The sequence below is a fragment of the Ambystoma mexicanum genome, chromosome 5p (genome assembly GCF_040938575.1).
Source record: "Ambystoma mexicanum isolate Mex_15411 chromosome 5p, UKY_AmexF1_1, whole genome shotgun sequence".
Taxonomy (NCBI): Eukaryota; Metazoa; Chordata; class Amphibia; order Caudata; family Ambystomatidae; genus Ambystoma; species Ambystoma mexicanum.
The window spans coordinates 564,960,361-565,032,449 of record NC_090930.1 but is presented as its reverse complement, the minus strand read 5'-3'; positions in this window follow the sequence as shown (position 1 = coordinate 565,032,449).

Genomic DNA, 72,089 nt, shown 5'->3' with positions numbered 1-72,089 from the left:
AGTTCAACTTGCATCACAATACCATGCAAGAGCATACTCATCTGTGTTGAGTCTGCTGGGTCTCTGATGAAAGTTATAACATCAACGTGGCAGGTCTCCCCACAAAATCTGGAAAGTCCTCAATTAGGCGAAAGGAGACGTTGCTGGCTAATCTGCTGTCTTCTGGTGACAGGGACATTTGTCTTGTCCTCCCTGTATTCCGGAAGCAAAAGGAACTGCTCAGTAATCACAGTGAGCAGCGTCCTTATTGTCTTTTCGTTTTCAGGATCTTGAAGAAATTCGGTGATGTTAGTGAGCCTTCTCGAAGTAGATCAAAACGTCTTTAGTGATGTCACTACTGTGCAACACCATAGGGGAGTCCAAATAAAGTCTCTGGGCCTCATTACACGGTAGCAGGTAACCATGGCGCAATTAGCTACCCCCTACCGCCTTCTGTGTCCGGGTAGGCGGTATGGGGATTTACTGGGTCATTCAGACCCTTGAGGACCCGGTAAATCCCCATGCCAATTGCCATTCCCCATTCCCATTCGAGCCCCCATAGGGCTCAATGGGAATGGGGAAAGAGCTAATAACGGTAGCGCTGTTAGCGGTGCCGTTATTTGCTCTGAAGTCCCTCAGCGGGTCCCTTCCTTAACGTGTGGTCTGACCACACGTTAAGGAAGGGACCCGCTGAGGGACCGTGTAGTAGGGCGGTAGGGGATTACCGGCACCGGTGCCCTTACCGGTGCCGGTAATCCCCTACCGCCTACCGTGTAATGAGGCCCTCTGTCTTGAAAGAGTCTGATACTGTATTTTCTTCCAATTTATGTGTCTTCGATCGGAATTTGGCATATCCTTTTCTTATCAAGGTTCCGTATGCCTCAGTCGAAAGTTCAAAGTTAACAGACTAGGTTGTGGATTATACAAGCAATTTTCTTCTTCACCCTGTGACTAGGATGCACACAGTGTCAGTGAATATGTCCTTATCCCCTTATTTTGCTCAGAGGAAATGTCCAAAATTAAGCCACAACTGAAGTGGGAGAATGGGACAAAAGACTCCCCCCAATCCCCTCACGCCCCTGGCCTAGAGGATCGCGACCCAGACACCCGCCACAAGATGAATTTGCCTATCTACCAGACGACCAACTACCCTAGTACAGGAACATGCCCACCGGCCTGCCCACCAGCCTGCCCTGCTCAAGCCGACACCTGCGGCATGGATAAACTCGACTGAACCATTCAACAGTAAATAAACACATCGCTAGAGATGCCATGACGACCTAGCCAACGGACAGAACACTCGTGCAACCATGCACACTGGACACCCCTACACCAATCCACACGAAGAACATATTCAGTGCTATGACGTAGGGGACGGACACACCCACTGACGCGCATCTTTATTATTTTTCACATAGGTTTTCCAAAATGCAGAAATGCAAGATGCACAAAGCACTCATCTAAAATGCTTGCTGACGCCTTTCCTAATCCATGCATTGTGATGAAAAATGCAACGAAGACATGATACTGGATATGAAGCAATATGATACCGTAACTTAAAGTGCCGCGCATTAAACATCCCCACCTATGCACCAGGCCCAAGTAGGCCGCAAGCAAGAGCCTCCACGAACATTGAACGAACAAAAGTACAATTGCTGACCCTGCAGAATGAGCCCAGCGAGAACTGACAGCCAAGGGAGCAATGTTGCAACTCGCATGCCACAAGCCGAAGCCAAGGTCACACCTGCAAACTAAGCCAGACACGCAGTGGAAAATACAACATTAAATGTGCAGAATTCTGCCTCAACCACGGCCCCTCCTCACATGACCAAGCCGAACCTGACAGGGCGCCAGACGCAGGAGGGAGAAGTCGCCTAGGTCCCACGTTTCAGACACAGGCTGCAACAATGAAATGACCCAATGGACACCTACAGCGGTGGGAATAGTCTGCTCTCAGGCTTATAAGCAAATCCATGCATTGTCTGCACAAACACATAGTTACATATTGTTGCAAATGACAGGTACACCCCGAGCTGGGAACAACGATGGTCCCAGGCTGGGGGGCTCGCGAGTGGACCAATCAGAACATGGGGCACTCATCACTGACGCCATTAACATTAGCCAATCATTAGGGGTCTTTGTGTAACAATTTTCATGTATCTAATAGAAGGGACAACCCAAGTATACCACCTGACTGACCCTTAACCACTAACAGCGTTCTCTATACGTATGCTATACTAATCCTAACACTCGAGGAACCAATCCAGAGTAGCGATAGGTTTTTTTGCTAACTTTCCCAGGTGACGCAAGTAGCGCGTCATACTGAGGCAAAAAGGGGCCTGCGAGCCCCACGAATTTCGAGAGTCAGGACGGACACGTACGATCCTAGACCCATCCCTGCCGTTGTTCAATAAACAGCAGAACCACCTTGCTTCTTGTGTGTGTCTCATACTCATTTTGGGATACGCGGGAGGAGTTGGGGCCTCCCTGCCCGGAGGTCCGCGGACGGCCCAGCCGACCCCGGGAGAATTCCCCCCGACACAACTTTGCACAAAAGTTTTTTGCCTTTGCTTTTCTGGTCATGTGTCCTTCTTCTGCATCATGGATCTCGACTGCACGTGCTGTGGTTTTTCCCTGTTGCCTGTAGTCTCTATGCATTGAGGTGAGGGTAGAGGGTCTTCTCCGATGTATGGCTTGATGTCACCCAAGAAAATCAGAGCTCACCTGCCCTGTAACTTGACTGCAGAGGGAGTAACGTCCTACACTCTGAAGGGACCATTGAACCTTGGCTCGTCCCACTTTTTTCTCATGTGGTTTCTCACCAGGACCGTGTCCCCAGGGAACAGTTGTGGTAGACGTAAACCTTGCATTTGGTCTGTTGTAGTATCTCCTTCTGTGTTCTGTGCTGCCCTGCACCCTTTTTGTCATCGCTGCAGCTGTCCTGAAATTACAGTAAGACAAGATGTCATGCAATTCAAGTAATTTTGCATTTCTGATCCTAACACTTCCCCTGTTGGCTGAGCATTACATCTAGCTCTATCATGGGGTGTTAGTGGTGTGTGCATCCTTCTGCCTGTTACGATTTCGTGTGGCATGAGATGGTTGTCAGAACCAGGCTGGTTTCTGAGCGCACACAGTGCCAGTGGAAGGCAGTGCGGGCATCCCTTCTTTAGAGTAAGCTTCAACTTGGTTATCCTTTCCTTTAACAAGCCATTGAGCTTCTCGCACATTCCATTTCATTGGGGATGATACACTGAAGAAAACTTGTGCTTTATACGAAGCAGTAAGCTAATCTGTTCAAATACTGCATTAACAAAGTGAGGACCATTTTCTGACCTCAAGACCTCACATACTCCCCATCTGGGAAATACCTCTCTCACTAGAAATGTGGCCGTGCAGGTATAGTCTAGTTGTCTACATGGACCTGCTTCTATCCAGCTAGAGAATGGACACACCACAACAATTAGGTACCTGTACCCGTTACATACTTGAATCATTTTGACATAATCGACATGCAAGTGCTGAAAAGGTCCATTGGGCCTTGGGATGACCCCTCTAATTACACGTAGTGTATGCTCAGCCGTGAACTGTTGGCAGATTATACAGTTCACCATAAGAAATGCAACGTGCTTAGCCAAGTTCGGTATAAACCAGTCTTCATAAATTGTTGCTGCTAGATTCTCTTTTGTCATGTGTGCTGGATAGTGTAACTGTTCCAGTGCTATTTTCAATAGGGCTATAGGCATCACCGGCTTACCAGTACTGTCTTGTTGGGACAAGCTCTTGGAGGATTCTCAAGAATACCCTTGCCGCTTCCAAATGGTTTTCTCCTCCTGTGGTGTCTCCTGTGTCTGCTGCTTGATTTCCTTGTGAGATAAAATCTGTCTCTTTCACGTGGGCGGCACATTTCAGGACTGCTATGCCCACTGGGATTTGTAGTGCCTTAATGTGTCTGTCCAATAAGGCTGTGTGCTGTGCTGGTGTGTCGTCCGCTCGGAGGTAGCCCCTCCTTTTCCAGCTCGCTAGGCCTGCGTGCACTGTTGATGTCAGGTAGGCAGAGTCACTGTACACCGTCAATTCCTGGTCTGCGTGATTCTCGAGTGCGAGTATCAACAACAATAATTCTGCAGCTTGTGCTGAATAATGAGATGGTAATCGTGCACTAATGAGTACTCCAAATTCTCCATTTGCTGTGTGCTTCATCACAGCTGTGCCTGTATATCTCTGCCCATCATTTTGATTGATTCTCAAAGAACCATCAACGAAGACAATTTCTGCTTCTGCCAATGCTTTGTCTTTCACTCTGGGAATCTCATCATAAAATTCTTCATAGTTTGCACAGTCATGGATTGGTTCTCCTTCAGTGACTGGCTCTTCTATAAACATAGCTGGGTTCACTATCTTACATCAAATGATCTTAATTGATGGATTTGATATGATCACTTCATAGGCAGAAGCTCTCTGAGATGTCAATGTGCCTTTTGGTTTCTCCAGAATGGCAGCATTACCACTGTTTGTTGCCTTTATTATTTATTTATTGTTATTTATCTGTTTCTCCTCTGCTTCGCACTTTCCACCTCTCCCCCCTTCCATGCACTTTTCCCCTCCCCCCTCTCCCATGCACTTGCACGTTCTCAATGTCACTGGGCCTAGTAAGATCGCTGTTTTGTTCTCCCCTGTTCCCCCTGCAGCCAACAATTTGCAAGTGCTAGGTTTAAGGCAGCAGACAGGGTAGGTCCAATAAGTGCAGGAAGAAAAAGGGGGGGCTGTATGGGTACAGATCAAGACCCCAGTGCAAGGGGTGGCCCGGAGGCAGTGCGGGAGGGTGACAGGATGAGCAGGTACGGGGGCCCAAAAGACAGAGGGTGGCCAGGTGCACGGTGCCAAGAGAGAACAGATCAGCAGGGAAGAGGGGGAGCGAAGGCAGAAGAAAAGAGGAAGGTCTTGAGGTGCTTCCGGAACCGGAGATGGTTCTCCTCAAGTTTTAGAGTGGCAGGGAGGCTGTTCCAGAGGGAGGCCCCAGCCGAAGACAGAGATATACCCCCAGTTTGTTTCTTAGAAAAACGACTGACCCCGAGTGAGTTGAAGCTAGAGGAGCAAAGAGCTTGAGAGGGGATGTATTTGCGGAGGGATAGCTGAAGGTATTTTGGACCCAGACCCCAGAAAGCCTTGTGGACAATGCAGAGGGTTTTGAATTTAATCCTTGCAGTGATGAGTGCTTCATGTCATACAGCATTTTATCTATGCAATCACACAATTTTCATGCTATTTTCCCCAAAAATGTTCTTACCTCATGACGTAAGAGAAAAAAAATACATAAGACAGACACCCCAGACTAGACAGACTCTAGCTGGTTACATAAATCTCATGCCCCATATTATTATTCTGACATGGAATTTAAGCCCATTTCTTTCCAAACATCTTTAATCATTTTGGTCTCCTATAGCCTCAATTTTTTCAGGACTTTAAATGCAGGCTTCTTCTAGTGCTATATTAAAACGTTTTTTATATATATATATATATATATATATATATATATATATATATATATATATATATATATATATATATATATATATATATATATATATATATTATACTCTTATTCTGTCGCTATTTTTGTCCCACCTCCCTCTGTTACCTTCCCTTACTTGTACCTTAGGCATGCAACTTTTTGCCACGGCATTTAGTCTTTTTCACTCACCGTTCACATTTTTTGCTCTCTGGATCACTGCCTTCGTTACCACCTCTCCTTGCTGTTCGTCCAATCAGCTGCTCGTAGAAGTGGGAAGGGGTTTGTGCGGGAAAGCACAAGTTCCTTCAAACCTCAACCTGCAGGGTTTTTAATTCAACTATCCACTACCCACGGTGAGCCTCTCGGTCTAATTAGCCGGATGGCAAAGGACTTGTGATATTGCCGTGGACCCAGAGTTACTTATGTCGACGCCTAATGGGTGTCTTATCTAATCGATTCTAAGTGAACCAAACTCTGCTACCAAGTGTGCAGCAGGGACCGCAGCCGGCCCATAGGACTGGGTGTTTCCCGAACAGCACTTTAAGATGAGTAGCAGCACCCTTGAGATGGATGGGGATGCAGATTAATACTCATCAAATCAATAATGACAACTCAATAGTTTGTCAAAGGGAGTCAGTTTAATGATAAGTACAAAAAACTGGGAGTTCATGAATATCAGCAATCGCTATATCTTCCTTGTCGCTTCACCTCCAATTAATTTCAGAAAAAACATACAGGCCGATTCATGGAATAATTAGCGCGGCGCAAGTGGCCAAAAATGTGCGATTCGCAGTGGAATAGCGAAAATCGCAGTGCAAGTGCGAAAATCGCACGAAAAGCAGCGCACATCGATTCATGGAAGGCCGTGCGCGAGAAAACCATCGATGTGCGCTAAAAAAGTGTGCGGCGCACGTTGCCGCACAGGCCATCTAACGGCGTGCGCCAGGTCACAGCGAAAATCGCACAGGCCACAGCGAAAATCGCACATAGCGCGGCGCACACAACAAAAGTAGGCGGAACACGGGGCGTAACACTCGGAATGGGGAACAACTTGCCAAAATGTGGGCGTCATGGGGGAAGTACAGGGTGCAAGTGCGCGGAACGCCCACACGCTCGCCTACAACACGTATTCATGGAATTGAATAGGGCAAAAAAGCGCACGGTCAAACCAGCGCACAGGCACAAACACGACCGCCACAAGAAAGCAGGCGGTAGCGTCTCAGCGCCTGTAATAAATGTGCGCCAAAAGGTGCGCCAACAAATAGCACCTATAAACAGCCATGATGAATGTCCTATACTGTGGCTCTCCAGGACAAATGACGTGCAAAGGGGTACCCACAAACACGGACACCCGCTGACTGAAAAATAACATGTGCGTGTATTCCAGGGTGCGCGGGAACTTTCACACGCAATTTGGCTGGGTACGTGGATCTCAGGGGTGCGCGGGAAGTCCCACACGTGATTTGGCTGGGTACGTGGATCTCAGGGGTGCGCGGGAAGTCCCACACGCGATTTGGCAGGGTACGTGGATTTCAGGGTTGCGTGGGAAGTTCCACACGCGATTTGGCCGGGTACGTGTGCGGGATCTCAGGGGTGCGCGGGAAGTCTCACACGCGATTTGGCAGGGTACGTGTATTTCAGGGGTGCGCAGGAAGTTCCACACGCGATTTGGCCGGGTACGTGCGTGTGAATTTACACACGCGATTTGGCTGGGTACGTGGATCTCAGGGGTGCGCGGGAAGTCTCACACGCGATTTGGCAGGGTACGTGGATTTCAGGGGTGCGCGGGAAGTTCCACACGCGATTTGGCCGGGTACGTGCACGGGAATTTACACACACGATTTGGCTGGGTACGTGGATCTCAGGGGTGCGCGGGAAGTCTCACACGCGATTTAGCAGGGTACGTGGAATTCAGGGGTGCGCGGGAAGTTCCACACGCGATTTGGCCGGGTACGTGCGTGGGAATTTACACACACGACTTGGCTGGGTACGTGGATCTCAGGGGTGCGCGGGAAGTCCCACACGCGATTTGGCAGGGTACATGGATTTCAGGGGTGCGCGGGAAGTTCCACACGCGATTTGGCCGGGTACGTGCGCGGGAATTTACACACGCGATTTGGCTGGGTACGTGTATTTCAGGGGTACGCGGGAGATTCTACACGCGATTTGGCTGTGTGCTCCCAGGTATTCCCTGTACACCCTCCACGGCCCCTGCAGGCAGCCGACACCACAGGGGAATACCCTGAACACCTGCTCATGTCACCCAGCACCCCCACCCCCCAGCATCCAGGGGCAGCCTCCACCAGGCCCCCACTCATGTCTCCCACCCACCCCCAGCCACCGTGGGCAGCCCCCACCAGGCCCCCACTCATGTCTCCCACCACCCCCACCCCCCAGCAGTGCAGGGGCAGCACCACCAGGCCCCCACTCATGTCCAACTCATGTCTCCCACCACCCCCACCCCCCCAGCAGTGTGGGGCACCCTCCACCAAGCCACCACCCATGTCTCTCACCACCCCCACCCCCCCAGCCACCATGGGCATCCCCCACCAGGCCCCCACTCATGTCTCCCACCACCCCCACCCCCCCAGCAGTGTGGGGCACCCTCCACCAGGCCACCACCCATGTCTCCCACCACCCCCACCCCCCAGCCACCATGGGCAGCCCCCACCAGGCCCCCACTCATGTCTCCCACCACCCCCACCCCCCAGCCACCATGGGCAGCCCCCACCAGGCCCCCACTCATGTCTCCCACCACCCCCACCCCCCAGCATCCAGGGGCACCCTCCACTAGGCCCCCACTCATGTCTCCCACCACCCCCACCCCCCAGCAGTGCAGGGGCAGCACCACCAGGCCCCCACTCATGTCCAACTCATGTCTCCCACCACCCCCACCCCCCAGCCACCATGGGCAGCCCCCACCAGGCCCCCACTCATGTCTCCCACCCACCCCCACCCCCCAGCCACCATGGGCAGCCCCCACCAGGCCCCCACTCATGTCTCCCACCAACCCCCACCCCCCAGCCACCATGGGCAGCCCCCACCAGGCCACCACCCATGTCTCCCACCACCCCCACCCCCCCAGCCACCATGGGCATCCCCCACCAGGCCCCCACTCATGTCTCCCACCACCCCCACCCCCCAGCAGTGCAGGGGCAGCACCATCAGGCCCCCACTCATGTCCAACTCATGTCTCCCACCACCCCCACCCCCCCAGCCACCATGGGCATCCCCCACCAGGCCCCCACTCATATCTCCCACCACCCCCACCCCCCAGCAGTGCAGGGGCAGCACCATCAGGCTCCCACTCATGCCCAACTCATGTCTCCCACCACCCCCACCCCCCCAGCCACCATGGGTATCCCCCACCAGGCCCCCACTCATGTCTCCCACCCACCCCCACCCCCCAGCCACCATGGGCAGCCCCCACCAGGCCCCCACTCATGTCTCCCACCACCCCCACCCCCCCAGCAGTGTGGGGCACCCGCCACCAGGCCACCACCCATGTCTCCCACCACCCCCACCCCCCCAGCCACCATGGGCAGCCCCCACCAGGCCCCCACTCATGTCTCCCACCACCCCCGGCCCCCAGCCACCATGGGCATCCCCCACCAGGCCCTCACTCATGTCTCCCACCACCCCCACCCCCCCAGCCACCATGGGCAGCCCCCACCAGGCCCCCACTCATGTCTCCCACCACCCCCACCCCCCAGCATCCAGGGGCACCCTCCACCAGGCCCCCACTCATGTCGCCCACCACCCCCACCGCCCAGCCACCATGGGCAGCCCCCACCAGGCCCCCACTCATGTCTCCCACCACCCCCACCTCCCCAGCAGCCATGGCCAGCCCCCACCAGGCCCCCACTCATGTCTCCCAGCACCCCCACCCCCAGCAGTGCAGGGGCAGCACCACCAGGCCCCCACTCATGTCCAACTCATGTCTCCCACCACCCCCACCCCCCCAGCCACCCAGGGCATCCCCCACCAGGCCCCCACTCATGTCTCCCACCCCCCAGCAGTGCAGGGGCAGCACCACCAGGCCCCCACTTATGGCCCCTATCACCCCCACCCCCCAGCCACCATGGGCATCCCCCACCAGGCCCCCACTCATGTCTCCCACCCACCCCCACCTCCCAGCCACCATGGGCAGCCCCCACCAGTCCCCCACTCATGTCTCCCACCACCCACACCCCCCAGCAGTGCAGGGGCAGCACCACCAGGCCCCCACTCGTGTCCAACTCATGTCTCCCACCACCCCCACCCCCCCCAGCCACCATGGGCATCCCCCACCAGGCCCCCACTCATGTCTCCCACCCACCAGCAGTGCAGGGGAAGCACCACCAGGCCCCCATTTATGGCCCCTATCACCCCCACCCCCCAGCCACCATGGGCATCCCCCACCAGGCCCCCACTCATGTCTCCCACCCACCCCCACCCCCCAGCCACCATGGGCAGCCCCCACCAGGCCCCCACTCATGTCTCCCACCACCCCCACCCCCCAGCAGTGCAGGGGCAGCACCACCAGGCCACCACTCATGTCCAACTCATGTCACCCACCACCCCCACCCCCCCAGCCACCATGGGCATCCCCCACCAGGCCCCCACTCATGTCTCCCACCCACCCCCACCCCCCAGCCACCATGGCAGCCCCCACCAGGCCCCCACTCATGTCTCCCACCACCCCCACCCCCCCAGCAGTGTGGGGCACCCTCCACCAGGCCATCACCCATGTCTCCCACCACCCCCACCCCCCCAGCCACCATGGGCAGCCCCCACCAGGCCCCCACTCATGTCTCCCACGGCCCCCACCCCCCAGCCACCATGGGCATCCCCCACCAGGCCCCCACTCATGTCTCCCACCACCCCCACCCCCCAGCCACCATGGGCAGCCCCCACCAGGCCCCCACTCATGTCTCCCACCCACCCCCACCCCCCAGCCACCATGGGCAGCCCCCACCAGGCCCCCACTCATGTCTCCCACCACCCCCACCCCCCCAGCATCCAGGGGCACCCTCCACCAGGCCCCCACTGATGTCTCCCACAACCCCCACCCCCCAGCAGTGCAGGGGCAGCACCATCAGGCCCCCACTCATGTCCAACTCATGTCTCCCACCACCCCCACCCCCCAGCCACCATGGGCATCCCCCACCAGGCCCCCACTCATGTCTCCCACCACCCCCACCCCCCAGCAGTGCAGGGGCAGCACCATCAGGCCCCCACTCATGTCCAACTCATGTCTCCCACCACCCCCAACCCCCCAGCCACCATGGGCATCCCACACCAGGCCCCCACTCATGTCTCCCACCACCCCACCCCCCCAGCAATGTGGGGCACCCTCCACCAGGCCACCACCCATGTCTCCCACCACCCCCACCCCCCAGCCACCATGGGCAGCCCCCACCAGGCCCCCACTCATGTCTCACACCACCCCCACCCCCCCAGCAGTGTGGGGCACCCTCCACCAGGCCACCACCCATGTCTCCCACCACCCCCACCCCCCAGCCACCATGGGCAGCCCCCACCAGGCCCCCTCTCATGTCTAACACCACCCCCACCCCCCAGCCACCATGGGCATCCCCCACCAGGCCCCCACTCATGTCTCCCACCACCCCCACCCCCCAGCCACCATGGGCAGCCCCAACCAGGCCCCCACTCATGTCTCCCACCCACCCCCACCCCCCAGCCACCATGGGCAGCCCCCACCAAGCCCCCACTCATGTCTCCCACCACCCCCACCCCCCCAGCATCCAGGGGCACCCTCCACCAGGCGCCCACTCATGTCTCCCACCACCCCCACCCCCCAGCAGTGCAGGGGCAGCACCATCAGGCCCCCACTCATGTCCAACTCATGTCTCCCACCACCCCCACCCCCCCAGCCACCATGGGCATCCCCCACCAGGCCCCCACTCATGTCTCCCACCACCCCCACCCCCCAGCAGTGCAGGGGCAGCACCATCAGGCCCCCACTCATGTCCAACTCATGTCTCCCACCACCCCCACCCCCCAGCCACCATGGGCATCCCCCACCAGGCCCCCACTCATGTCTCCCACCACCCCCACCCCCCCAGCAATGTGGGGCACCCTCCACCAGGCCACCACCCATGTCTCCCACCACCCCCACCCCCCAGCCACCATGGGCAGCCCCCACCAGGCCCCCACTCATGTCTCCCACCACCCCCACCCCCCAGCCACCATGGGCATCCCCCACCAGGCCCCCACTCATGTCTCCCACCACCCCCACCCCCCCAGCAGTGTGGGGCACCCTCCACCAGGCTACCACCCATGTCTCCCACCACCCCCACCCCCCCAGCCACCATGTGCATCCCCCACCAGGCCCCCACTCATGTCTCCCACCACCCCCACCCCCCAGCAATGTGGGGCACCCTCCACTAGGCCACCACCCATGTCTCCCACCACCCCCACCCCCCAGCATCCAGGGGCACCCTCCACCAGGCCCTCACTCATGTCTCCCACCACCCCCACCCCCCAGCAGTACAGGGGCAGCACCACCAGGCCCCCACTCATGTCCAACTCATGTCTCCCACCACCCCCACCCCCCCAGCCACCATGGGCAGCCTTCACCAGGCTCCCACCCATGTCTACCACCACCCCCACCCCCCAGCAGTGCAGGGGCAGCACCACCAGGCCCCCACCCATGTCTACCACCACCCCCACCCCCCAGCCACCATGGGCATCCCCCACCAGGCCACCACCCATGTCTCCCACCACCCCCACCCCCCAGCCACCATGGGCAGCCCCCACCAGGCCCCCACTCATGTCTCCCACCACCCCCACCCCCCAGCCACCATGGGCAGCCCCCACCAGGCCCCCACTCATGTCTCCCACCACCCCCACCCCCCCAGCAGTGTGGGGCACCCTCCACCAGGCCACCACCCATGTCTCCCATAGCCACCACCCCCCAGCCACCATGTGCATCCCCCACCAGGCCCCCACTCATGTCTCCCACCACCCCCACCCCCCAGCAATGTGGGGCACCCTCCACTAGGCCACCACCCATGTCTCCCAACACCCCCACCCCCCAGCCACCATGGGCAGCCCCCACCAGGCCCCCACTCATGTCTCCCACCACCCCCACCCCCCCCAGCCACCATGGGCAGCCCCCACCAGGCCCCCACTCATGTCTCCCACCACCCCCACCCCCCAGCATCCAGGGGCACCCTCCACCAGGCCCCCACTCATGTCTCCCACCACCCCCACCCCCCAGCAGTACAGGGGCAGCACCACCAGGCCCCCACTCATGTCCAACTCATGTCTCCCACCACCCCCACCCCCCCAGCCACCATGGGCAGCCTTCACCAGGCTCCCACCCATGTCTACCACCACCCCCACCCCCCAGCAGTGCAGGGGCAGCACCACCAGGCCCCCACCCATGTCTACCACCACCCCCACCCCCCAGCCACCATGGGCATCCCCCACCAGGCCCCCACTCATGTCTCCCACCCACCCCCACCCCCCAGCCACCATGGGCAGCCCCCACCAGGCCCCCACTCATGTCTCCCACCACCCCCACCCCCCAACATCCAGGGGCACCCTCCACCAGGCCCCCACTCATGTCCCCCTGCACCCAGGTCCTCACAATCCCCAATCTTGTGCGTTATGGTCAGCCTCCACAGCCAAAAGGCTCTACCAAGTAACCCATTCACCCACATGGAAATGGAAATTACATGTTACACCCCCAATGTTCATAAAGCAAATGAACCCATGTCCGTCACACACAATGGTTGCAAATGAATGGGAAAACACCCAACATGACATGCATGAAACCAATGAGATGATACCACACAGTGAAGTATGAAAACAAAATTGTATTAAAAAAAATTGAATGCAAATGAAATGAAACAAACTACAATGGCAATGAAAAAAAGATAAGCTGCATGTCCGTCCAAAAAAAACAAAACTACAAATCCAAAAAAATGTTGTTCAAAGTCACATTAAAAATAAAATCAATCAGAGAGAGAAAAATAAATGCAAAGACCATTTCTCCATGGAGAATAAATCAAAAATAAAAAAATAAAACAATCCAATGAAGAACTATGTACAAAACATCCAAGGGTCCATGAGCACAACTGAACAAAGGAAACCTACAAAAAACCCTAACTAAAATCCAACTATATACAAAAAGTGGAGCAGTCTCCGTCGACTCCAAATCATAAGAAGAAACAAAGGAAACCTAAAACTAAAGAACTCCATACAAAGGCGGCGGGCAAGTCCAGCGGCTCACTCCGTGGTGTTCCGGGCCAGGGCATCATCAAACTCCTCGTCTATGTCCCGGAGGCGGTCCTGTTCCATGGCCCCGAGGGTCCGCAGGGACGACGCCATCTGCTCCTCCAACCCCCTGCGGATTGTCTCGAGGCACTCGGCCCGCCTCAGGGCCCTCTGCATGGAGTTCTCCGCCCTGACCATCGTGAGCCGCGCCTCTTCCGCCCGCCGCCGCTCTGCACCTATCTGCTGGCCCAACCGCAGCCACACGGAAGACACTTCCTGTCCTGGGTCCTCCTGCCCTCCGGCCGATGCCTGCCCCTCCGATGTTGATGGCTCCGAGCCATGATGCCTCCCACGTTGACTCTGCTGCTGCCTCCGTCGCAACTGCCTCTGCCAGCACGACGGCATCCAGGCTGATGGAATCCACCGACGCCGTCGTGCACATGCCCTGCCTGATGATGCCGGCACATCCTCCATCTGCTGGGGTACAGTTGCTGTGGTGTCCACCCCTGCTGGACCTCCGACTCCCGACTGTGGCAGGGATGGGATCCCCACCGAGCTGGCTGCATTGGTCAGGGATGGTCCACAGGGGGCCCCGGTGGCATCTGGGCCGGAGACGGCAAGGAGAACCACCGGCATATAGCCTCCACAGAGGAGGGGAGGGCCGCCAGATTGGGCGACACATGCAGGAAACCCCCGAACATGGAAGATCCCAATTGGGCCACGTCGGCACGGTGCTCTTCGTGATGATGTGCGTGCTCCTCCCGGGAAGCATGCACGTCATCACGAATTGCACCTGCGCGCATCGCCACCCCAATCAGGACCTTCTCCATACGGACACGGGTCCCCTCGTCCGCAGGTGGAGGGGAGTCAGGTGACATGGACATCCCCTCTACCTGCGGACGGGCCTGGGACGGGGCATCCCTGCTGGTGCATGGTGGTGCACTCACAGGGTCAGGGACAGCGACATGCACAGGCCCCTCCACGGTGACCTGTGCTGCCTCCTGCCCCTGCCCCTGGACTGCACCACTTGCACCAGCAGGGATGCCCCCACCAGGCCCCATGTGTGCCTCAGTGGCGGCCTCCTCCTCCTCAGTGGAAACCACCAACCTGGATGGCTCCTCACCGTCTTCCGCCGTAGCAGGCCCCTGTGGGGGCTCACCCACCCCTTCTGCTGCAGACGTGGGGGCATCCCCGCCGCCTTGCTCCACAGCGCCGTCTCCGCCCTCTTCTTCACTAGCCGCTTCGTAGAGGGAGACATAGAACAAAAGCATCAGGGTACTGTTCAATGGTCCCCTAGACAGGAAGCAATAGCAGATGAGTACCACTGTCAAAGTACACTTCCATCATGTCCCTCCACAACACATGGGTCAGTCCAGGCAAAACACACACAGTAACATGCATGGTGCATGCCATGGACATTTCCATACATGTCCAATGGACTCTTGAAACATACAATGACATGAAACTCACATGCATCATGGGTCATGCCTATCACATGCACACACTTCACCTCAGTCACATCCATCTGGCCTCATACACCCCAAACACAGCGGATACAAGGGTAACTAGGCTGCATCAGTGAATCTGTGCATTGTCACACACATGTGTCATGCATCCATGGCATTCACAAGTCACAGACACGCAGGTCAGGCACACATCCATGGCTACCATATATGTACCTGGCATCAGCACCCATCCCTCACCCCCACCCATGTCCAGGAACAGAGACTGGCATGATCTCATGTGTAAAATCTGCATAGGGCTCCCCATGTGGCATTTAAACACATGCAACAACCATGTGGTTCACACATCACTGGTCGCACATGCATTACCATGATGTCCCTGCACACATACATGCATACATGGCCTATGTCACACATACATGCAAGTATCAGACAACCAGCACACCGCAACATGCCCTGTCTCACACAGCAATGCTTGGACACTTACCGCTCAACTCCAGACGGGTCTCCCTCTCAAGGATCTGGGCGTGGAGCGCTGGGCGTACGCGTTCCAGGACCCTCATCTGGATGGAACTCATGCGGCCCCGGCCCCCCTCCATGAGGCGCCGGGCCTTCACGAGGGTCCTGGACCTCAAGTCCTCCCAGCGCTTCTTGATCTTCTGGACGTCGCGGGTTGCCACCCCCTCCGCGTTGATAGCAACCACACAGTCGGCCCAGATCCTCTCCCGTCCTTCCTTGCTGGCGCGGGACGATCCAAAGAGGGCATCATACTGCCCCAGGACATGCTCCACCAGGACACCAACTTCGGTGGCAGTGAAGCTGGTGCCCCTCTGCCCCTCTGACCTGGGGTTGCCACTGGTGCCAGATGTGGAAGTGCCCGACATGGCAACCCCAGAGGCAGGAGTGGGTGGGCAACTGGGTCCTGGGGCTGGGCTGTGGAGCGATGTTATCCCAGTTGGGAGTCTTCTGTTCCAGCAGGGGTGGACACAGCAACTGGACCCCTGCAGATGGCTGATGTGCAGGCACCAAATGGCAGGGCACGGTGGCAGCAGGCAGGCAGGCAGACAGGCATCAGCAGCAGATGGCACGTGGGAGGCTGCTCGGGGCACTGGGGGGCAGTAATTCAGCCTTCTGGGCAGGAGCGTGGTCTTCCATGTGTTTTCGCGTGGCCAGCTTGATACTGAGTGATTTGGCACGTGAAAATCCTGCACGTCAGCGTGAAATTCGAGGAAAGTCCCTTAGCGCGTAAGCGCGTCAGCACGCATACGCGATTCCATTGGACCAAAGGCCCTCAGCGCATAAGCGCGTCTGTGACGTGACCCACACGGGTGTTTCCCTTATAGCACGTGATGATGGAGCACACATGGAAAGACTGCACGTCAGAGTGTCATCACGTGTAATTGGACAAAAGTGCGCGTACACGCGATTGGCCTATGTACGTGTATTTCAGGGGTGTGCGGGCACTTACGCACGCGAGTACATCAGCGCACGTGTATACCGGGGTGCGCGGGAATTTCCGCACGCTATTGGCCTGGGTACTGGATTTCAGGGGTCGCCGGGAATTTCCACACGCTATTGGCCTGGGTACTGGATTTCAGGGGTGCGCGGGAAGTTTCACACGCTCGCCTACAACACGCACAAAGAAACACATACGCCAGTAGGAAGCAGGCATACGTCGACCCGCGACGCATAAATTTGCGCGTAAACAAAATGACAAGCTCAGACGCCAGGATGAATATACCGTTCCTAGCAGCAGTGGCCGTGGGCTACCAAAGGAGGAGGAGGAGGATAGTCAGGGCCAGAATATTCACACCCAGAACCAGCCTTTTCGGGATGCCTGATGACCAGGTGTATGGGAGGTACAGGTTTCCACCACACATAATACTGGACCTGGTGAGTGAGTGGGAGGATGACCTCACATCACCCACCCTGTGCTCCCGAGGACTCAGCCCCCTGGAGAAGGTCCTCATTGTACTGCACTTCTTAGCCACTGGATCATTTCAGTGGACAAGTGCCATAGTGGGTGGGGTGTCACAGGCCACGCAGTCACGCTGCCTACACCAGGTCTTGAACATCATCACTGCACGCCCATCAGTCCGCAGGCACATATACCTGCCCAGAACACCTGCAGAAAGGCATGCTGCCGCCCTGGATTTTTACGGTGTGGCACGATTCCCCAAAGTGCTAGGTGCCATCGACTGCACCCATGTGGCTCTACGTCCCCCCAGGGCATCTGAGCACATCTATAGGAACCACAAGCACTGGCATTCTATCAACGTGCAGGTAGTATGTAATGCCAAGGGAATCATCACCTCAGTATATGCCAACTATCCCGGGTCCACCCACGACAGCTTCATTTACCGAATGTCCACCCTAAGCCGGGACCTAGAAGCTGGGCGGCATGGCGATACATGGCTGCTTGGTGAGTATGAATGCCACTGCACATGCATGCATGTCAGATACTGAGCAAGGTCACAACCCCACCAATGATACCAATCACCACCTCCACAGGGGACAGTGCCTACCCTCTCAGCCCCCACATGATGACGCCAATTCGGAACCCCACCACGCCACGCGAGGTAAGATATAACACAGCCCACATTGCAACCTGGGGCATAGTGGAGCGCACATTCGGAGTGCTTAAGTCACGCTTTCGCTCCCTTGACCGTTCTGGCGGGCAGCTGTTATACGCTCCCCCAGTAGTGTGCAGGATCATAGTGGCAGCATGTGTCCTGCACAACGTTGCAACACACCGGGGCCTGGCCGTGGACATGGTGGTGGCCCCACATCCCCAACCACATGCACGCCGCTGCGCATGGGAGGGGAAAGGGCACGGGGGAGGCAGCCCGTACACAGCTAGTGGCTAATTACTTCACATAGAAATCACACCCCTGTGGAGTGCACACTGCCCTGGCACATACCATCTGACAATCAATGATGATTCAACCTGACACTGATCCTGAATGTCTGGAGAATCAACCGTCAAAACCATATCTGCCTGAGATTGTTCACCTGGAAGTGTTACAATGTGTGCATCCCTACCTACACAGACACCACCAATGCACTTTCGTGAAAAAACACATTCATGCAGCTAAAATGAATACCCACTTGCAAAATGCAACATGAGGACAGTGCCATGTCACCCAACCCATCCCCAGCACCGCCACACGACACACCGTGCCATGTCATGCTATGTGCAGGTAAACAAAGTAATCCCCACAACATGACACAAGTGTCACAATGTACAGTGTCCCAAATTGAAACTCGCGACACCTGAAATGCTCACAATAATGCAGGACCAACAACACACTTGAGCAGGTATTTAGCTATAAGACTTATCAGCCACTGACCCTCAAAACTACCATTAACATGACATTACGAATGTAAGGAATTAGTAGTCTCACCACCTGGAAATGCCTGCACTCCCACCACTTCCAACTGTACAGTGTTGCCGCCATGTAGAGTTGTAGGTGCACTGCTGCCAACATCGACCCCATCTCCAAAGTAGAGGGCCTTGTGTAGACATGAGGAAAGGACCTGCAAATTAGGAGGTAGACACGGATGATGAGTTACACATCAATGCAACATGCAGTGTACAACACAACAGCAATATGCACTAGGAATGTATACAAAGTATTGACTAGACTACCCACACATGTAGTGGGAGTCCAATGTCACCATGTACATCAATGTCACTTGGGCACACCCTTTGCAAGCCCATGGAAACGGGAAGCAGGAGGGGTGTTTGTGACAAAAACCCAAGCATCTGAACCAAATACATGACAAGCCTGCATGTGCCCAGCCACAATGCAGCGTATGCCCACAGGAGCCACAGAAGGCAACACATTGTCCCAAAAAAAAGAAAAAAAAAAAAAAAGAAAAAATCAAAAATGGCCATTAATGGGCCCGGGGGGTTGGGGATGCCACCCAGGAGGTCCAAGGACAGGTTGCACACCAAAACCCACCTGTATGGATCTTGGGAAAAAAAACACCTCCAAGGGCTCATGACCCACACGGCTACCCTATTGTAGGTATATCACTGCTGTCGCTATTATCACCCTGTGCAGCTGCATCCGGAGGTGGTTGCACTATGGGAGGCAGCCCACGCAAGGCCCTAGTCTGTTCCTCCATGGCTGCAAGCATGCGTGTGTGGTAGGTCTCGTTCTGGAGGATGAGTGTGCGGAGGTCCCCATGCAACAACTCACGGGATGCCCGGACCTCCGCCCTAGTTGCCTGCATCTCAGCTGAGAGCGTACGGGTGAGACGCTCCAGCTGCTGTTCTGTCCTTCGGTTTGTTGAAGCCTCAAGCTCAACAAGAGTCGTCCTGAGGTGAAGGAGCACCTGCCTCAGGGCTTCCCTGTGGCCCTGGGACTCTATGGAGATGGCTTCCTGCAGAGTCGCCAGTGCCGACCGCCTGTCCCTGTTGGACGCCAACATGTCCTCCCTGTGTGACTGGCAGATGGAGTCGGTTGCCTGCTGTAGTTGCTCCATCAGCCTTTCGGGGGGGACAATGGAAGTGGCCACCCTATCCATGGCGTGAGCCATCATCTCTGATGATGCTGCCTGTTGGGTTGCCATACCGTAAGTGGATTGCTCCCATGCGGTATTGCCAGGTGGCGTACGGCCACCACGTCGGCGGGCACCACACTTGTCTGGGGAAAGGCGAACTGCGCCTTGCTGTGCCGCCACTGCCTGAGGGTGCAGGACTGCATTCCCCCTCTGATCTGCTGGCCCAGGAACAGGATCAGATGTCGCGGAGTGTGACCCTGCATCCGTAACCACCAAAGGCATAGCTGCCAACACTAACATCCCCATTGAGGGTTCTGACCCTGGTGCAGGTGGGTGGGACAGAACAGATCCCTCCCAGGAAGACTCACCTGCGACGGCACGTAGGTCTCATCATCCGAATCAACACCTGAGTACAGCTCGGGGGAGGTGCAGCCAGAGACACCCCTTGAGATCACGACCTGCAGCAGTTGTGGGTTCTCACCCACCACCACACCACGTCCCTCACTGGTAGTCGATCGGCCCTCGGACCCCTCCTGGGTCTGCACCATCTCCACAACCCCAGCAGTACCAGGTGCGTCTTCCCCTGCAAAGACATAAACGCAAAAAAATGGAAACAGGCATTAGCACCATGGCACACAATGAGGGCTGAGAAGCAAGAGAACCAGTACTTGATTGACACATGTCCCACATGACTAAAACCCTCCCATGCATGCACCCTCACTGCGTATGAAGGGCAGGCAAATGGCACACACTGATGACACCAAGATGGAAGATGAACACATTTTCTGCATGCTGCCTGGCAGTGGCATCACACATTGGCCTGTGATTGCCAGGTGAAATACACATGCCATCACACAGATGGCATGTACCATTGCTATTGAGTGAAGATGGAGAGGAGGGCAGCACTTATTCATTCAATCCAGTTCCCGAATGTAATAGCTTTTCTAATTCAAACAGGTTTGATTTTTCACCTGGAGCTGCCAGTCCAAAATGGTCCGATTGCACAGGGACATGTGTGAACAAATGATATCCAGGTAACAAACTCACTCCACTTTACCATAGCCATGTCAGACATGTGACTAGAGGACTGAGAAATGCCTAGTAAAAGTGGTGGAATGCAAACAATCTGCCTGAATGAACAGAGAAAAATAAGCAACAATGTTGTGGCAAGGTGACACTTCAAGGGCAACTGGCGTGCTGTTGGGCTAGATGTCTACTGTTGGCAGAAGGGATACTGCTATGGCCAAATGCTGCTGCGCAGAATGTATTGCATGAAGCACATGGGTGACCCAAACGACTCAGGCGCACACACCCTCACCTGGCACACAAACAGAAGCCCTCACACACACACCATGCACATGGATGAGTTCCATGTCTTCTACTGGAGACCCACCTCCAGTCACTAGAGTTCCGGCATGACTTGAGGCCAGCTTATTCTTTGCCCTGCGCTTTAGGTCATTCCAGCGCTTATAGCAATCATTGGCTGTGCGCCTCATGATTCCAAGGGCACTTACGATGTCCGCAACGGTCTGCCAGTGTGCCTGGCGTTGTGCAGGTGTACTCTTGGATCCTGCAACAATGACCATCTCGTTATCATGTGCGGACACATACTCGACAAGTGCATTCAGTTCGGTATCCGTGAAGCTGGGCTTCCTCGATGGGCCGGACTGTGTAGCCGTGTCTGGAGCATCAGCCTGTGCCGGATGAGCACTCTTCCTCTTCCGCTTGGAAGGTGGTGGTGATCCTGAGTGTCCTGCGCCGCTCTGGACACTAGGGGCAGGAGCCCTGGTGGACTCTGTATCAGGAGTGTGGGATTGCACACTCAGCATGGGAGTTGGTGCAGGCATTGGCTCCAGTGTAATGGTGTCAGGGGGAATGTCAGCAGGATGGACTAGGACCGACACTGTCCTGGCTGGGTGTGTGAGAGCTGGGGTGGATGGAGCCGCAGCTGCCCCTGCAGCCTCTCCACCCTGCCTACTTGGGGCAGCAGATGACCTTGCTGCCCCTGATCCACGTGGCCTGATGACATCAACGTGCACCAGCGCACGTGTCATAGGCCTGCTGACCTGGAAGTCAGCCATGGAGTCAGCCAGGTCTGGTGCCACAATGGGCTGGTCCAACAAGGGCTGAGCATGGATGGTGTCAGCCACATCAGCCTCAACCGGCAACCGGGGGGGGGGGATTATGGGTGCCCTTGACTGGTCCTCCACACATGGGGGGACAGGGTCACCCTGCAAGTAACGACCACGTCCCCTACCGGATCCACCACGGCCACCACTTGTGGCTCGTCCACCTTTGCCACCCTTACGGAATCCTCGCCTCCCAACCATGGCACTGATGTTAATGTGCGTATGGGAGTGGCTGTAAACTATTGTCCTGGGCAATTGGGGGTGAAAGGGCTTGGGTACCAGATGGTAATTCTACCCTAGTGCTCTAGCAAGGCTGAATGTGACCCCTGGGGAAAGATGACGGGTCACGCAACGCACAGGAAGCCCAAAAAAGGATGATGACGTGCACGCAACCCCTCCTAGACCACGTGTGCGGAAAAAAAAACCTGCACTACGCTGTGGCACCCAGTAACACAAGAATGAACGTATCCGTGTCACACGCAGCCTAGAATGACCTCTGAAGGGGTAGGCTACACACGGGGCAAGCACAGATGTTAGATACGTGCGTGACTCACCGTCTGCCAGGAAAAAGAGCGTGAAAAAGAAGCGCGTTTGGTTGGCCACACCCCCGCCAAAAGAAGATTTGTACGCTGTCTGAGGAGACAGGACAACAGTAGAAGGGAACACTGTTTGAGGGAACAGGCCCAGGAAAACCAGAAAAATAGAAAAAAGAGAAAAAGCTGTCAGAGGTAACAGGGAGTACGAACTTGAAACGCCGTGAAGTAAATCGCGTGTGAAACGACAAGAAGTACAGAATTCACCCACTCGTTCTCCACGAAAAGCACGTACAAGGAAATGGTGTTCTACACGTACCTTTTATGCAGGCCCACACGTCCAGCGTCACTTCCGCGTGTACGCGCTAGGGCCATTTCCACCAATTACAGCTTTGTCACTTCCACGTGTACCCGCTGTATCCACCAATTACACGCTTTGTCACTTCCGCGGGTACATGCTATTCCCACCAATTACACGCTTTGTCACTTCCGCATGTACGCGCTATTTCCACCAATTACACGCTTTGACACTGGGACGTGTCTTTCATTTTTTTAACACGCAACATTTCAAACGTGTGCCATATTCAACATGCACGTGACTTCATAGACCTGCATACGCTGATGGCCTTTGGGCAAATGAATGTACAGACGTGTGCTGATGCGCTTATGCGCTAAGGGACTTTCCTCGAATTACACGCTGACGTGCAGGATTTTCACGTGCAAAATCACTCCGTATCAAGCTGGCCACGCGTTCACACACGGAAGACCACGCTCCTGCCCAGAAGGCCGAATTACTGCCCCCCAGAGCCCTGAGCAAGCTCCCACCTGCCATCTGTGGCTGCCTGACTGCCTGCTGCCCACGTGCCCTGCCATTTGCTGCCTGCACATCAGCCAGGGGTGCTGTTGCTGTGACCACCCCTGCTGGAACCGAAGACTCCCGACTGCTTTTCCATCGCCCCACAGCCCAGCCCCAGGACCCAGTTGCCCACCCACCCCTGCCTCTGGGGTTGCCATGTCGGGCACTGCAACATCTGGCACCAGTGGCAACCCCCGGCCAAGGAGGCAGAGGGGCACCAGCTTCATTGCCACCGAAGTTGGTGTCCTGGTGGAGCATGTCCTGGGGCAGTATGAAGCCCTCTTTGGAAGGTTGCGCGCCGACAAGGAAGGACGGACTCGGATCTGGATGGACATCGTGACTGCCATCAACGCGGAAGAGGTGGCAGTCCGCGACTACGAACGTGTCAGGAAGCGCTGGGAGGACTTCAGGTCCAGGACCCTCAACAAGGCCCGGCGCCTCCTGAGGGCAGCGGATGCTAAGGGGCGCTGGGGCCACTTGTCGGAAGATCAGATGAGGGTCCTGGAACACATATCCCCAGCGCTCCATGTCCAGGTCCTTGAGAGGCAGACCCGTCTGGAGTCGAGCGGTAAGTGTACATGCATACTGATTGTAAGCTGTGCGTGTGGTGTGCCAGGAGTGTGCAGGTTGAACATGTATTTTTATGTGGGCAAGTAGGGGGGTGTACAGGGCCGTGAGGGTGACACATGCGAGGGGTCTCATGTGTGACACATGGATGGTGCTTGTGTGTGTGGGCTTGCATGGCACAGGATGTGGAGGAATGATAGTCAGGTGTGACATGGATGTCGATCGGAACACTGCGACAGTTGGCGGAGGTGTACACATGCATGCAAGTTTGGTGGTGTGTGTGCATGTGTAGTGTACTCCCTATGTTGCATGTGATGTGTGGATGATCTTTGGCTGCTCATGCTGTTGTATGTGAATGGATGGTGCTGGCTGTTGCAATATGCCTGTGGTATGGATCATGTTTGCAAGTTGAAATGACATGTGTGTTGGGTATTGTGATGCCATGTCTGAGGTTTACCAATGCCACTCATGTATGACTGTCATGTGTGTATGAGTCCATTGGACAGTGCCCTGATGCCTGTGTTTTCTTTCTCCCTGTCTGCAGCGTCAACTGATGAAGAGGGCGGAGAAGGTGCTGTGGAGCACAGCGGCAGGGGTCGCACCACCAGCCGGAGACGCAAGGCCCGGATCCCCTCCCAGATTCTGATCTCGTCGGGGAGTGAGGAGTCCGGTGCCGTGTCCCAGGCCGCAGCTGCCGAGGGGAGGTCCAAGAGGTGGAGGTTGGAGTTGGACTCCTCGGCAGCAGAAGGGGCAGCTGGGACCCCACAGGGCCCAACGGAGGAAGATGGCACGGAGTCATCCAGGTTGGTGGGGGGTTTGGAGGAGGAGGAGGCCGTGCAAGCGACAGAGGCGGGGTCTGGAGGTGGGGATTCCACTGGTGCTAGTGGTGCAGTGCAGGATCTGGGACAGGAGGCAGCACAGGCCACCGCGGAGGTGCCTGTGTGCAATCCTGTCCCTGCTCCTGTCACTGCATCATCTTGCACCAGCGGGGATGCCTACCTCCAGACCCGTTCTCAGGGAGGGGATTGGCTTACAACACCTGGACTTCCTCTCCCTGCGGATGTGGCTATCCTGCACCAGGTTGAGCCTGTCCAGGGTGGGGTGGCGTTGCGTCAACGGGCCATGCGAGCTGACCTGCAGTCTTTTCATGATGAGTCTGCACGTCTTCTTGCATGGCTCGTTGACGGCGTTGACCCACTGGGACAGCTCACCAGGGCTGGATTCCTCCGTTTCCTGGACCTTGTTCCGACCCCCTCCTCCACGGAACCCCCTATGCCCCAGTGGTCCTCCATGCCATCTTCCCACCCATGTGTCACCTGGGTGCCCTGTGGAGCTGCCTCTGACCGTGCGGCCAGGTTGGTGGACAACAGATCCCTGCCACAGTCGGGAGTCGGACGTCCAGCAGGGGTGGCCACATCAACGACTGCACCCCAACTGGAGGAGGATGTGCAGGCACCATCGGACAGGGCACATGGACAGCAGCAGCTGCAGCAGCAGGAGGCTGTAGGTGGGAGCCACGATAGCTCGGGGCCTTCAACATCGGAGGGGCAGGCTTCGGCCGGAGAGCAGGAGGACCCTGGACGGGAAGTGTCTTCAGTGGTCCCGGGAGGATAGCTCAGCGGCAGCGTGCGCGTCTTGGAAGCAAGACGACACGGAGCAACAACTGTTTCGATCCCCGGGTCCGCGCTTAGAAACCTTTGGGTGTTTAAGCGCGTTATAAATACGTAACTAAGAAAAAAAAAAAAAAAAAAAAAAAAAAAAAAAAAAAAAAACACACAATTACGCAAGACAATTCCTGTAACAGCGCCTCGATGCCTGCGGGCTGTGTGAGCGCTTTATAAATGTGAAATAAAAAAAAAAAAAAAAAAAAAAAAAAAAAAGTGTGGCAGCGGTTGGGCCAGCAGATAGGTGCGGAGCGGCGGCGGGTGGAAGAGGCGCGCTCACTATGGTCAGGGTGGAGAACTCCATGCGGAGGGCCCTGAGGCGGGCCGAGTGCCTCGAGGCAATCCGCAGGGAGTTGGGGGTGAACATGTCGGCCTCCCTGCGGACCCTCGGGGCCATGGAACAGGACCGCCTCCGGGACATAGACGAGGAGTTCGATGATGCCCTGGCCCGCAACACCACTAAGTGAGACGCTGGACTGGCCCGCTGCCATTGTATATAGGTATTTAGTGATAGGTTTCCTTTATAGTTTATTTTTATTTGGAGTCGACGGACACTGCTCCACCTTTTGTATATATTTCCATTTTAGATAGGTTTTTTGGTAGGTTTCATTTCTTCTGTTGGGATGATGGACCCTGAATACTTTGTACATAGTTGGACTTTGGATTTGGATATTTTTTTTACTATGGATATTTTTTTCCATGGTGCAATGGTTTTCATTTTCTTTTTTCCCTTCGTTTCCTTTTTATGGACTTGAACTTTGGAAGAAATTTTTTAGGATTATCATTTATTGATTTTAATTTGAAAAGGGACAGGCAGCTTGATTTTGTTTTTTTTTTACTTGTTTATTTTGTTTCATTTTGATTGCCATTACTGTTGTTTTTAATACATTATTTGGATTTTTTCATTCTTCAATGTGTGGTTTCATCTCATTGTTTTCATGCATGTCATGATATGGGTTTTCAGGTTCACTTGCAACCATTGTGTGTGTGTGAGACACATGTGTTGATTTACATTGTTTCCATTGGAGTAGTATCATGGGTGCATGTAATACTTGGTTGTGTCTTTGGGCTGTGGTGGCTGGCCATGAGGCCCATGCTTGAGGATTGTCAGGGCCTGTGGGTAGGGGGACATGGGTGGGAGCCTGGTGGAGGGTGCCCCTCAGTGCTGGGGGGTGGGGTGGGTGGGAGACATGGGTGGGGGCCTGGTGGAGGCTGCCCATGGTGGCTGGGGGGTGGGGGTGGTGGGAGACATGAGTGGGGGCCTGGTGGAGACTGCCCCTGCACTGCTGGGGGGTGGGGGTGATAGGGGACATGAGTGGGGGCCTGGTGGAGGGTGCCCCACAGTGCTGGGGGGTGGGGTGGGTGGGAGACATGAGTGGGGGCCTGGAGGAGGGTGCCCCACAGTGCTGGGGGGGTGGGGTGGGTGGGAGACATGAGTGGGGGCCTGGTGGAGGGTGCCCCTCAGTGCTGGGGTGGTGGGTGGTGGGATACATGAGTGGGGGCCTGGTGGAGGGTGCCCCTCAGTGCTGGGGGGGTGGGGGGTGGGAGACATGAGTGGGGGCCTGGTGGAGGCTGCCCCTGCACTTCTGGGGGGTGGGGGTGGTGGTAGACATGGGTGGGAGCCTGGTGGAGGCTGCCCATGTGGGCTGGGGGGTGGGGGTGGTGGGAGACATGAGTGGGGGCCTGGTGGAGGGTGCCCCACAGTGCTGGGGGGTGGGGTGGGTGGGAAACATGAGTGGGGGCCTGGTGGAGGGTGCCCCTCAGTGCTGGGGTGGGTGGGGGGTGGGAGACATGAGTGGGGGCCTGGTGGAGGGTGCCCCTCAGTGCTGGGGGGGTGGAGGGTGGGAGACATGAGTGGGGGCCTGGTGGAGGCTGCCCCTGCACTGCTGGGGGGTGGGGGTGGTGGTAGACATGGGTGGGAGCCTGGTGGAGGCTGCCCATGGGGGCTGGGGGGTGGGGGTGATAGGAAACATGAGTGGGGGCCTGGTGGAGGCTGCCCATGGTGGCTGGGGGGTGGGAGTGATAGGGGACATGAGTGGGGGCCTGGTGGAGGCTGCCCCTGCACTGCTGGGGGGTGGGGGTGATAGGGGACATGAGTGGGTGCCTGGTGGAGGATGCCCCTGGTGGCTGGGGGGTGGGGGTGATAGGGGACATGAGTGGGGGCCTGGTGGAGGGTGCCCCATGACTGCTGGGGGGTGGGGGTGCAAGGGGACATGAGTGGGGGCCTGGTGGAGGGTGGCCCTCAGTGCTGGGGGGGTGGGGAGTGGGAGACATGAGTGGGGGCCTGGTGGAGGCTGCCCCTGCACTGCTGGGGGGTGGGGGTGGTGGTAGACATGGGTGGGAGCCTGGTGGAGGCTGCCCGTGGTGGCTGGGGGGTGGGGGTGGTGGGAGAAATGAGTGGGGGCCTGGTGGAGGCTGCCCCTGCACTGCTGGGGGGTGGAGGTGGTGGGAGACATGAGTGGGGGCCTGGTGGAGGCTGCCCCTGGTGGCTGGGGGGTGGGGGTGATAGGGGACATGAGTGGGGGCCTGGTGGAGGGTGCCCCATGATTGCTGGGCGGTGGGGGTGCAAGGGGACATGAGTGGGGGCCTGGTGGAGGCTGCCCCATGACTGCTGGGGGGTGGGGGTTCAAGGGGACATGAGTGGGGGCCTGGTGGAGGCTGCCCATGGTGGCTGGGGGGTGGGGGTGATAGGGGACATGAGTGGGGGCCTGGTGGAGGCTGCTCCTGCACTGTTGGGGGGTGGGGTGGTGGTAGACATGGGTGGGGGCCTGGTGGAGGGTGGCCCACAGTGTTGGGGGGTGGGGTGGGTGGGAGACATGAGTGGGGGCCTGGTGGAGGGTGCCCCTGCACTGCTGGGGGGTGGGGGTGGTGGTAGACATGGGTGGGGGCCTGGTGGAGGGTGCCCCACAGTGCTGGGGGGTGGGGTGGGTGGGAGACATGAGTGGGGGCCTGGTGGAGGGTGCCCCTCAGTGCTGGGGGGGTTGGGGCTGGGAGACATGAGTGGGGGCCTGGTGGAGGCTGCCCCTGCACTGCTGGGGGGTGGGGGTGGTGGGAGACATGAGTGGGGGCCTGGTGGAGGCTGCCCCTGCACTGCTGGGGGGTGGGGGTGGTGGGAGACATGGGTGGGGGCTTGGTGGAGGCTGCCCATGGTGGCTGGGGGGTGGGGGTGGTGGGAGACATGAGTGGGGGCCTGGTGGAGGCTGCCCCTGCACTGCTGGGGGGTGGGGGTGGTGGGAGACATGAGTGGGGGCCTGGTGAAGGCTGCCACTGGTGGCTGGGGGGTGAGGGTGATAGGGGACATGAGTGGGGGCCTGGTGGAGGGTGCCCCATGACTGCTGGGGGTTGGGGGTGCAAGGGGACATGAGTGGGGCCTGGTGGAGGCTGCCCCATGACTGCTGGGGGTGAGGGTGCAAGGGGACATGAGTGGGGGCCTGGTGGAGGCTGCCCATGGTGGCTGGGGGGTGGGGGTGATAGGGGACATGAGTGGGGGCCTGGTGGAGGCTGCCCCTGCACTGCTGGGGGGTGGGGGTGGTGGTAGACATGGGTGGGGGCCTGGTGGAGGCTGCCCCTGCACTGCTGGGGGGTGGGGGTGGTGGGAGACATGAGTGGGGGGCTGGTGGAGGCTGCCCCTGCACTGCTGGGGGGGGTGGGGTGGGTGGGAGACATGAGTGGGGGCCTGGTGGAGGGTGCCCCTCAGTGCTGGGGTGGTGGGGGGTGGGATACATGAGTGGGGGCCTGGTGGAGGGTGCCCCTCAGTGCTGGGGGGGTGGGGGGTGGGAGACATGAGTGGGGGCCTGGTGGAGGCTGCCCCTGCACTTCTGGGGGGTGGGGGTGGTGGTAGACATGGGTGGGAGCCTGGTGGAGGCTGCCCATGTGGGCTGGGGGGTGGGGGTGGTGGGAGACATGAGTGGGGGCCTGGTGGAGGGTGCCCCACAGTGCTGGGGGGTGGGGTGGGTGGGAAACATGAGTGGGGCCTGGTGGAGGGTGCCCCTCAGTGCTGGGGTGGGTGGGGGGTGGGAGACATGAGTGGGGGCCTGGTGGAGGGTGCCCCTCAGTGCTGGGGGGGTGGAGGGTGGGAGACATGAGTGGGGGCCTGGTGGAGGCTGCCCCTGCACTGCTGGGGGGTGGGGGTGGTGGTAGACATGGGTGGGAGCCTGGTGGAGGCTGCCCATGGGGGCTGGGGGGTGGGGGTGATAGGGAACATGAGTGGGGGCCTGGTGGAGGCTGCCCATGGTGGCTGGGGGGTGGGAGTGATAGGGGACATGAGTGGGGGCCTGGTGGAGGCTGCCCCTGCACTGCTGGGGGGTGGGGGTGATAGGGGACATGAGTGGGTGCCTGGTGGAGGATGCCCCTGGTGGCTGGGGGGTGGGGGTGATAGGGGACATGAGTGGGGGCCTGGTGGAGGCTGCCCCTGGTGGCTGGGGGGTGGGGGTGATAGGGGACATGAGTGGGTGCCTGGTGGAGGATGCCCATGCACTGCTGGGGGGTGGGGGTGATAGGGGACATGAGTGGGTGCCTGGTGGAGGCTGCCCCTGGTGGCTGGGGGGTGGGGGTGATAGGGGACATGAGTGGGGGCCTGGTGGAGGGTGCCCCATGACTGCTGGGGGGTGGGGGTGCAAGGGGACATGAGTGGGGGCCTGGTGGAGGGTGGCCCTCAGTGCTGGGGGGGTGGGGAGTGGGAGACATGAGTGGGGGCCTGGTGGAGGCTGCCCCTGCACTGCTGGGGGGTGGGGGTGGTGGTAGACATGGGTGGGAGCCTGGTGGAGGCTGCCCGTGGTGGCTGGGGGGTGGGGATGGTGGGAGACATGAGTGGGGGCCTGGTGGAGGCTGCCCCTGCACTGCTGGGGGGTGGGGTTGATAGGGGACATGAGTGGGTGCCTGGTGGAGGCTGCCCCTGGTGGCTGGGGGGTGGGGGTGATAGGGGACACGAGTGGGGGCCTGGTGGAGGGTGCCCCATGACTGCTGGGGGGTGGGGGTGCAAGGGGACATGAGTGGGGGCCTGGTGGAGGCTGCCCCATGACTGCTGGGGTGTGGGGGTGCAAGGGGACATGAGTGGGGGCCTGGTGGAGGCTGCCCATGGTGGCTGGGGGGTGGGGGTGATAGGGGACATGAGTGGGGGCCTGGTGGAGGCTGCCCCTGCACTGCTGGGGGGTGGGGGTGGTGGTAGACATGGGTGGGGGCCTGGTGGATTGTGCCCCACAGGGCTGGGGGGTGGGGAGGGTGGGAGACATGAGTGGGGGCCTGGTGGAGGGTGCCCCTGCATTGCTGGGTGGTGGTGGTAGTGGTAGACATGGGTGGGGGCCTGGTGGAGGGTGCCCCACAGTGCTGGGGGGTGGGGTGGGTGGGAGACATGAGTGGGGGCCTTGTGGAGGGTGCCCCTCAGTGCTGGGGGGGTGGGGGTGGGAGACATGAGTGGGGGCCTGGTGGAGGGTGCCCCTCAGTGCTGGGGGGGTGGGGGGTGGGAGACATGAGTGGGGGCATGGTGGAGGCTGCCCCTGCACTGCTGGGGGGTGGGGGTGGTGGGAGACATGAGTGGGGGCCTGGTGGAGGCTGCCCCTGCACTGCTGGGGGGTGGGGTGGTGGGAGACATGGGTGGGGGCCTGGTGGAGGCTGCCCATGGTGGCTGGGGGGTGGGAGTGGTGGGAGACATGAGTGGGGGCCTGGTGGAGGCTGACCCTGCACTGCTGGGGGGTGGGGGTGGTGGGAGACATGAGTGGGGGCCTGGTGGAGGCTGCCCTGGTGGCTGGGGGGTGGGGGTGGTGGGAGACATGAGTGGGGGCCTGGTGGAGGGTGCCCCATGACTGCTGGGGGGTGGGGGTGCAAGGGGACATGAGTGGGGGCCTGGTGGAGAGTGGCCCTCAGTGCTCGGGGGGTGGGGAGTGGGAGACATGAGTGGGGGCCTGGTGGAGGCTGCCCCTGCACTGCTGGGGGGTGGGGGTGGTGGTAGACATGGGTGGGAGCCTGGTGGAGGCTGCCCGTGGTGGCTGGGGGGTGGGGATGGTGGGAGACATGAGTGGGGGCCTGGTGGAGGCTGCCCCTGCACTGCTGGGGGGTGGGGTTGATAGGGGACATGAGTGGGTGCCTGGTGGAGGCTGCCCCTGGTGGCTGGGGGGTGGGGGTGATAGGGGACACGAGTGGGGGCCTGGTGGAGGGTGCCCCATGACTGCTGGGGGGTGGGGGTGCAAGGGGACATGAGTGGGGGCCTGGTGGAGGCTGCCCCATGACTGCTGGGGTGTGGGGGTGCAAGGGGACATGAGTGGGGGCCTGGTGGAGGCTGCCCATGGTGGCTGGGGGGTGGGGGTGATAGGGGACATGAGTGGGGGCCTGGTGGAGGCTGCCCCTGCACTGCTGGGGGGTGGGGGTGGTGGTAGACATGGGTGGGGGCCTGGTGGATTGTGCCCCACAGGGCTGGGGGGTGGGGAGGGTGGGAGACATGAGTGGGGGCCTGGTGGAGGGTGCCCCTGCATTGCTGGGTGGTGGTGGTAGTGGTATACATGGGTGGGGGCCTGGTGGAGGGTGCCCCACAGTGCTGGGGGGTGGGGTGGGTGGGAGACATGAGTGGGGGCCTTGTGGAGGGTGCCCCTCAGTGCTGGGGGGTGGGGGTGGGAGACATGAGTGGGGGCCTGGTGGAGGGTGCCCCTCAGTGCTGGGGGGTGGGGGGTGGGAGACATGAGTGGGGGCATGGTGGAGGCTGCCCCTGCACTGCTGGGGGGTGGGGGTGGTGGGAGACATGAGTGGGGGCCTGGTGGAGGCTGCCCCTGCACTGCTGGGGGGTGGGGTGGTGGGAGACATGGGTGGGGGCCTGGTGGAGGCTGCCCATGGTGGCTGGGGGGTGGGAGTGGTGGGAGACATGAGTGGGGGCCTGGTGGAGGCTGACCCTGCACTGCTGGGGGGTGGGGGTGGTGGGAGACATGAGTGGGGGCCTGGTGGAGGCTGCCCTGGTGGCTGGGGGGTGGGGGTGGTGGGAGACATGTGTGGGGGCCTGGTGGAGGCTGCCCCTACACTGCTGGTGGGTGGGGGTGGTGGGAGGCATGAGTGGGGGCCTGGTGGAGGCTGCCCCTGCACTGCTGGGGGGTGGGGGTGGGGTGGGAGACATGAGTGGGGGCCTGGTGGAGGGTGCCCCTCAGTGCTGGGGGGTCGGGGGTGGGAGACATGAGTGGGGGCCTGGTGGAGGGTGCCCCTCAGTGCTGGGGGGGTGGGGGTGGGAGACATGAGTGGGGGCCTGGTGGAGGCTGCCCCTGCACTTCTGGGGGGTGGGGGTGGTGGGAAACATGAGTGGGGGCCTGGTGGAGGCTGCCCCTGCACTGCTGGGGGGTGGGGTGGTGGGAGACATGGGTGGGGGCCTGGTGGAGGCTGCCCATGGTGGCTGGGGGGTGGGGGTATTTAGTATTTAGTATTTTAGTATTTTATTTATTTCTATAGCGCACCAGGCCCAGGGGCAACCGGGCGCTTAACTTAGTTACAACAAGATGAAGGCATGACAAGGCAATGTGACAGAGTATTACAGGAGTATTACAGGAAGATTTACAAAATTTACAAAATATACATTCAAGCGAATATCAATAAGGCAGTGATTTACAGGATAGTTAATAAGGGATGCAGAGTAGGTCAAAGTGCAAGTAGGGCAGTAAACTGGTGTTAGCTGTCTTGGGCGGATAGCCAAGCTTTGGTAAGGTGTTTGAATTTCAGGAAGGAAGGTTCTGCTCTAAGGTCATTGGGGAGTGAGTTCCAAAGTTTGGCTGCCAAGATGGGGAAGCTGGTTCCACCTGATCTTTGGAGATTAAAACGCGGGATGACAAGGCAGTTGGCTTGGGCCGCTCTGCGAGGTCTGGTGGAATTGTGGAAAGAGAATCTGTTTGCCAGGTAGCGAGGGGCTTGGTTGTGGAGGCATTTGTGTGTGAGAGCCAGGGACTTCAAGGAGATGCGATGTGGGATAGAGAGCCAGTGCAGGTTGCGCCTGGTGTCAGATATATGCTGGCGCCTAGGAATGTTAAGGGCCGCTCTGATCGCATTGTTTTGGACAATTTGTAGCTTGTTTAAGTTGCGGAGATTAGTACCTAGATAGAGGGCATTACAGTAGTCGACCTTGGATAGTACGAGGGTCCTGGCCAAGGTTACGCAGTTGGCAGTGGTTAGGAACGGGCGACAGGCGGTGATGAGCTTGCAAGTATACGCTGCTGCAGATGAGACTGCGTTGGACTGTCTAGTCAAGGATAGGGTTGAGTCGATGTAAATCCCTAGGGTTTTCGTGTCCTTAGCAATAGGGATGGTGTTCCCATCAATGGTGAAAGACTTGAAAGCAGGGTCAAGTTTAGTGAGTTTTTGTGGTGAACCAAGAATGAGGAGCTCTGTCTTTTCATCATTTAGGCAGAGGCCGTGTTGGGCCATCCACGCTTGGATGACCTGGTAGATGGCGTTGATGGCGAGGGAGTCAGTTGTGTAGTCTCCTGTGATGGGGATTAGTATCTGTGTGTCGTCAGCGTAATTGGTATACGTGACGCCCAAATGGTCCAGAATATCGAAAAGGGGTTTGGTAAACACGTTATATAACGTGGGCGAGACACAAGACCCTTGAGGCACACCACAAGAGACCGGAGCGGGTGGTGCGGCCGCAAGTGGGGAAAACACGCGCATTGATCTATTATCCAGGAAGGATCTGATCCAAGTAGAGGCATTTTCTGAGAAATGTGCGGCTGATTTGAGGTGATGGCAGAGAATTTTGTGATTGACAAGATCAAAAGCAGCAGAGAGGTCCAGGAGAAGTAATAACGCCAGTTTGCCTTTGTCTTTGAGATCTTCGATCTGCGTTTTTAAATCGATAAGGGCGGTCTCAGTGCCATGGCGAGGCCGGAACCCTGATTGCCTGAGTCCCAGAAGTTTATTTGATTCAAGGTATTCCTGAATTTGTAGGTAGGCCGCGCGGTCAAGGATTTTTAGTAAAAAAGGTACAGTGGTAATTGGTCTGTAGTTAGTGGGTATGCTGGGATCCAGGGTAGGTTTTTTCAGAAGCGGGATGACCCACGCATCCTTAAGATTGTCCGGTACAATCCCAGAGCTAAAGGAGGAGTTAATGAGCGTAGTGATGAATGGTGCTAGGTCGTGAGCTGCTTCCTTAATAATAGGTGCAGGACAAAGGTCACCCTGACAATTGGACGGTTTAAGGCTAGTGATGATCTTTTCCACTTCGAGAATGGAGAGTGGAGAGAAGCTAAAAGGAGTCAGAGAGCCTGTGATAGAGAGGTTTATGGTAGGTATAGGGATCTGTAGAGGGTTGGATTGAAGGCTAGATTGTTTGTTGTTGATTTTAATTTGGAGAGTGGAAATCTTACCTAGGAGAGCTTCTTGGATTTTGGAGCACCAGGTGCTATCTTTGGTACAGGTGTCAGGTGGAGTAACAGGAGTTTCAAGTTCTTTTAGGATTTTAAACAATTCTTTGGTGTTAGATTTGGCTTGTTCGATGCGTTTGTTGTATGTGTCTTTTTTTGCCTGGAATATAGCTTCCTTGTAGTTAAGGGTGGCCAGGAGTACGCGTGATTTGTTAGCTAGAGAGTGATTGCTTCTCCAGTGGGATTCTGCAATTCGTTTTTCTTTGCGTAGAGCTCTGAGATGGGGTGTAAACCAAGAGTTTAGGTGGGCTCGAGGTTTAGATTTTCTCAGTTTCGAGGGTGCAATGGTGTCTAAGGCTATAAGCATGGCCCGGTTGAATGTGTCGACCAGGGCCGTAGGGTCAGAGCATGAGGGATCCCGGTCATTGAGAGCTGGAAGGAGGAGGGGGAGGAGTCTATCGCAGGTAATGTTGCGTTTGTTACGGGTGGCCATAGCCGGGGCAATGTTGTGAGGGAGGCTGATAGGTTTGGACTCAATATTGAATGTAATTAAGTTGTGGTCTGTCCAGGCGCACTGTTGGTTAGAGGTGATGTTGATGGGACAGTTGAGGGCGGCTAGCCAGTCAAGGGTTCTGCCCTTGTTGTGGGTGGGTTGGTTTAGGAACTGAGTGAATCCAGCATTAGTGAGGATGTTGTCAATAGACGAAGCAGCAGTGTCCTTGGGGTCGTGGAGGCCTACGTTAAAATCCCCCAGTATCATGACCTGGGAGATAGCTTTGGTGTTGTGTGTGAAGATGTTAGAGAGGTCCTCCGCGAAGGTGGATAGTGGGCCAGGTGGCCGGTAGAGTAGATGGAAGGTAATAGAATGGTTAGGTGTGACAGCTAGTTTAGCTGTCAGTGCTTCCAGAGTGGAGGAGTGATGTGTGGCTGAGAGGTGGAAGTTCAGAGCGTTTTTGTGGATGATGGCGATGCCACCTCCTTTAGATTGGATGGAATTACGGTCATGTCTGATAATGTTGTAGCCTGGAGGGATAGCGAGGGAGAGAAGAGGACCTGAAGCTGGGTGGAGCCAGGTTTCAGTGATTGCTATAAAGTCGAGGTCAAGGTTGATGATCAAGTCAGCTACTTCTAGGGCGTGAGCCGGGAGTGATCTGGCGTTTATTTAGCGCGCCTTTGATATTGTTTGAGTTAGGGGAGTTGGAAGATGGTGGTAGATTAGGTGAGAGTGTGGGTGGTGACAAAGGGAGAGGCAGTTTGATGCGGTGAGCTAAATGATGGGAAGCGTGGGTAAGACGCGAGCCAAGTCTAGCATTTCTCAAGGAGATAGAGCAGGGTAGGTTAGGTAAAGGTCTGGTGGCGAAGTGCTGGATCCAGAGGGCTGGGTTGTTAAGATAGGGGTTGGTGTGGTGAGCGTGGGATGGCATAGTTGAGGTGTGATGCAAGTAAGAGTGGTAGATAGAGGTGGTGGTAAGGTATAGTGCAGTGCAGCCAGAGTGCAGTATAAGGAGGAGAAGGGTGGGCAGCAGTCTGGCAAGTAGGGTACTGAAAGAGTACAGAGGAGAGTTTGCAGTAGTTAGACTGTTGGTGGGGGGCATGTTGACCTAGTAGAGTCTAAGCGCGCGTGGTCTGGTAAGGATCGTGAGGGCGACCATATGACACTTACACAATTACAGTAGTCTGTTAGTGACCATAAGGCACAACACAATTGCAGTGGTCCGTTAGCGACCATAAGGCACAACACAATTGCAGTGGTCCGTTAGCGACCATAAGGCACAACACAATTACAGTGGTCCGTTAGCGACCATAAGGCACAACACAGTTGCGGTGGTCCGTTAGCGACCATAAGGCACAACACAGTTGCGGTGGTCCGTTAGCGACCATAAGGCACAACACAATTGCAGTGGTCAGTTAGCGACCATAAGGCGCAACACAGTTGCGGTGGTCCGTTAGCGACCATAAGGCACAACACAATTGCAGTGGTCAGTTGTCAGTTGTCTGGTGGGAGACATGAGTGGGGGCCTGGTGGAGGCTGCCCCTGCACTGCTGGGGGGTGGAGGTGGTGGGAGACATGAGTGGGGGCCTGGTGGAGGCTGCCCCTGGTGGCTGGGGGGTGGGGGTGATAGGGGACATGAGTGGGGGCCTGGTGGAGGGTGCCCCATGATTGCTGGGCGGTGGGGGTGCAAGGGGACATGAGTGGGGGCCTGGTGGAGGCTGCCCCATGACTGCTGGGGGGTGGGGGTGCAAGGGGACATGAGTGGGGGCCTGGTGGAGGCTGCCCATGGTGGCTGGGGGGTGGGGGTGATAGGGGACATGAGTTGGGGCCTGGTGGAGGCTGCTCCTGCACTGTTGGGGGGTGGGGGTGGTGGTAGACATGGGTGGGGGCCTGGTGGAGGGTGGCCCACAGTGTTGGGGGGTGGGGTGGGTGGGAGACATGAGTGGGGGCCTGGTGGAGGGTGCCCCTGCACTGCTGGGGGGTGGGGGTGGTGGTAGACATGGGTGGGGGCCTGGTGGAGGGTGCCCCACAGTGCTGGGGGGTGGGGTGGGTGGGAGACATGAGTGGGGGCCTGGTGGAGGGTGCCCCTCAGTGCTGGGGGGGTGGGGGCTGGGAGACATGAGTGGGGGCCTGGTGGAGGCTGCCCCTGCACTGCTGGGGGGTGGGGGTGGTGGGAGACATGAGTGGGGGCCTGGTGGAGGCTGCCCCTGCACTGCTGGGGGGTGGGGGTGGTGGGAGACATGGGTGGGGGCTTGGTGGAGGCTGCCCATGGTGGCTGGGGGGTGGGGGTGGTGGGAGACATGAGTGGGGGCCTGGTGGAGGCTGCCCCTGCACTGCTGGGGGGTGGGGGTGGTGGGAGACATGAGTGGGGGCCTGGTGAAGGCTGCCACTGGTGGCTGGGGGGTGAGGGTGATAGGGGACATGAGTGGGGGCCTGGTGGAGGGTGCCCCATGACTGCTGGGGGTTGGGGGTGCAAGGGGACATGAGTGGGGGCCTGGTGGAGGCTGCCCCATGACTGCTGGGGGTGAGGGTGCAAGGGGACATGAGTGGGGGCCTGGTGGAGGCTGCCCATGGTGGCTGGGGGGTGGGGGTGATAGGGGACATGAGTGGGGGCCTGGTGGAGGCTGCCCCTGCACTGCTGGGGGGTGGGGGTGGTGGTAGACATGGGTGGGGGCCTGGTGGAGGGTGCCCCACAGTGCTGGGGGGTGGGGTGGGTGGGAGACATGAGTGGGGGCCTGGTGGAGGGTGCCCCTCAGTGCTGGGGGGTGGGGGGTGGGAGACATGAGTGGGGGCCTGGTGGAGGGTGCCCCTCAGTGCTGGGGGGGTGGGGTGGGAGACATGAGTAGGGGCCTGGTGGAGGCTGCCCCTGCACTGCTGGGGGGTGGGGGTGGTGGGAGACATGAGTGGGGGCCTGGTGGAGGCTGCCCCTGCACTGCTGGGGGGGGTGGGGGTGGTGGGAGACATGAGTGGGGGCCTGGTGGAGGGTGCCCCATGACTGCTGGGGGTGGGGGTGCAAGGGGACATGAGTGGGGGCCTGGTGGAGGCTGCCCCATGACTGCTGCGGGGTGGGGATGCAAGGGGACATGAGTGGGGGCCTGGTGGAGGGTGGCCCACAGTTCTGGGGGGTGGGGATGCAAGGGGACATGAGTGGGGGCCTGGTGGAGGGTGGCCCACAGTGCTGGGGGGTGGGGGGTGCTGGGGGACATGAGCAGGTGTGCAGGGTAGTCCCCTGTTTTGTGGGCTGCCTGCAGGGGCCGTGGAGGGTGTACAGGGAACACCTGTGAGGACCCACCCAGCCTAATCGCGTGTGTGACTTCCCGCGCACCCCTGTAATACACGTACCCAGCCAAATCGCGTGTGATAATTCCCGCGCACCCCTGTAATACACGTACCCGGCCAAATCGCGTGTGATAATTCCCGCGCACCCCTGTAATACACGTACCCAGCCAAATCGCGTGTAAAACTTCCCGCGTACCCCTGTAATAAACGTACCCAGCCAAATTGCGTGTGATAATTCCCGTGTACCCCTGTAATACACATACCCTGGCTAATCGCGTGTAAAACTTCACGCATACACCTGTAATACACGTACCCTGGCCAATCGCGTGAAAAACTTCCCGCGTACCCCTGTAATACACATACCCTGGCTAATCGCGTGTCAAACTTCCCGCGTACCCCTGATATAAACGTTACCCGCTTTGCGTTCCTTGTTTGCCAGCCCTGTAAACTGGTCCAGGGTTATCGCAGCCCTTTGCGATGATTTAGCGATTTTGATGGCTTTTCCTTGCACGAGGGTGTTCTTGGGGGCGTTACTTGCGCTGCTGCAGGGTCGCTGCGATACTCTGCGCCACGGCTGGTTTGGGAGCCTAAAATCCATGAATACGCTGTGCGCGGAAATCGGTTTTAGCGCACGCCCCTGGCGCAGACAATCGCACGCGGACACTCTGTGCCAGCCGCTTGCAACACTTTTCTGCGAAATTCTATGAATTACCCTGATAGTATTTATACCAAAAATTTGTCACTGCTGATGTGTAACTCTTTAAACTTCAGCATGCAACTCTATTGGTTCTAGGAAGATAACTTTAACATAGGCATTATATCTGTATACGGTAACGGGGAGAGGGGATTGGATAAACAATGTCAGGTGGGGAGACATTCCTTCAAACTGGCTACTGTAAACGTCACTAAAATTATGACATCTCATTGGTTCTACTACTATAGGACCCTAGATTACATGGTTCATTATGATTGGGTTGACATCAACCCCACTCATACTTTTCCACTTGCTTAACAGCATGCAGAATAGCCGGCCAGGTGCAGGGAGTTTGTCTGCACCCCAGCTTCCCTCCAATTATTGCTACAATCAATCATCACTTCAGTGGTCATGTGTCAATTATTTCTTTGTGGTTGGCTTCTTGGTCTGGGAAAGTTAAGACTTCCGTGCATGGCCAAGTTCCATGCGTAGGTGTGAAAGTTTCATCCCCTCAGCTTGCCTGGTTACGTGATTCCGACATCGTGAAATCGTCTTATTCTTCATGCAATTTTGTGCATTTGATTTAATTCTGCCAGTCGGCTGCCATCTGTGGCTTATCTTGATCTTCCTAAACAGGATACTCTGTTCTTATTTTCATTAAATGTATCCACTGTTGGGCTATTTCAGCCGATACGACCTTGGCTTCTTGGCATGATTGTCTTCGTCTGAGTTTTTCTCGGTCTTTAATTCTTGATTTGTTTGCTGCAAAACTCTCCTCTTCAGGCCTTTATTAACCTTTGGTTGATTCTGCTTGTGTGCATAATGGAAGTAACCTTATATAAAGTGCTCCTTGAGGTAGATATATGTATAGGTGGTGCTTGCTGCAATCTATCTTACTACTAAGCATAAGCAAGCCTCATGATTTCTGTGCTTTTTGCGGTTACTTTGCATATGTACACGTTTATACTACCTGAATATCTTCATCATTCATGTGGCATAATTTCTGACATCTTGACATCAATTATTTCTCTTTAGGCTCAGGATGTCAATTATACATGGTGTTTTGTCTCTTTTCATCATTCATAGGTCATCATATCTTCTATATGTGAGTCAGTCCGGGTTCTTATGATGTCATCATGCGTCCTCTTTCAGCATCTTTTTAGCTTCTTCAGGTATTGTGTTCTGACAATCGTCATTCTTTCTCATTTGTCGATATGGTTTTCTCAATGGGTACTTTACTGTCCAGGTTTTCTTAGGAGTCAGTACTTCAACAGGTGCTGTTCTTCTGATAGGCACTGGACAGAGCCCAAATGCGGCCCTCTGATGGTTTATTTGTTCATCATACGTCACATATTTCGGCGTGAATGTTCTTGGTACTTCAAAATGGGCGGTTGGAGTGGGAATCGTGCTTGGTACCTCCTCTACAGCTCCGACTGATGGGACCTTCCAGCACTTCACTTTAATGATCTAGTCTTTCAGCTTCAATACATAAGATTTTGCACGAGGTATCTTATTGGTGACCCAAAATGTTCTGTGACCAAATTGGGTTTCATCTGTGCACTTACAGTGCATTGGGCCAACACAGATAAGATACACGTGGCATGCAGTTCTAGAAAGGCTGTTATCAGCACTTTACTATACACTTCACTCAGAAACAAAGAGGGTAGTGGCGAATAAGTCAGAAATGCCCAGCAAACCTGACCTCAAGACATGCATCGGTTGATCTTGAGTTTATCTTTGGCCTTTAAAATATGTCTTGGCAAAACCGACCTTGTTCCTAGTGAGTCATCAACATTAAATAGTGTTTTTACATGTTTTCAGCCAGCTAGTTAATGTATTTCAGATTAGGATGTTCCTATTTGGATTGGCAGGTTGGGACTTTAGGCTGGAGATAGTGACTGTTTCCCTATCTATTGTTTGCCTGTGTCCTTTTTAAGGATTCTTCCCATTTTACCATGCCATAAAGGTGTATTTGGAGCGAAAATTGCCAGATTATAATTCAATTTATGCAAAAACCACAATGTTTGCAGATAAACCACTGGGCACTCACCACTTAAAACTTGAGCATAATTTCAGTTGCGTTGCACAGGGAAAACAGAGAGCTCTTGGAAGCACTCAACACTTATCAACTAACAATAACAATACTTTGCTGCTGTTATTTGTCAACTAATCTGAGAAAATGAGTATACAACTCATTAGACTTTAAGCATTCCTCTTTACAATGTACCCCCAGCCAACTTCTAGAGAATAACAGCTATAACCCAGCCTGCATTTTATCTTCAAGACTCCACAGCAATAATAATGACATGAACACTTGGAAGAATGCTGTTATCACCTTTCCAGTATGTCTTTCTTTGGAGCCTATGGGATGGAAGCACCATCTGTGAAGTTGCAGCCCTTTTGTCTGTAAACCGCATTAAAGCGGGGAATCTGTTATATTAACTTTTATGTTTAGTGAACATGTTTAACAAAATGAGCAATAATGCTTAAGCCGAACGACCTCTCTTCCAAAATGACTAGCCGGCAATGATCCACTTTTTGTGCAGCTTACTGTAGCTGCAATTTTCATTAACCACTTCTGCGTGCATCACCGAGCTTTTATGTACTTCGATAAGTTTACGAATAAATGTGCCACATTGGCAAAGAGCAGCTGTGTAGAATTGTATTCATTGGAACTTTTGTTCAAATTATGCTAATGTGCTTTAATTATATTTCTATGCATTTGCACATTCTGTGCATTTCAAATCAAAGCATTGGCATTAACTTCACAATAAGCATTCGATGTGAGGGTACTATCATTTCTCCTTGATCATCAATTGCTCCTGGCCCACCAGCGAAATCTCGAAGTTTGCCAGCGACTAGCAGTCAACAGCAGCAGCAGCAGTGGTGACCTCAGGACTGTGTTGAACACAATTAGAGATGATCGCTAAAAAGCAGGATTCCTAGAAAAGCCTACAATCATAATCAGCAATTGCTTGTTAGGGTAAGGCACTCATTTGTCCAGAATATGTAAAATACAGCACACTGACAGAACATTAAGAGACACGCCTGACCAATATCCTGCTGAGAAAGTGGTACATTTGCTTAACTGAAAAATCGAACATTATAATCATGGACACGTTAAAAAATTGGGTCATTGTGCACTTTGTATGCTACGAAATGAAAGTAATTTTTCACCACATTAAAATATGATGGTTCACTAATATTGGGTACTCTACAAGGCTGAAGTTGATGTATTATCCTTCTCTTAAATGGATCTAGTTATACACATTGCTTTATTTCCTGCTTAGGATTTTCATTTTGCCTTTTTTAATTTTTGCACACCTTGTATTATTGCATATATTGTCAGATATTGTACACATTTAGCCTTGTAATGGCTTTGCATCTGAATGTGTTCATTAGAAACACAAATCATGATGTGTGCTTTTATTAAACTATTTTGCTCAAAACAGTTATAAATTGTGGCTCTTACCCAATGTGAACCAATATCTAAAGTAGGCATTTTTGTCTGACTTGTAATTCATCATATGTCAATCGATCTTGGTTGTTATTTTCGATATTCAATATGAAGTTGGTTGAAATCTGATGGTATTGACTAGTAATTACCTGCATTACATCAATTAGTGTTGTATCGTGATTTACCTTGTGATTCCATTAGTGTTATCTAAATACGAGAACCGTGTATTAATTTAAATATATTGGGCCTCATTATAAGCATGGCGGTCCGGGAACTATGGTACTGGTAACCCGGTACCGTAGTTCCCGGACCGCCATACTACGAGCTGTGCTCGTAGGCGCCTCCCAGCCTGCCAGGTGTGGCCTGGAGGTTAGAGCAGCACCCGTGAGCGCAGCATGTCAGATGCACCGGCACCGTCATTGAAGGTGCCGGTGCATCCGAAGTCCCCATTCCCATTGAGCCCTACGGGGCTCAATGGGAATGGGGACTGACAGGCACAGGCACCCGGCAACACAGGAATTACCGGGTCTGGCAATGTCGGAATTACCTGGTAATTCCTGATTGACGGGTGCTGGTAAAACTGCAACTCCAGCGGCAGCCGTGTCTGTTGCCCTATAGGGCAAAAATGGGAATGGGGAAGGGCAATGGGGGAAGGAGGAATTACCGCCCCGCCAACCTTGGAATAGGGCGTTAATTCCCTTTCCTCCAAGGCGGTGCCGGTATTTTACAGGCATGGACCAAGGTGCTAGTAGCTAATAGCACCTTGGTCCACCGCCTACCGTGTAATGAGGCCCATACTTACTCATAATCCATATTCTATTTTTACCAACATTTGCATTTCTGCTATCAAGTACTTTACTTCCCGTATACGAGTACTACCAACATGGTGGCCTTTAATGATGTATACTTTCTACCTTTACTTTTATTGGGTTATTTAACAATTTCAGGTTTGTAGTTTTAATCCATCATGTTTCTTTGATTTATAAAGACTTGGTTTATTTTGAGAAGTTGTCTGAAGATTGGCTGGAAATTTAACTCTACATAGATTGGTTTTTCGTCATGGGACTTAGTATATTTCTTTGAATGTTTACAGTAATTTTCTTGAGAGCAACTAAGTTATCACATATTGGAACGTGCCTTGAAGTATAAAGGTATGATTATTTTCGTACATTTTCAGTTATATGTTAGATACAGACGTTTTGACTTTGTGATTAGAGGTTAATAGTGATACTTAATAGATGTGTTTCCTACCTATATTGGAAGCGTATGGATGGTTGGAGATCGCCATTATCTACACTACACATACGGGCTGGTTTACAAAAGCGTGTTCCTATTAGAAGCCACCATTCAAAAACGCTTTGCAAATCAGGCCCATGTGTGAAGCTTTTAGTGCTTCTTAATCATAAGGTAAATCAACCAAGATCCTACTGACGCAAGTTTCCATTTATATTAAATTGTAAACAATAAGTGACTGATCGATACTTTCTGAATTGTACTTGCATCATTGAAATTGTTTGCTCATGAAGAAGGAATGTGTGTGTCTCTGAAACCTGTTGGGCAGTATTTGTTTGAAATACATTATTTGGAAGAAGAAGAAAGGAAATTAAAATTGTATTCTAGGACAGTGGTTGTCTTCTATAATTCAACCCACAACTATACGTCATGCAATGCGTTTGTATACATTAATAATAGTTCTTTATAAATGCATTATAATGTTTTTTGAACAGTTGGCCTTTTTAGGCAGCGATAGAGTGCAGGAGACGGGAGAATCCTCACTATTAGAATACTTATCTATTCTTACAAAATGAAACGGGAGCAGAAGCACGATGTAAAGTGAAAACACTTTAAGCAAAATAAACACAAATTCTCTGTAATAATTGCACAAGGGAATTAACACATCAGGTCACACTACAGTGGCAAAAGAACGTTTGATTACCAATCACTTGCCAGATCATGGTCATCCAAATGCAGCTCTGTCCTTCTTAGCAGAGAGACATGTTCGACCATTATCTGCTGCTCGATGCTAGCATCAAATAAGCATATTTCAGGGTAAATGGAGACATCTGGTGCAAATACCATTCTGGGGGAAAAGTGCCATGCAGAGAAAGAGTTAACTTAAATTGTACTTACGAGACCACCGGAGTAAGGACATGAACTGACACGAACAGGAGGAGAGGGAAATAACTAGGGTTCCATGTGTTAATATCCCCGCAAAAATATTGCAATACAAAAATATTGCCATATTTCTGCAGCGATATTGAGCCATGGACCCCGCGGGGGTCATCCCCGCTACCCCCATATTATTTTTAAATGTGCGGGGGACACCCCCGAAACCCCCACTCCCACAAGTTATCCCCCCCAAAAATATTGCCTATGGCGAGAAAAACGACCATATGTACGATTATATTTTTGGAGGGGATAATATGTAGGGATACCATAACTAGAAGACTTGTGAAATGTCTCTTTTACAGCTGGCAGAACTTTATATACCAAAAACAAAAAGAAGCCCCCACGCTAATAGTAGGTTTTAAGCACACAACTCGCTTGATATTATTGGATTCTCACACTATCAAAACCAGTTCGAGTGTAGGTAAATAGAAATTCTAGGAGAATACAACCTGACTTCACCAATAATTCTGTTAAAAAAAATACATTTTAATAAAAATTGTAATTGCATAAAAACAAATTCATAAAAACTAACATATAAAAACTAACTAACAAAAGTGACAAATGCTTCAGAAAGTGCTAAGTACTGGTCACTAAATAACTGACAATGTGCAAAATTTGCAATTAATCTGTATCTCTTCTCTGAGATACTATAATGACGTCAAGTGAACATATAAACAGTTTCAGGTACTTATAACCTTAACTCTTCGCTAAACAGCAAACCACACAATATATAGAATCAAAGACCATCATTATAAAATGACTCTAATTAAGATGCCTGGGTCAACATGTACCTAAAATGCATCATATATAATATATATATATATATATATATATATATATATATATATATATATATATATATATTTCTTTTTTTTAATCAAAAAATGTTTATTAAATTTTCCACACATACATAAACATTACACATAAGAATGTGCATTGCAGGGGCAGGAAGAAACAGAGGGTAAACCATAAGGGGGGGTCAAAACAAAATTGGGGAGGGGCCTCTGTCCCTTGGACCATCTAGTCTTTGATGAGGGAACACAGGACACAGTCCCCATGCGCCAGGCCCGCCAGTCCATGGGAACCTTGCTCTTAACGCTCCCATTGCCAGTGACGCTGCTTCGGGGGGTTTAGCCATCGTCTTCCCATCTCTGCCAGATTTTGCTCGCTTTCTGTGGGCATCCCCTTGCTGCGTATACCCTGCGCTCCATTGTTACACAGATGTCCACGTCTGTGATCCATTGATCATAACTAGGTGTTCTTTCCGATCCCCATAGCTGCGCAATGTTCCTTCTCAGTATCGCTGTAGTGGTTGACCAGAGCAGTTTCTCATACCGGGTCAGGTCACATTCATCGGAGATCCCTAACAGGAGTTGCTTTGGTCCCCTTTGTATTGGCTTGCCCAAGACTCTGGACAGTTTGTCACAGCATTTCCGCCATAGTTGCTGTATTTTGTCGCATTCCCATATGTTGTGGAAGAAGGTTCCTTCCTCGCGCCTGCATCGTATGCATCGCGGGTCCAGGACCTTGCCCCACCGGAAGAGTGCCACTCGCGGATAGTAAATACGATGTAGGATCTTGAGTTGGACCAGTCGGAGCCTCGATGAACATCAAGGCTTCCATCCAGTTTTCCGATTGTAGAGGGCCAACGTCTCGCTCCCACCTGGCCCTCAAGCTGACGAGCTTGGGTGTAGCAAAGGATGTGATTGCATTATACATGGTTGAAGTGACTTTTCTTTTTATTTGGTCCTGGACTATGTTACGCTCCAGCGGGGTACATTCTAGCATGTCGCTGATGATCTGTTGATGGGCGTGTAGTGCGTGTTTCAGTTGCGTATAATGGTATCCTTCCAAGGATGGGAGGGCAAATTCTGAACACAGTGTTTCAAAGGGGACCAATTTCCCCTCTTTTATTACGTCTCCTACTTTGGTGATGTCACGTTGGGCCCAGGCGGGCCATTTCGGCAGCTTCTGTAACTCGGGGAGAAGCCTGTTGTTCCACAATGGTTGGGGCAGCGTCAGTTTTGATTCCCAGCCTACATGCCGGTGTGCTTGCGCCCAGATTCGTGTGATGTGCGTTTCCATGGTAGGAGCTGATGTGCGGCCCATGCCACAGTATAGAAGTTCCAGGGTTGTTATGCTGCTGTTGGTGTTAAACCTTCTGATATGCATCAGGTTCCTTTCCCCATGGATCATGTCATTCACCACCACCATCTGGCTGGCCCAGTGGTAAGTTTGCAGCCTGGGCAGCCCAATCCCCCCCTACCAGACAGATCTCTGAAGGGTGGAAAGAGCGATCCACGGGGACCCTCCACCCCAAAGCAGTTTCCGGAGGATACGGTCTATTTTGAGGAATTCCTGGTGCGGGATATGCAGCGGTGCATTTTGCAGAACATACACGAACTTGGGAAGGGCGATCATTTTGAATAGGGCAGCTCTGCCCATCAGTGTCAGTGGCAGGGAGCTCCAATGGCGAGTGTCCTCAGTGAACCTCGCCACTACTGGTTGTAGATTCAGAGCTGTGTAGTCTGTGAGGTGCTTCGTGATTTTCACCCCTAGGTATTTGAACTGATCAGTAACAATTTGGTAGGGGCAAGTGGCAGCTACGCTTCCTATGGGAAATAGGATGGATTTTGACCAGTTCACGCGTAGGCCACTGAAGGCTCCGTATCTTTTCAGCATTTGGGTAACATTTTGGCAGGAGTTGCGTGGGTCTTTCAAGTAGATAAGCAAGTCATCCGCGTAGAGGGACACTCTATCCTCCCATGTTTCTGACCACCGGAAGGCCTCCCTGAGTGAGGTATTTCGTAAAAGGATGGCCAGTGGTTCGATGGCAAGTGCAAAAATCATGGCTGACAGGGGACAACTATGTCTCGTTCCTCTGCCCAATCTGAAAGGGTCTGATTGCCAGCTGTTGGCCTTAGTTCTGGCTATTGGACATTCGTATAGTAGTTGCACCCAGCCGAAAAAGTTTGCGCCAAAACCCATGTGCCTCATTATGTCCCAGATGGCCTCCCACCTCACCGAATTAAAAACTTTACCAAAGTCTATTGCCAACAAAGCCAGCGGACCCTGTATGCTGCCGGCTTTTTCTAGTGCTGAGTGCAACCTGCAGAGATTCATGTGTGTCGATCTCTCAGGCATGAAGCCGCATTGGTCAGGGTGCACCAGGGAGGGGATGACTTGTTGTAGACGGTTTGCCAGGATCTTCGCAAGTATTTTGGTTTCACTGTTTATAAGTGAAATGGGCCTGTAAGAGCTGCAGTGTTCAGGGGGTTTGTCCGGTATGGGTAGTACTATTATTGTGGCTTCCCTAAGATCTGGGGAAAGGGTGCCCTGTTCTCTTGCATGTTGGAACATTTGCAGTAGGTTGGAGCAATCACATTGGTTCCCACTTTCCGCCACAGCTCAATCGGGAAGCCGTTTGGACCTGGGGAATTGCCATCTTGGAGGCCGGACAATGCATTCGACACCTCATCCTCCGTTATGTCTCTTTCCAACAATTCTTATTGTGTTATGCTCAAGGTGGGGAAGTTAATTTCCTCTATGATTGAGGTATTTGCAGGGGTGTTAGGTGACTTATACAGTTCAGCATAGTAATTTGCGAAGCCCCTCGCGATGTCCTGATCTGCCATAAGTGGGGTTGTGCTCTCTGTCTGTAGCTGCTGGACATGGATGCGTCCTTGCTCCTTGCGTTCTAGCCACGCTAGCATTTTCCCGGCTTTATCGCCCATTTCATAAATGCTTGCACGCATTGTCGAGTGTGCATGCCTGCCATTATCCAGTGCAGTGTTCTGGAGCTGCTTTTGTGCCAGGGGCATGGCCCGGTTTGTGTCGGGCGTGTTCTGGGTTATGTGCACTACCTCTGCTTGTTTCACCTGTTGTTCCGCTTCATATACCTTGAGTAGGTATTGTTTCCTCTGTGCGGTCCTCCATGAGATGAGTTCACCCCTCAGTACTGCCTTGTAGGCCTCCCATAGTGACATTGGGTCCGATGCGGACTCTGTGTTCAGCTCAAAGTATGTCTGCATTGTCTCTTGGAGCCTGACCACTAGGTCTGGATTGCCCAGGTAGTAATTATTCAGGCGCCAGCTGGGCGGGGGAGTCGGCCTGGTTTTGATTTGCATCACCAGTGGGGAGTGGTCGGAGATGCCTCTGGGGAGTAAGCATGCTTCTTGTGCCCTGTGTAGGTCAGTTGCTGGGAGAAAGAAGTAGTCCAATCTGGAGAGCGAGGCGTGAGCCCCCGAGTGGAAGGAGTATTCCATGATATTAGGGTGGAGTTCTCTCCATACGTCTCACAGGCTCATGGCTTTCGTGAACGTTGCAAGTTTGGTGGGCACGCTGGGGTTTCTATTTCGAAGGTGTGAGCGATCCCGGGATATGTCCATGACTTTGTTGAAGTCCCCTCCTATTATCATGATGTTAGAGGTGTCTGCGGTAATCATGGGCAAAATGTCGATGAGTAGCAGTGACAACAAAGTGGGCGCTGTGTAAATCGCTAGTAGGGTGACAGAGTGCTCCCATAGTGTGCCAGCCACATATACGTATCTTCCTCCAGTGTCCTGAGTTACTGTGTTCAGGTGGAGAGGGAGATTCTTGTGTATCAGTACCATGACCCCCCTTGAGCCCATTGTGAAGCCTGCATGGACTGAGAGCCTATAATTTGTGCATCTGAATAGGGAGCATTCTGTGCCTGCAAGGTGTGTTTTGGACAGGAAAGCGATGTCCGGTGCGTGCCTGTTCAGGTATTGCCCCACCAATCGCCGTTTGATTGCATTGCCGAGGCCATTGACGTTCCAGGTCATAAATTTCAGTATTCTGGTTGTGTTTGTATTACGTGATGCCATATCCATACATGGCTAATGGAGTGTGTGCTGCTGATGACGACGCCAGGTACCCGGCAACCGCGCGCCTACGTGTTATAACCCTCTTATGTGATTTTAGTGTGTTATGTGCTAGACTGGTCCTTCCCCTTACTAAACTCAACAATCCCAACCCCACCCTCCCTATACTTCTCCCAACTAGAAGCATTGGTCGTCCGAACTTTAACTCTACCGGCTGTCAACTAGACAGCTTACAGAAGACAATCGGAGCCTAAGGCTCAGGTGGTCCCCCCACAAACTATGACTGGGGGGGGGTGACACCTTTAGCACTTGACTTGAAACTTACTAGCCAAGGGGGGGGGGGGCTCTACAAATCGCATGTGCGAGATGTTCCCACAACCGCCACATTCAAGTGTGTGTTACCTTAAGATATGTATTGCGGTATGTCGCATAAGGTGCCATATTACAGTTCGTACTTACTGTTGAGTACCACGGCACTGGATAGAGGTTTAGGCATGGGTCAGCCACCTATGTATACTGGCGGGTCTTGTGCTGGAGGCTGACGGGGCTCGCGCAGTTGGGCAGCCGGGGGCACGCGGTTCCTTCCCGCTCTGCCGCGCGAAGACGACCAATCGCCCTCTATATGCTGTTCAGCCCAGCGCCATGCTTCTTTGGGTCATTAAAGTGGACCGTGGTTCCCTTGTGGTAGATCTTTAATTGCACGGGAAAGAGCAGCCCATACTTCACTCCCATGATTGTAGTTGCTTCTTGAGGTGGTCAAAGGATTGTCATGCCCTCTGCACTTCCCTAAAAGGATTGTATTGCCCTCTGCACTTCCCTAGTGTAGTCAGGGAAAAAGGCGATCCTGGAACCATTAAAGGTAATCGTGCCCTTGGCGCGTGCATGTTGCAGTAATGCGTCTCAATCCCTGAAGTTTAGAAACTTTGAAATTACTGTGCGCGGGGAGCCCTAGGCGTTGGTCTGACGGTGGGTTCGCTCTATAGAGAAGAACTTGGAGAATGAGTCCGGGTCGAACAGGTCAGAGAGCAGCTGCTCCTAAAACAGTTACATGCAGGCGCCTTCTGCTTTCTCGGGGATACCAAGTATTCCCACATCATTGTGTCTAGATCTCCCCTCTCCATCTTCAATTCTATTCTCCAGCACCTTGAGCTTGGACGTGACACTCTGGAGTTGTTGTCTCATGTGGTGAATCCCTTCTTCTGTGTTCGAGATGCGTTGTTCAGCCTTTCCCGTGCATGCCTTTAGCTTTTGGAGGTCATGTCTGAGGAGGGACACGTCCATGCTTATTCCGTCCATTTTCTGCTCCATGGACGTGCGGGATTCCGCTATGGCGGTCATTATGTCTTTGAGAGAGATTGTATTGTCTGTCTCCACCTCCTCCGAGGACAACGAGTGGAGGTCGGGAGCTTGTAGAGGAGGAATTGTGTATTGGTCCATGCTGCTTTGCGTGGGCAGTCTTCTAGATCTGTCTTTCCCCATGTTTCTTACTGTGCCTAGTGGGTCTGGATTTTGCACGGAAATCGCTGTGCAGCAACCAGACTGCGAACTAAGCTGTTGCCTCTGTGTTGCGTACTGGCCTGCTCTGGCATCGGGACTGGTCATGGATTGCCCACCCAATCCGGCGCCAGTGAGTTCCACCACTTTGGTCCCGGGGGCCACGCACCGTTGCTATCTGCGAGATGGAGGAGCGTGTAATGGCCGCCTCACAGCCTGGCGAGTCCGCTTCGCGCCTTTACTCCCTTCCCCCGTGGATTGTTGGCCAGTTGCCCTGGCCGATGCAAATGGTGGGGCTGCAGGACTGCTACTCACGTCTGCTCTCCAGTGCCGCTTGCCTGTTTCTGAGATGTAGCTTCTTCTCGGGGTGCCCACGCCCTCGCCACAGGCAGTGCGGTTCTTGGTCTTGTGTACTGCAGCTCTCCCGGAATCCTCGATGCAGGCCTCAGGGCCCTGTGATCTTGACGGTGAGTGTGCTGCTCTGCGTAGGGCCCTTGCTGCGGGTGGCCTCCCGCAGTCCGGTGCTGCCCCAGCCCCGGTTACCCCCCACCAGCGGAGGAGCGTCGGATTCACAGCATTCCAGTAGGCTGCAAGACGGTGTGGCGCACTGTTCTTGGGGGTTCGCCCTCGGTGTCCTATGCGCTGGTGTGCTTGCTGCTGTGCTTTGGGACTCTGCCCCAGCCAGACCCCGTTGGGCACCTCTATTTCCGCTCGTCGCTGACCCTCCTGGCCTGTGGTTGAGCGAGTGCAGCCAGCTGCTCGTGTTCACTCATCTGCTGGCCTGCTCACTACGACGGCAGGCTCGCACCCCCCTTCCACTGGCGTGGGCCGCGTGTAAAGGCCGCCTCGGCTCAGGGTGTCTTCCCCAGCGGAGGTGCACAGGATTGTAGTTCTTCCGACAGGCTGGTCAGTTGTTGCATACAAGTCGGAGCTTCACCTGCCCTGGATGTCGACAGCGGGCAGGCGGCAAGCCGTGTCCCCCTGCCATACAGCTCCGCTTCTTGGGCACAGAGTTAGCGCTCACTCCCGGTGGCCATCTTGAAGTCGGGCCGGTTGGCGCCCGCTCGGATTTCTTCTCGCCCGTAGCTCCGTGATACAGCCGCCGTTTCAGCTGCTTTCTGGCTCACTTTAGCCCGGGGGGGTCTGACAACCGTCTGGAGTGTTTATGCCTCTATAGCATGCAGGAATCAGGCAATATAATCAGGATGTGTTTGGCGGTCGTGGGAGCCGGAGAGACTCACGTCTTTCCCATCGCACTGCTGGCCACGCCCGCTATCATATATAATTGATACTTATCCAGATACTTCTCAGTTGTATCTGTGAAAACCCTACATGTTTCGTTCCTTCGGTCTTTCAAACTAGTAACAGGAACTTCTTCAGGGGAACCTGTGAGCTAGGGCCGAAGGGCACCCACAGCCCACCTTGTGGTGGTATCAAGATAATACTTGCAGAGTTGGAGTTGTCATAAAAGTGTGAGGTCTTGAATGGTGTATCCCAGTGGGCACTTAAATGAAGTAAGATTCCCAGTTCGCTTGTATTAACTACAAGGGAATTGATCCAGTTTAAACCTAATAATGAAAACAAACCACAGATTAATTAGTGTGGTTGCTTAAATGGGTACATCAAATATTTGTCCTCTTAGATGTAGATAGGAGCTTACCATCTCACAGTGTCGGTAAAGCATCCTCGGAGACTGCATTAATTCTATAAGTTGCAGTTCAAAAGCATCCCTGTGGACATACAAAATGACAGGACACTCGGCCCTATAAGCCACACAGGTGAAAAGACTAGGCACCATATGACATTGTACATATGCTGTAATAGTGGAAAACTAGTAATAATGGCAATTACTGATAAAAAGGAGTCAACTTACTTTAATCATGCCTTGAGAATAAGTGAGCATGTCGTTGTATAGACAATTGGGTTATTTCATAAGAGACGTCAAGTCGGCAAGTTTGAGGTTCAACCTGTGAATGGATCAACACTACGTAAGCATCCAAAATGTGTAGTTTGATCTAATACAGAGAGTATAGGCTATGTGGTCGTATCTAGTGAAAATGCGGTCTGGGTCATACAGCGGTAGTCACAAAAAGGAAGAAATTCTACATAGATCGGTTCGACACTGCTGGGGAGAGGTAACCGTCAGAGCATACTACACAAAATACGATGGGAGAGGCATTACGAAATACCTAATGAGGTTCAGGCTGGGCAGGCGCTCGAAAAGTAATGCTGTTCTCTGGGCTCTTACCGCGGCCACTGGAAAATGGTGGCTCCTGTAGCCAGGTATGATATATTTGTTCAACAAGTCCGGATTGCGCATGTGTCAGACAAGGTGCACTAATCACTTGACATAGTCACGTGTCTCCCTCCACAGAATGCCCACACTGTTGCTGGAGCTGGATCTAATGATGGTGGTACTATACGCATGCGCTCGATTGGGTACATTTACTCTCTTCGTTCGTCAAATGTCGAAGAGAGAGAGAAGTGACACAGACTTTCCTTAGTTATACCTGATTTCCCTCCAATTGTTTCTTCAGAACTTTATATACTCCTGGGAAATCAAATGACAGAAGGGTGCTTGTTTCCACAAAAGTAGTAAAGTATTTTCACTGAATTTCAAGAGTATTGTTATGGTATCCCTCCCATTACCTGAAACTCTGCCTTTTTTTTTTATAACATCACTGATGTCATATCCTTTGTCATCAATATGTTTTCTTCAGCATGGGTTCTGTGAGGAGGAAGAGTAAGGTGGGGTTGAAGAGGACAGTAAAGAGGATGAGTGAGGTGTGTGTAGTGGGGATATTTGACTAGGAAGAGGTTAGTGAGGTAGTGGGGAACTGCGATGAGGAACTGTGAGATGGGTGTAGTGGTGGACTGTGACAAGGAAGAGTGTGGTGAGGTAGTGGGGGAATTTGATGAGAAAGAGGGAGATGGGAGCAGTGAGGACTGTGATGAGGAAGAGTGACGTGTGAGTAGTGGGGGACTATCAGGAGGATGAGAGAGGCGGGTACAGAGGGATGCTGTGATGAGTGAGAGTGAGGTGGGAGTAATGGGGACTGTAATGAGGAAGAGTGAGGTGGGGAGCAAGGAAGATGTAGGTGGGGCAGTGGGGGGAATGTGATGAGGTAGAGTGAGGTGGAAGTAGGGTGGGACTGTGATAAGGAAGTGTGATGTAATGATGATGTAATTGTATTGCGGGCTGTTATAAGGTGAGGTGGTGGTAGCAGGGGACTGTGACTAGGAAGATGAAGGTGAGAGTAGTGAGGGACTGTGATGAGGAACAATGTTGTGATATTAGTGGGGTACTTTGAAAAGTAAGAGTGAGGTGGGGTAGTGGCAAACTATGATGAGGATGTGTGAGGTTGTGGTTATGGGTGACAGTGATGAGGAAGAGTAAGGTGTGGTAGTGGAGAAATGTGACAGGGAAGAGTGAGATGGGGTACTGTGATGAGGAAGAATGAGGTAAAGTACATGGGTCCTTTGATGAGGAAGAGTGAGGTAGAGTTAGGGTGGCACTGAGATGTGGAAAGGTGATGTTGGGTTGTGGGAGACTGTGGTGAGAGAAAAAAGTGAGTTGGAGGTAGTGGGTGGCTATGAAAAGGAAGACAAAGGTGAGGGTAGTGGGGAACTGTGACCAGAAGGATTAAGGGTGGGAAAGTGAAAAACTGTCACTGGGAAGAGTGAGCTGGGGTACTGCAATGAGGAAGAATGAGGTAAAGTACTTGGGTCCTTTGATTAGGAAGAGTGAGGTGGGGGTAGGGCGAGACTGTGATGTGGAAAGGTGAGGTTGGGTAGTGGAAAACTGTAACAAGAGAAAAACGTGATTTGGAATTAGTGGGTGGCTCTGACAAGTAAGACATAGGTGAGGGTAGTGGGAAACTGTGACCAGGAGGCGTGAAGTGGGATAGTAGAGAACTGTGATGGGAAAGAGTTAGGTGGGATAGTGGGGAATTGCAGTGAGGAAGAAAGTGGTTGTGATAGTGAGGGACTATGTTGAGGAAGAGTGAAGTGGCCAAGGAAGAGTGAGCCGGGTGTAGCAGTGGACTGTGATGAGGAAAGGTCAGGTGAGAGTTTTATGGGACTGTGATGAGGAAGAGTGGCATGGTGTAGTGGAGAACTGTAACCATAAAGAGGAAGAGTAATGTGGTGTAGTGGGGTAGTGTAATTAGGAAAAGTGTGATCATGGTAGTTGAAGGACTATGATGAGGAAGAGTGAGGTCAGAGTAGTGGGGACTGTGGTGAAGAAGTGTGTGATAGGGGTAGTGGGCACTGTGATGAAGACTAGTGAGGTGTCTGGATGGGGGTCTGTTACAATAAAGATTGAGGTGGGTATTAGGGGATTGTGAGGATGAAGAGTGTTGTGGTGGTAATGCAGGACTCTGACGAGACTGAGTGAGATTGACTAGTGGCAGACTACGATGAGGAAGAGTGAGGAGGGTTAGTGGGGGATTGTGATGTAGAAGAGTGAAGTGGGGCAGTGAGGGACTTTGTTGTGGAAGAGGTGTGAGGTGGATTATTGGGTGACCGTGATAAGGAAGAGTGAAGTTGTGTTTAATGGTGTCTTTGATGAGGAAGAGTAAGGTGGGGTGGTGGGGGACTGTAATATGGAAGAGTGAGGATGGGTAGTCATGAGGAAGAGTGAGGTGGAGATAGAGAGGGACTATGATGAGGAAACGTGAGGTGGGGTCCAAGAGCCTGTGACAAAGAAGAGTGAGGTTGGGGTAGGGTGGGGCTGTGATGTGAAATGTTGACGTTGGGTAGTGGGATTCTCTGACGAGAGAAGAAAGTGAGCTGGACATATGGGTGGCTGTGACAAGGAAGAAAGGTGTGAGGATAGTGGGCAACTGTGAAGTTTAACAGAAAGGTTCCTCAGAAATTGAAGAACAAGACCTGGGCATACCTTTGGCAAAACTTGCCTAATCACATTCAATGGCCGTTACAGGCAAAGGTATTTTACAAAATACAGTATTTAATTGTGGTTTGATTCCACAAAAACAATAGGATAGTCATCAAATAAACAATGAACAAACTTCCCAAAAAATGTATTGATGAACATAGCAATTTGTTGACATCATCATTTCAATAGCAAACGTTTTTCTGCTAAATATGTGAAGTCTTTATCTATCTACAATGACAATCAAATGAATTCCTTAATTAAGACAGACATCACTGTCAAGAATATTGTTTCCTTGGGACAAGTTGGTGTGCCCTGCTATGTCTTCTTATGTGTGGTATGACGTGTTTCGGGCAGAGACGCCCATAAGGTAGGGGATATCTGTTTTTCAAAGCTGTAAATATAAATAATAGTGTGCAAGTAAAGCCTTAAATCTAAATGGTACCCTACAACCTGTAGAAAAGTCGGACTAGCCTGCTGTTTACAGGAGAAACGTCAGCTGTGTGGTGTTAAATGTGTGGCTGTGCTGGCCAAATTTTCGTAAAAGTACTGCTTGTCCACACTGTAGAAAGCAACTACATGGAGGTGATGGTTTAAAGGGATGAACTGCTCTGGCAAGTTCACATGAAGAATTTTGCATTATGTGTGGTCTAGCATGGGATCAGTCGCTAAGGTGTAGTGCTGGGTACCACGTCTACACCATTGAAAAAGAAGAATTTCATATATTGCATTGAGGTAGATTCTAGTGTCCAAAAGTGAAACTGACCTTTGATGGCGGGAAGCAATGTTCACTTCTGTGGACTGTACTTCACAAGAGTACTGTTATGTAAGGAAAGGTAAAGCCTTCAACTTACTGATTAAAGTGAGTGATGCTTTAGCGAGAACTAGTCATGTGGAGTAAATACCATAATCCTTAAAAGTGAACATAAGTGTCAGGTCTGATGATTGCTAATAGTGAATTCGGCCTGCTCATTATAAGCAGCAAGTGACTACATACTGTTAAGGAGGTAGCGAGCATGTCATCTTGTTGGTACTCATATGTGTTGCGAATAAATAGTGTGAAATATGACTCCATTTAGGTGAGTGCGTGTAAAACTGATCAAACGAGGACTGTGCTTTCCGGGTCTTGTGGGTGAGATTAATTAGGCTCGGACAGGAGGGGTACAGAGAGGTCTGACCTGTCGTGCTCATGGTGTACTGCGGTTCACCATGTTTGAGTGTGTATATACTGCACAAGCACATGTGTGGGGCTGTTATATGTGGAATTGTGAGTCCTCAACAGGATGGGAGTGTTTACACAGGAAAGTATTTAAGGTAAACATGATAGAGACTATTCAGATTTATACAAGTGCCCAGCACATATACTGGGACAACAGTGTGAATCAAAACATTTTGCAAAGCCGCAGGTGTTTCATCATAAATATCATTGTCAAAAATGGATAGACATCTAACAGCGAGTATATGGCAACCTCTTGGATGTCTCAGGGCGGCATCACAAATCATACGGAATTTTGTGGACATGATAATTAAAATTAAAATAAATGCCACTTCTGTTGCTCATCAGAATTAACAAGTAACTGAGATACAACTAGAAACAATATAATTGTAGTACATTGGAATTACAAATGACAACTCAAATCCTAATCAACATTCATGCCACATGGGGACATTGAGTCAAGCCGATCGATCCAGTAAACCTCTCTTTGTAATAATAATCAGGTGATGTTTCCACCTCTCCTGGGTAGGCATATGTGTTCAAGAATAATACATTGCATTTGGGCAATGGTATGTCGCAGCTTGCTGAAATGCTGAGCGAATGGTGATCTCTCTGATCCTAATCTGACATTTGATTTGTCCACAGACCAGCGTGTTTTAGCTTTCTTTGAAGTCATGCCAACGTAGTACAGGCCACACAGGCACTTGATACCATGAATTACATTTTTAGAGTTGCAGGTGGAATTGTGGTGAATGGCAATCTTGTAAACCTTTTAGGGATGTTTGATGGTGTGTCCTCTAATCAGATTATGTCAATTATTGCAACTGTTACATGCTAGTGTGCCTCTGGGATTGTGATCTCTGTAATTGTTTGTCGCAAAGTCTGCTTTGATAAGATAATCACATATGGATTTGCTCTTGTGGTGTGCAAAGACATTAGGAGTTTGGAACAATTGTGCTAATGTGGGATCCAAAGATAAAGTTCTCCAAATACGTATGATGATTTTCTTTATATTCAGACTTTGTTGAGAGTGTTTGGTCATATATATCAGGTCGCTTTTAAGTGTACACCATTGGGGACTTAAGGCATCTATTCTTGTGATGTTCTTGGCTTTCTGGTCAAAGTTCTGAACAGAATGGTTGAGAAATTTGTCGGTGAGCTGCTTAGCTCTCTCTGAATAATACATTTGATTCTCATGCCAATGAAGACATACATATAAAGAACTCTAATAATTCCTCTTCAGAAGCCCTCCAGATGCTGCAAAAGTCATCTATGTATCTGAAGAAACATTTCTGGTGTTTCTTCCATCTCCCATTGTTGATAATTTTAGTTTCTTCTAGGTAGGCCATGTATGTATTGGCGTAACTCTGGGCCATTGCTGCTCCAATTGAGGTAACGGAAGTCTGTAAAAAAGACCTTTTCTTGAACATGAAGAAATTATCACAAAGAACAATCTTAAGGGGTTTCAAGATCAGTAGTTGATCAGCTTTGCAAGTTTAATTTGTGCTTAGTAACAACCATTCTGTAGCTTCAAAACCGGCATGATGTGTGATATTTGCGTAAAGACTGGATACACCCATTGGGCCTCATTCCGACCCTGGCGTTAACCAAGGCGCTATTAGCGCCTTGGTTGACGCCGTTATATTTTCGACTCCACCATGGTGAATGGCGGAATTACCGCCCCATTCCAAGGTTGGCGGGGTCGGTAATTCCCCATTCACCATGGGCCCTTCCCCATTCCCATTTTTGCCCCATAGGGCTCAATGGGAATGGGGAAGGCACTAATTACGGCACCGTAAATTACGGTGCCGTAATTAGCTCCTAGGTCCCTTTGCGGGTTGGTTTTTTAACGCCTGCAAAAAGCAGGCGTTAAGTACCAACCCGCAAAGGGAACTCAGAATAGGGCGGTAAGGGTTTAACGGCACCGGTCTCGTTACCGGAGACCGTTAACCCTTACCGCCCTACTCGGAATGACCCTTATTGTCTTTATTTTCTGCAAATTATATGGCATGTAGTTTGTTCAGATTCATTGGTGTCTTTAATATAAGTCTTAAATGAGTTTGTAAGGGGTTGAATAACTCAGTCTATGTATTGCGCTAGTGGTTTGAGTAAACTGTTGTTGGCCGCGATTATGGGTCATCCAGGAGGATTCAGTAAGTTTCCATGAACTTAAAGAAGAGTGTTAATCACTGGCATAGATGGATATAAGTTTGTCAGAAATGCTTTGGTGTGATATGTAATGCGGTTGTTGGCTTCTGCTTCGTCTAACACAGATTTCATGATATCACATACTTGTTCTGTTGGATCACTGAACATTTCCAGGTAAGTGTCTTGATCTGCCAACTGGTTTTCAATCTCCAGTTTGTATTTAGCTGTGTCCATTGGAACCAAGGCTCCACCTTTGTCAGCTGATTTGTTAATATCATCTGAATGGTTCCAAAGATGAGAGAGAACCGGTTGTTCACTTTGTGAAACTTTGGAGAGAAAGGGATTTTAAAACAACATTTCTGAAAATATTTGAGCACTTGTTTTTGGAAGGCATCCAATAAAGAATTCTGCTCTGGGGGAATAAAAGTGTTTTTGGCCTTTATTTCTAAGAATTCAGGCTCTTCCATTTCTTCTGAAAGTTCAATTGAGTTAAAGAAAAGTTTCATTTGTGACACGGAAGAGTGAGGAAGGGTAGTGGGAAACTGTGATGAGAGAAACAAGTGAGCTGGACATAGTGCATGGTTGTGACAAGGAACACAAAGGTGAGGGTAGTGGGGAACTGTGACCAGTAAGATTCAGCTGGGGTACTGGGGTACTTGGGTCCTGCGATGAGCAAGAGTGAGGTGGAGATAGTGAGAGACTATGACCAGGAAGATCGAGGTGTGATACTGAGGGCCTATGACAAGGACGAGTGAGGTGGGGTTAGGGTGGGACTGTGATGTGAAATATTGAAGTTGGGTAGTGTGAGTCTCTGAGGAGAGAAAAACGTGGGATGGATGTAGTGGGTGGCTGTGACAAGGAAGACAAAGGTGAGGGTAGTGGGAAACTGTGGCCAGTAAGTCTGAGGTGGGGTAGTAGAGAACTGCAATGAGGAAGATTGAGGTGGGGTAGTGAGGTACTGCAATGAGAAAGACTGAGGTGGCCTTTGATGAGTAACCGTGAGGTGGGGTAGTGAGGTATTGTGATTAATAAGAGTGAGGTGGGATATTGCAGGACTGTCATGATGAAGAGTGAGGTGGACTATTGTGGGATTGTGAATTGGAAGTGTGAGTTGGAATTCATGGGGGACTGTGATGAGGTAGACTGACATGGTGGTATTGGGGGACTGTGATGAGGAAGAGTGAGGTGAGAGTATTGGGGGACTGTGATGATATAGAGTGAAGTGGTGTAGTTGGAGACTGTAATGAGGATGTGTGAGATGAGAGTAGTGGGGACTGTGGTGAGGAAGAATGAGATATATTTACTGTGATGCAAACTAGTGAGGTATAGGGAGTGGGGATATGTTGCAAGAAATATTGAGGTGGGATTGTAGGACTGCGAAACGGAAGAGTGTGGTGGACTTCATGGCAGACTGTGATGAGGTAGAGTGATTTTGTGGTAGTGAGGGACTGTGATGAAGAAGAGTGAGGTGGTGTAGTGGAGGACTGTAATGAAGACTGATGTGAGAGTAGTGAGGGACTGTGATGAGGAAGAGTGTGATAGGGCTAGTGGGGACTGTGACAAAAATAGTAAGGTGCAGAGAGTGGGGGTATGTTTTAAGAAAGAATGAGGTGGGGTGGTGGGGACAGATAGGCGGAAGAGTACGGGGCAGGCAGTGTGTGACTGTGATGAGGATGTGTGAGTTTGGGTGGTGGTGGACTTTGATGAGGAAGAGTGAGGTACATTAGTGAGTGACTGTGGTTAGGAAGAGTAAGGTGGGGCATTTAGACAGTGTGATGATGGAATAGTGAGGTGGGGTATTGGTGGGCTGTGATGAGGAAGAGTGGGGTGGGAAGTGAGGGACTGTGACAAATAACATTGAGTTGTAGATAGTGGGGGTCTGTTGCAAGAAAGATTGAGTTGGTTCGAGTTGGCAGTCTGTGCAGTCTGCACAGTATTTTTTCCATTCCTATTGGTGTTTGAGGCAGAGGAGGATCCAAAACAACAAAAACTCGCCGGAGCACATAGCGCAGTTGGTTCGAGTTGGCAGTCTGTGCAATTCATGTTTGCCGGGACTGCCAAGACTGCAAACCATCAGAAGACAACTGATCCCCTGAGATACAAAAGGGAAACTATCCATCCAAAGCGGAAAAGGCAAGAGGCAATGAACAAGCATGCGTACACTCACAGTCTTCCCTCACGTTAGGACTGTTCCTTGCCCACGCTTCAAACCTACAGGCCACATGGATATTTCCTTGAGTCACATTAATATTTGGTTTCATAGACAAAAAGTCCTTCTCTTCCTTTCTATTGCCTATGCCCAGCTTTCTAAGATTTGGCTGCAAGTCCAAGTTAGACAAAAACACTTAAATAAATCTCTCTGATTTACTGACCTGACACAATAAATACTGTTCCCCTCTGGCGCAGCGACTGCGGGCCTTGTGCCTTTGAGCCGTACCGGGGCAGGAGCCACGGTGATAATGGGCATCATTACAAGCATGGCGGTCCAGTAACAAAAGTGCCGGTAAGCCTACCGGCACTGTTGTTACCGGATCGGCACACTCCAAGAGTGCAAGCTGCTTGCCGTTCCGCTTGCCAGGTCAGACCTGCCTGGCAGGACGGCAGCTGCTAGCAGAGTTTCACAGAGGCACCGGCACCATTATCGGAATGGGTAATGCCATTTTTCTGGTGCCTGATTTCCCAGACCGGTGGGGTTAGAATACTCTGCTGTTATCGGCAAACCAGGCGCCAGAAAAAATCACAACTCTGGCGGCAGCCTACTGGTTTTACCGGCACGGCTACCGCTGAGTTGTAATGAGGCCCAATGTCTCCTCCATAAGTTTGCATTAATGGGCACACACCCAGAACATTTTTATTGTCACATTTCCCCGTCGGGTTGCATCAGTGATTAATTTCCATCTCAATCCTATCTGGACAGTGAATCAATGCAGCACCCTCTTCATATGAATGGCATTCCCCTGTCTTCTGTTTGTGCAGAGCTCTACCTGTCCTCTACTCTTCTTGGTCTTGGACCGGTGACTGCAGGCCATTTGTGCTTTCAGCTGACCCAGGGTGTGAAGCCAAAACAGTGGTAAAAGAAGACAAACAAAACAAAAGTTGAGGCCTGCATACCATTTGAACATGTCTCACTCATACAATCCTCGTAGTAGTTTGCTACAAGATGATTTAAGGGATCCAAAAATAGAACATTCCTCTCTTGAGAAAAGCTGGGATCAGACACGAATAAAACCTCTAAAATTTGAGAAACCCAATCAAGGAAAAGTCTTGGCAAATTGACAAATGGGAACATGCTGGAAACATCTTAGTGAGCAAACACAATCCTAAAATGCCAGCAGTGATTATCCAAGCAGACAATGCCAGAATATACGTGGATCCTATATCTGCCTACAACATGGAATCTACCTTCACAGCGGAAATGATGAAAGACAGAATTAATTACTATTTTCCAATATGTAAAAGTCTCAGTTTGTGAGACATGAGTCGAACAGGCTTTGACAAAGATTTAATGTTAAATCACAAGACAGATAACAACAGCCCCATAATTCCAGAGGCCAGTAGGAGGAGTGGACAGTTGACATTGAAGCAATTCTCTGTTCACCCACTCCCCCTAAAATGATTGAGTTTGCAAAAAAACAAACTGAACAAGTAGAAACAGGGATGAGGCACAAGAACAAAGACCTGGACAATGGGCAGTTCATAGACAACACAAAACATCATATTCTATTAAAGACCCAAAAAATTGTACTTTTAGAAGCAGAGAAAGTAAATAGTAATACACTATCTGCCCTGAGTTTCATCCTGAACTCGCTTGTCAATGTCATTGAGCTGCTGAAAGACGAAGTCCAGACCCACTCGAGTGCCTTCATGGAGATGACCATAGAAATGGAAAAGTGCAAACTAGAAATGGTCAATATCCAAACGGTTTAAACTCAAAAATAGTAGACCTGACAACAGAAGTAATTAAAGAAACATTTAGTATTGAAGAAATGCACGCAACCCTCAAAATAATGAGCCAGCATATGGAATTATTAGAAGGAAAAATAACATCTCTAGAAGAAAAACTTATCTCAATGCCATGAAAAGGGGATAGCCCAGAACTTGTCACAGAGACCATCATATATTGCAATCTGGATAACACACCGCTGTCGGAATCTGTGCTAGAAGAGCTCATGAGGCTCGCCCAAATAGGAGATGATTTGGACGTAGCAACAGATAATCAGATCAACCCCATCTCTTCACCATGTAATATGATGAAAGAAGTGGTTCTCCAACAAACATCACTCACACCCAAGCAGGAGCAGAGAAAACATACCAAACAAAAAAGGAGAAAAAGAGGAATGGATCTCATGATAATGTGGTGCCAATTTGAAATGAGTCACCAGAAGCAACTGTCTCATCGTCTACCCCTCTGGCTAATACAGATAATGGAAAACAGCCAAGGAAGAAGAAAAACACAAGAGAGAATAACACTTGCTTCTTTAGCAAAATTCTGCTACCTCAAAAATAAGAGACAGACATTGGCACACGGAAATCTGACACAACAAAAAAAACTGAAGATAAGGTGTAGTTCAGGACAACAACTACGCAATGTAGTAGACCCAGCAGAATAAACAGAACATCACCAAACTTTGCCTGATAAAGGAAATCAGCCATCAGAAAAGGCAAGTGAACAGAATGTTGCCACAGGCAAAAATTGTAAATTTGGAGAATCTCCAAAGTTAACGCTGTCTCCCATCTTCCTCAAGAAAGAAAATGCGTCTCAGAGTGAAGTCAATTATAGAGACACTGATGCTTCAATTTCATCAAAACAGTCGACAGATGAGAGAGAATGGAAAAATCAAACAATTGAACACAAGATGGTCAGACGAAGGAATGAAGGCAATGTTAAAAAAATCGGTGTTCCCGAACAATCAGGCACATTTCTGTTAGAGAATAAAGAGTGTGAAGGAAAGCCCACAATTAATACAAGCAAATGCAAACCTTTTGCCCTTCCAAGAACATGGATGGAAGGTCCATTGAGTGTAAGGCCCATAAAGCCCTCACTGAAAGCACTCGCGGTACCAGCTTTAAAAAAATACTGTCATTGTACATTTTCTCATCTTGAGATCTAGAATATATTCGCTTTCTGTACATAAAACATGCATATGAAACCTTGGGTGGGTGCGAGAGCCCTGATGGATGCCAGCCCTGACCTAAGTAAGGTCAGAATTATGCTGACAGAATACCTCCTTGAAATGTTTCACAGAGATATACGAGAGATAGAATTAAATGAGACAAAGCAGTCAGGGTGGGGAAAAAATAAGCATTCCAAAAGCAATGGTCCCATCCAGGAGGAAAGAGGGGAGAAAGTAGAAGGAAATTCTGTATTAAAAACAAAGATTTGAAACCTATTATCGGAAATAATTACTGAGGTCTTAGTGAAGCTGGGACTATTGAATCAATCTCTCTAGCCAAAGAGGAGACAAGTGTGTTATGCTGGAAAACACGTGAATCCAGCTCATTTAAAGACCCCAATGTATGGGATCTAGTCTTTGGCAACTTTGATCTAGTTCTTTTACAGGAAACATTGCTGATGGGACAATTGGGAGTGGATAATTTTGCAACTTTTAACCAATTGGCACAAAATGAGAGGGGTGGTCAACTATCGGGTTGACTGTTACTTGCTGTTCGCAACTCTACCACACCCAAATCCTTCCTCATCAGTAATGATTTCCCTGGAATTTTGGCTATTGGTATGATAACTAAGATGTTACGTCTCCCATGAAGGAAGGTTGCCGTCATTTGCATATACTGGAATCCTGTGACAATAACTCAGACAGCTTTCCTACAATCTCTGACTTCAGTCCTCTTGACTAATAAAAATATATGTAAAGACTTCACACGACTAATGGCTGGTGACGTGAACTCGCAATGCGTCCTTAGCAACACACAAGGCCCAAAACCTAAAGCAAGTCAAAACAGCAGCACAGGTGAACGGTGGTTCACCTTCATGGATGACTGGGTGCTGACAATGGCCAATGGGAACATTGAGGTTGACATTCGCCCGAGACTCAGCAGGAAGCAGGGAGTGAAGGGTTATCTCATTGATTATATGTTCCTATCGAATCTGTTATTCTCAAAGTGCACTCGCTTTCAGATTCTGCAGCAGGCAGCCAGTGATCATAACATGTGAGCAGCCCAGTTTGCATTTCCACATAATACAAAAATAAATATGTACATAGGGGAGGAAATATCTGTCAATGAAGGGAAAACCCAGATTAGAGAGTTCAGAAGGAATGGTCTTGTCCTGAACCAAAATACTAAACATCACAGAAACACTGCAGTAGACTCAGAAATACGAAAGCTATGTTCACCAAAGTCTTTCGTAGATTTCCTTTCTGAGCTAGACCCGACAAGATCAGAGAGAGCGAAGAAACACTTTAAGTATAATCATGCATATGATGAAAATATGGCAGAAAGAAAAAGGGCACTAAGAAAATCCATTTGCTCTCTCAATTAGGAAAGTAACAAGCATCTACAATATACAGCTAAGCTCAAGTCTCTGAAAGTGACTATAGAAACTGGCCAAGAAGCCGTAGGCAGCTTCGACTCCAGAATGATGGAGAGCTAATGCTTAGCTCTCTGCAGTAGTGGGGGACTGTAATGAGGAAGAGTGGAGTGGAACGAGGAAGAGTGGAGTGGAATTGTTTCATAGACGAATGAGGCCATCATATCTGAGGGACTGTGATAAGGAAGAGTGAGGTGAGAGTAGTGAACACTGTGATGGGGAAGAGTGAGGTAAGTGTAGTGTGGACTGTGACAAAGAATAGTGGGTTGTAGGGAGTGGTGGACTGTTGCTAGAAAGATTGAGGTGGGGTAGTAGGGAACTGTGAGAAGGAAGAGTGTGGTAGTGTGAGACTGTGATGAGAATGAGTGTGGTGGGCCAGTAGAGGTCTTAAATGAGGAAGAGTTAGGTGGGGGTAGTGTGGGACTGTGATGAGGAAGAGTGAGGTTGGACTAATGGTGAATGGAATCTGTATATATTTCTACAAAAGGAAGGAACAATCAACACATTCCCCTCCGATAGCAATTTCAAGACACCAGCCTTTAAACAAATATAGGCTGCATTCTGTGTTTCTAATCATCATCAGAAAACATTTTCTTCACAAAATATCATTTTTAATATATTAATTTTTTGTTAAGCACAGGTAATACAAAAATTATTAAAAAACATATACACATCACATAGTCATATACAAAGTAAAAACACAACCACCTCACAGTATCGCAACTAGTATGCTGAAATATTCAACCAGCATACCACACTTCTGGCAATCCAATAGATCTCATTTTCCATTGTGTGACAAAGCCCAACTTGTACAAGTTTCAGTCCTCTGTGTTCAATGTAACCGGACATTCATCAGGGGCAGAGGTAGTCCTGTGCTTTGGGTAGAATCTTCCTATTCATACACCAATAGCTATCTCACACTTCTGGCAATCCAATAGATCTCATTTTCCATTGTGTGACAAAGCCCAACTTGTACAAGTTTCAGTCCTCTGTGTTCAATGTAACCGGACATTCATCAGGGGCAGAAGTAGTCCTGTGCTTTGGGTAGAATCTTCCTATTCATACACCAATAGCTATCTCTGCAATGCTCTGTCCCTCAATGGCACCAACAACAGGACTATCCCTGGCTAATTTCCGTCGCGCTATTAGTATGGAATCTGTATAAATGCATGAAAAAACGAATGGAATATTTATTCGAATTTCAGCTGTACAGAAATTTGGTGCTAGTATAGTGAGTAAGAGGAGCAGGGGTTGTGGGGTGTCTCCTGTGACATTAACAATAAAGTTAAAAAAGGGGCCCTGTGGTGCTGGTTCCCATGCATGTAAGTGAAGGGAAGTGGCATTGCAGAGGAATGGAAGAGTCAGCAGCACACAGCAAAATCTGCCACCTAAGGTAAGGAAAGTGTGGGGGGGGGGGTTGCAGGTTATCAGAAATGTCAGTGGGAGAGAAAAAAGGGGTTATTTCCGTTTTAAATGGCTTTTGTTTTTTCTCCAACTGCCATTTCTAATTTGATCTAATAATGGACAACCTAGGTGAATGTAACAAAGAAAAATGAGGTGGTGGCAGAGGGAGTCTGTGAGGAGAAAGATTATGGTAGGGTAGTGGGGGACTATAATGATGAAGAGTTAGGTTGCAGTTATGTGTGACTGTAATGAGAAAGAGCGTGGTGGGGAAGTGTGACAAGGAACGGTGAGGTTGGGCAGTGGGGGACTTTGATGAGAGAAACATTTCAGCTGGAGGTAGTGGGTGGCGGTGACAAGGAAGAGTGAGGTTGGGTAGTGGGAGACTGTGAAGAGAGGAAAAAGTGAGCTGGAGGTAGCGGGTGGCTGTGACAAGGAAAACAATTCAGTGAATAGTGGGGAACTGTGACCAGGCGGATTTAGGTGGGGTAGAGGAGAACTGCATTGAGGAAAAGTGAGGTGGGGATAGTGCAGGACAATTTATTTATATATTTATTGAGTATTTATAATGCGCCTCGACACAATGTGTTTCAAGGTGCAACAAGATAAGAGGGAGGGGGAACAGTGAGGGAAAAACAAAAACAATCCTACTAGGCCTTGTGACATTCAGATCGTGCAAGCGCAGTAAGAGAAGTGCGGGGGAGAGGGGAAGAGTGCTGGTAAGGCAGAATGGTCTGTGAGAAAATGAAAGTGCCAGGGGAAGCCAGGTGGACAGAGCCCGGGAAAAGCAGAGAGTGCAGGGGAAGGAAGGTCCATGAGATAAGTGTGAGGTAAGGGGATGGAAGGGCTACAAGGGTGCTGGCCCATTCAGGCTAGTGCGGGGAGAGGGACCTTTAAGGGCAAGTGCATGTTTAGGGGGTTCAGGGGAGACTTAAGTGCATGGGGTAGACTGGAAAAGGGGATCTGATACCCTGTAGACTGAAGAGTCTGAAGGAAACAGGCAGCCAGTCAGGAGGTAGATGGGGACATTAGCAGGGAAGGGGGAGAAGCAAGGAAGAAGAGAAAGGGAACCTCTTGAGAAGCTTCCAGAACTTAAAGCGATCCAGCCCAAGTCTGAGAGGGGCAGGGAGGCCATTCCAGAAGGATGCACCTGCAGAGGAGATAGATGTACCGCCCACTCCCTGCTTGGAAAACCATCTAATCTGCAGAGGGTTAGAGATGGACAACCAAAGGGTTCTAGCAGGGAGGTATTTATGGAGAGAGAGTTGGATGTAGCAGGGTTCCAGGACCCATAAAACCTTGTGGATGATGTTGATCGTGCATCGACCGGAAGCCAGTAGAGAGATGTTAGGGCTGGAGAGACGCAGGCCCTGGGATTAAGGCTAGGGATAAATCTTGCAGTCCTGTTCAGGAGAGTGGTGTGGTATAGTGTGGGACTATAATGAAGAAGAGTGAGGTCATGGTAGTTGAGGGACTGTGATGAGGAAGAGCGAGGTGAGAGTAGTGGGGACTGTGATGAGGAAGAGTGAGTTAGGAGTAGTGGAGACTCAGATGCATCTTAAAAAAGGACACAGACAAAAGATTCCAAATTCAAAACACCCAATTTTATTAACCTAAATATCAGGATAGAAAAAGGCCTAACTTCCCCAATGCTAAATTGGGATTTCCATACCTAGATAAAACTAAGGAAAGTCGGAGTCAAATAGTCAATTCAGGAATCTGTCTGTGCCCAAATACTATACTTGCCCTCTCAACTATATCTGTACAATGTGTAGGGACATGTAAGGAACTCATGGTGGTAACAGTAAAGACAGACACAAGTAATCACAGTTCAAGGCTGTTTATTAAACTGTAAGTGCAGGTTGGAAAATGCCTACTCAAAACCTAAATCTAAGATGCAAGCAAGCTGTGACAATCCTTACAACTAAATAACCAAAAAAGTGTGAGATAGGATTCACAAGAAAGAAGTGTTCACAAATGATAAGTCAGGATGTGTTAGCCAGGGTCTCCCTTCCCCACATTTTGAGCATGGGGCAAGGTGGATCTCCTGAGCACAGCACACTATGAAACAATCTCTGGGGAGGTGTGGGTTGATGTGGATGGGATACAGCTATGAAAAAACAAAAATCTGGTGTTTTTTCTTCTACAAAGTCCAAGAAAATCTCAAGTGTAAAGGGACATTCCTGTGACGTTCACGAACATCTCAGATGGTCAGGGACATCCATTAATATTTCTGCATCACAGGATTTGTGAATAGCAGGTTTTGGATAGCTTATAACTTTGGCGCGACTCAGTGAAACTGCATGAAATATTGCAATGTCATTTTAGACCTGACCCTGAATGGTTCTGCAAATTCCAGTGTTGTTTCACCAAGAGGAGGCAATATTAGAGGGAGGAGTTCCCATAATATTTAAAAGGCTTGTAAATTTGGTGCCGTTTGACAAATCTGACAGACAGATTTTATATACAGATTCAAATGTTTTACCAAAATGGTGGGATTTTGTTAAGAGGGGGCAAAATTAGAGTAGGGTAACAACATTTTTAGATGGCTTATTACTTTGTTGGTGTTTGACGAATCTGCACAATAGTTTTCAGAATTATTATAGACTTGAATGTTTGCAAAGTCTGAATGGATTTTGTCAAGTGGGGGCTGAGTTATGTGACTATTTGTTGTATGTACATTATGACACTTTTCAGAAAATAAAAAAAGGACAGATTTGCAGCAAACTCGGGCAAGGATCATTGGCAAGGACCCAAAAGCATGGTTTTGCAAATATGTCTATTCTTTATTTTTTGGAAAGTGTCACAATGTAGGTACAAAAAATTGTGATATACCTTTTATAGCCATAATCCAGCCAATCTGGCTACTGTCCATGACCATGAGGGACTGACAATGGGCCTCATTAGGACCCAGGCGGTAAGGGGTTTACGGTGGTGTAAACAGCGCCGACCCTTACCGCCTGATTCCGAGGTCCCTTAGCGCCATGGAGGTTTAAAATCCATGGCGCTAAGGGACCTTGTTGTTAATTACGCCACCGTAATTTACGGTGGCGTAATTAACGCCTTCCCCACTCCCATTATGCCCTATGGGGCAAAAATGGGAATGGGGAAGGGTAAATGGGTTAATGGGGACTTACCGCCCCACTCACCTCGAAATGGGGCGGTAAATCCGCCAACCACCATGGCGTAAACGTAGTTTACGCCATGGTGGTAAAGGTACGACCCAGGCGGTAACTTACCGCCTAGGTCGTAATGAGGCCCAATGTGTTTAAAAGGGGCACGCCCACCAGGGACCGGCTATGTGGTAAGGTGTTTCGAAATCAGGATAGGTTTGAATGGGGAAATACATTCTGCTCGTGGCTACAGCCTGAAGTGCTGGTGGGGATTGCAGCAGAACTGCGCGAGGAGCATCAACAAGGACCTGAAAGAATGTGTTTGCAAATATGTTCTGTGTTTTACTTTTTATAAAGTGTCAAAAAGTAAGTACCATTGGACATTCCTCACATTATAAGGGTATAGTGGACACTGAACTAGGATGCAGGGTAGGTGCAGTGTATAATGGGGATGGTTTTGGTGGGGCTGAGGTCATGGTCAAGCCTCATGCCGTACGCAATTCAACCATGACTTGCATCACCATCATGCGCTGTTGATGATGACACACATCAGTATGCATTGCAAAAAATATATTTGTTAAAGGAGGTTTACAGCTCTTTCATGTATGTTAAAAGAGGAATTATTAATAACATATGCAGTGATGTAACATCATGAAACATTTTCCCTTATAAAAGCCTATGGAATTCACAGAAAAAACTTTGGTAAAGGAATGTTATGGTTAAGATGCACTAATAAATACCTATGAAATTCATTGAAAAACCATAGTTAAAGTAATGGGACTTTATGGTTACAAGTAAAACCAATAAAACCCCATAAATTCACCAGTTATGGTAAGCTAAGCAACCATAACTTGCGCCACCACTGTGCACTGCTAAGACTAACATCCAGGTATGAGACAGGCATGGTATCATAAGTTAGACACAGACACACAGATACACATTTTAATACCTTCATTAAACTTTTGAATGGGGGTTAGAGACTTCCTAGCTGGCCCCATATTCATAATGGGAGTAGTCTCGACTATTGAATAAAAGTAATTAGTCAGAGTCAGTCTAGTCAAAATAAAGAAGTGTCTGTATCCGAAACCTATGCTTGCCCTGATGCTTTTACATTAACTTCCCTTGCCTGGTTTGGTATCAGTTTCTCAGAACACTGTTTTCTCAGGCTTCTCTCACCTGGTTCGGCATCAATTCACAAATATTTCACAATGGGGGTTCCCATCCCCAACAGTTCAATGCTTATTTCACACTGGGGTTTCCTTCCCCAACAGTTCAACAATCCTTCACAGGTTTACGTGACAGAGACCTTCGCAAAAGCACCATATTCGCTAGCCCTGTGTGGTACCACTCTGTCACTGAAGCTTTCACACAATCGTGCCCCTGGCACTTCTTTACTTCAGAACACAGTAACAGAGACTTTTGAAAATGCACAGTATCTTGGTTGGCCCTGTGTCTGACAACTCTGTTACTAAGGCTATCTACACAGTTCGTGCTCCTTGAATTATTAGTTCACTTGGTCGAGCCCCTGGTACTGTCTTTCACAATCTTCACTTGGTCGTCCTCCCATCAATAT